The sequence below is a fragment of the Malus sylvestris genome, chromosome 9, assembly GCF_916048215.2.
Source record: "Malus sylvestris chromosome 9, drMalSylv7.2, whole genome shotgun sequence".
Classification (NCBI taxonomy): Eukaryota; Viridiplantae; Streptophyta; class Magnoliopsida; order Rosales; family Rosaceae; genus Malus; species Malus sylvestris.
This window is the reverse complement of record NC_062268.1, coordinates 30,024,965-30,096,835: the sequence shown is the minus strand read 5'-3', so window position 1 is coordinate 30,096,835 and position 71,871 is coordinate 30,024,965. Positions and strand designations below refer to the sequence as shown.

The 71,871-nt window shown below is 39.1% G+C and overlaps 5 protein-coding genes, 1 long non-coding RNA gene and 1 other non-coding gene across 10 annotated transcripts; 3 read left to right on the top strand and 4 right to left on the bottom strand.

The window, feature by feature from the left end:
- The first annotated feature begins 23,956 nt into the window (after positions 1-23,956).
- Positions 23,957-24,525, top strand: LOC126583877 (uncharacterized). The gene is made up of 2 exons (XR_007609876.1): positions 23,957-24,170; positions 24,258-24,525. It is a non-coding gene; the product is annotated as an uncharacterized LOC126583877 (long non-coding RNA).
- Positions 24,526-28,060: 3,535 nt separating this feature from the next.
- Positions 28,061-28,765, bottom strand: LOC126633949 (uncharacterized). Its single transcript, XM_050304464.1, has one exon. The coding sequence runs from the start codon at positions 28,763-28,765 to the stop codon at positions 28,061-28,063; it is 705 nt and encodes a 234-aa protein (XP_050160421.1).
- Positions 28,766-49,442: 20,677 nt separating this feature from the next.
- Positions 49,443-58,397, top strand: LOC126583995 (UPF0481 protein At3g47200-like). Of its 2 annotated transcripts, none has more exons than XM_050248563.1 (3): positions 49,443-49,741; positions 49,868-50,070; positions 56,733-58,397. In XM_050248563.1, exon 3 carries the CDS (start codon positions 56,769-56,771, stop codon positions 58,158-58,160), a length of 1,392 nt encoding a protein of 463 aa, XP_050104520.1. In that variant the 5' UTR covers positions 49,443-49,741; positions 49,868-50,070; positions 56,733-56,768; the 3' UTR covers positions 58,161-58,397. The 2 variants fall into 2 exon arrangements, with proteins under 2 accessions (XP_050104520.1, XP_050104519.1); XM_050248562.1 differs by having other exon boundaries at positions 49,857-50,070.
- LOC126583996 (uncharacterized) lies at positions 50,866-52,609 on the bottom strand. Its single transcript, XM_050248564.1, has 3 exons — positions 52,523-52,609; positions 51,490-52,096; positions 50,866-51,399 (listed from the first exon to the last, which is right to left on the bottom strand). Exons 2-3 carry the CDS (start codon positions 52,027-52,029, stop codon positions 51,073-51,075), a joined length of 867 nt encoding a protein of 288 aa, XP_050104521.1. The 5' UTR covers positions 52,030-52,096; positions 52,523-52,609; the 3' UTR covers positions 50,866-51,072.
- Positions 58,398-59,786: 1,389 nt separating the features above from the next.
- Positions 59,787-62,680, bottom strand: LOC126634198 (pentatricopeptide repeat-containing protein At4g21300-like). The gene is given in 3 exon segments (XM_050304688.1): positions 59,787-60,386; positions 60,388-62,259; positions 62,354-62,680. Coding segments are annotated over 2 exon segments (1,941 nt in total). The 5' UTR covers positions 62,040-62,259; positions 62,354-62,680; the 3' UTR covers positions 59,787-60,097.
- A 3,348-nt stretch (positions 62,681-66,028) lies between these two features.
- On the bottom strand, positions 66,029-66,110 carry TRNAS-GCU (transfer RNA serine (anticodon GCU)). The gene has a single exon. It is a non-coding gene; the product is annotated as a tRNA-Ser (tRNA).
- A 74-nt stretch (positions 66,111-66,184) lies between these two features.
- Positions 66,185-69,075, top strand: LOC126633737 (uncharacterized). Of its 3 annotated transcripts, none has more exons than XM_050304308.1 (5): positions 66,185-66,494; positions 66,679-66,837; positions 67,417-67,635; positions 68,286-68,490; positions 68,922-69,075. In XM_050304308.1, the coding sequence occupies exons 1-5, from the start codon at positions 66,243-66,245 to the stop codon at positions 69,026-69,028; spliced, it is 942 nt and encodes a 313-aa protein (XP_050160265.1). In that variant the 5' UTR covers positions 66,185-66,242; the 3' UTR covers positions 69,029-69,075. The 3 variants fall into 3 exon arrangements, with proteins under 3 accessions (XP_050160265.1, XP_050160266.1, XP_050160264.1); XM_050304309.1 differs by lacking the exon at positions 68,922-69,075 and adding an exon at positions 68,684-68,739; XM_050304307.1 differs by lacking the exon at positions 68,922-69,075 and having other exon boundaries at positions 66,186-66,494; positions 68,286-68,698.
- The last annotated feature ends 2,796 nt before the right edge of the window (positions 69,076-71,871 follow it).

Here is a 71,871-nt window from a genome sequence, read left to right as displayed (position 1 = left end):
GAGGACATATCAAAGAAATCACGTGGTCTCATTTTGATTGCAACATGCCATTCTATATCTGTTGGGTCTTGTACATAGAACACTTGTAGTGCTTGTGATGCAAGAATGAAGGGGTCACTCGTAGACGAAATCTTATTGAAGTTACCCAATCTAAAGCCATATCTGTCTGTTTTTACTCCCTCACCAGTATTTCTGGAAGTGCCATCAAACCAGTTGCACTTGAATAATACCACTGTGCGTTCCATATGGTACTTGATTTCAAATACATCAGTCAGAACCCTAGAGTAGTCTACCAAACCGGTAACAGGGTTCCGATCACGTAGGCCAACATAACTTGGAACATCAGACTGTAGGAAAACACCATAGTTTTGGTATTTCCCATTGGATTGTGTGCCTCTTACTTTGAACCTAAACTCATTACATACAAAAATCTTATATCTCTGACACCACTTACTAGGTCCATTAGCAAGCGCCACCAACTCGTCAGTTACCCTTGGATCACCTGATTGTTGCAATTGATTAACCTACACAATCTTCACCCAGGTTCATATGCATAGTTAAGAATATGAAGATAAATAGGAAACCAGTATACGCAGAATCAACTTATTCCGTACTAACATGTTTTTCAAACCAATCTAGGAAGGATTTAATAGCTTCTTTCTCTGCTTGTAGCATGGTTACACGTCTCCCCCGAGTTTTTTTAGCATTCTCCACGTAACTTTTGTATGTGAAAAAAAAACAGTCAATGTCACTCTGTATAACCAAAAGTAGAGTTTAAGAAGTTGGTGCCATTCAACTACAGTTTATAACATTTAAGTTTAATCACCTCCTATATGCCATTGACTTATCACAATTGGCTAAAACATACGATCGTGCAATCTCCCAATCGTGGTTGTCAAGATGATAATATTCCCGCATACCAAGTGAATGCTCGGTGGCACAAAATATGTCAAAGTCACCCTCATGGTCAGGACGTATTCTATCTGCATTTTGGCTTGGACGGTTCAAACATGTCTCCACGCCTTCCAAATACATCGCACAAAAAGACAAACACTTATCAGCCAGATATCCTTGGGTCATGCTTCCCTCTGGTCGATTTTTATTTCGAACATACTTTTTCAACGTCAGCATGAACCTAGTTTAAATAGTACAACATCAAATTTGCTATTCTAAATAGTATGATGCACAGACGTAATACCCATAGAAACATAGTAAAAGTTAAGGAATACCTCTCACTTGGATGTCTTAAGAAGCCATCTTCAGGGCAAGAAAGAGCATGCCAACACATATCTTCACTGGTGTGTCGAGACATGTAAAGCCTTTGCAAGTGAGGTGTAAAAGGAAAATATGCTAGCACCTTCTGAGGTATTCTCTTTTTACTGCTTGGCGCTGTGTCATCTACCTCGGTTGTATATCTGGACACCATATGTATGACAAACATCTAAACCACTGTTATGTTTCCAATACAACATGTAGTCATTTTCACATGCGTGGATTTTTTGGTGAGGCAACATGAAATTTTTCAGCAATCTCTTTGTACTCATCACCTTCTTAGGTAAAGAATGACCATTTGAGAGTATATGTTTGAAAAGCTGAAGATTAGCTTGCATTGCACTTTCGTTGCACCTATATAAGCAGTTGTTTTGAAATACTCGTATTAGGAAATCTATTTTCTTCATCCCACAACCCGGATATAATTCTGTATTGGCGTCTTGCACCATGGCTTCAAACTTACGTGCATATGAAGGTATTAGAGCTTCCTGCCCGCTGTGATTATTAATAGGCATGCCACCCATTACATTGTGACTAGAGAAAATATCTTCAAGCAAGGGGCCTAGTTCACAATAGGGAGTATTAACAACAGCAAGTTGTTGTGCAACTTAGCTACTTGGAAGAGGGTCACCAAATGTCTATCCATGCCATACTCACATGCCTTTCAAGTAAGAACGGTCCATACCTTCAACAATTAGATGCGTTTCGACTTCTTTGTTACTCAACCAGAACCTATTCAAGCATTTAACACATGGACATTTGATGTTCCCATCATGAGAAGAAACTTGCAATGAGTTTGAGATAAATTTTGCTAGCCCCGTTCTGTAATCCTCTGTAAACGAATTCAAAGTGGCCCAACTTTTGTCCATCATAACGGAATATAATCAATAGTTTCCAGAATTGGAACAACAAGGTGCCTAAAGATGAAGAAGTCAAGTGAAATATGTAACTGAAACAAATTAAGTAAATATAGTATGCGAATAAAGAGCAAAAAAATTTACAATCGCAACTGCAAGGGATAGTATAATTTGTACAAATTCAATTTTTGTAACAGGAAAAAAAAAATTCAATCGCTTTTATGAGTGACATTGTATGTATGAGTATTGCACAAGATTTTAGGGTGTAAAGGATAGTAACAAGGTCATAGAAGTCACCAGAAGAAGGAAGGAAAAAGTTCATATACTGAGTAATGTCGGTCGGGCAGTCATTAATTTAAAATGTAGAGGTAATAAGTATGTTTGTATACAGCATTTGTATAGTATTTGTAGGAATGTGAATCGTGTTTCATTCCAAATTCATCTTTATCTGTAGAGGTTTAAGTGTTCCATTCTAGAATGGTTAAAAGTCCCTTGTTCAAAACCTCATATCTCACGATTTGCATCATTTGATTAAGAGGCAGGACTTCAAGGAAGATATATCTACCCATTGTTAAAAGCAGGTGTATACATGTTCCAGCTCTTCATCAAGACATTCACAGTTGGACTACAGAATAAACTAGCACAACTTAATTCTTGCAATATGAATGTCAATCTTCAAACACAAAAGCATATTTAACAAATGATTATTCACAGAAAAGCACCGTTAACAAATGATTATTCACAAAAAAGCACTTTTACCAAATAATCAGGCAAGCATTTCAATTGTACTCATTCTAAAAACAACTAAAACAAAAGTTAAAATAAATAAACAGATAGATAAGCTTAAGCACTACATCGCATAATTTCCCTGAATCTTATAAAATATGTGGCCAAGAATTTGGGGAGAGAAAGAGATGCAGGAACCTTTAAGTGGAGTTTCTGAAGCGTTAAATTGGATTCGGAACTTCGAAACCCAAGCATGGTAGAACAACATTGTGTAGATGCAGAGAGAAAAATGCACAACAACCAAACCCAATTCACCAAATGAAAAAAAAAATTGGGTTATGTCTACAGCAATTTTAAAAACAGGTTTATATCTATTTTTTTTTCAGATTCAGAAGAAAAAAAATGGAGAACTACACAGGTAGGAAAATTCGAAAACAAAACCATTGGATCTAAAACTAATGCCCGATTGTTCTGTGAATGTTCGAACTAAAACAATACAAATTAAATATTCAAAAATTTATTAAAAAGTCCTTACCTTAAGGAGGAAGACGAATGCCAACAACCTGAGAAGCAAATTGGGGAAGGAAGAATATAGAAAGAGAAAATGACTGCCCCCACCCTCTTTCTTTCTCTCCCTGTAATTGCACACCCAAACCCTATGGAAAATACAACAGTCAGAAAGGAAGTCTTATATTTATTTAACAAGAAACGAACACCTAGCTTATATCTGTTGGAAACCTTGGGTTGAACTCTCACAGTAAATCACGTAAGTGTATGTTTGCATGAACACTCAAAAGCTTGGGAGAATTATCTGTATTATTCTAAGAGTAAACCTGGCTTTTAAATAGCCTTACAAAAGAAACTGAAAGCTGAAAATATGCAGCCCACGTTTTCACAACCCTAACAACGTGCTATGAGACTAGATCAAAGCAAATCACTTATCCCTAGAAACTAGGGCTTATTAACAATAACTGAAACAACTCCTATGAACTAGGAGACCTAACCCTAACGGCTAGGAGACCCTAATAACTTCAACATCCTCCCTTAAACTGAATGTTATCAACAATAAGTTTATACCTGGGTATTCGCAGACACCCATAGGGCTACACATCTTCACAAACACCTCGAGTCTAAGTGGTTTCGTCAGAATGTCTGCAACTTGCTCCTGAGTTGAACACTGCAGTAATTCGACAACTTCATCTTTAATGAGATTTCGAAGAAAATGAAAACGCACATCAATATGTTTGCTCCGACCATGCATGACTGGGTTCTTTGACAGCTTGATAGCTGAAGTGTTATCACAATGAATCACTGTTGATTTGCATGGACCATGATTAAGTTGCTCCAAGATTCTTCTTAGCCACACAGCTTGGAAAGCAGTGGATGCAGCAGCAATAAACTCAGCCTCAATAGTCAAGAGAGTGACTATTGGCTGTTTCTTTGAAGACCAAGACACTGCACTTGAACTCAGAATAAACACATAGCCAGAAGTTCTCTCTATGTCGTTCTGATCATTGGCATAATCGCTATCTGCGTAACCAACAAGTTCCTCAGTTCCTCCCTTCTTGTAGAATAAACCAAAGCTGACCGTACCCTTCACATATCTGAGCACTCTCTTCACTGCTTGCATATGAGTCTCAGTGGGTCGTTCCATGTATCTGCTAACCAAACTTACTACAAACATTAAATCAGGATGAATGGCAATCAAGTACATAAGACTTCCTATGATCTGTTTGTAGAATGTTCCATCAGTTCTTACCCCATCTTCATCTTTCGTAAGATGAAAACCAGGAACAATTGGATTGTGCACTGGATTGCACTGATCCATTTTAAATCTCTCCAAAACCTCCTGAGCATACTTCCGTTGACTAACAAATATACCATCCACCCTTTGCAAAACTTCCATTCCTAAGAAATACCTTATCTCTCCAAGGTCAGTCATGTCAAATTCATTCATCATGGATTTCTTAAAGTGCTCAAACATAATCTCATCATTACCAGTAAATATAAGATCATCAACGTAAAGGCACACAATTAATAATTTACCTATATCTGCCTTTTTCATGAACAAAGTGTGCTCATAAGGGCACTTCTCAAAGCCTTCTTGAACAAAGTAGGTCTCTATGCGACTGTACCAGGCTCGAGGGGCCTGCTTGAGTCCATACAATGCCTTTTTCAATCGATAAACCTTAGACTCCTGTCCCTTTTGTTCATAACCTGGTGGTTGATCCACAAAGACTTTCTCTTCTATCTCTCCGTGCAGAAACGCTGATTTAACGTCCAGTTGATAAATCTTCCAGCTTTTTTAGGCAGCAAGTGAGATGACTATCTGAATGGTATCCAAACGAGCTACTGGTGCAAACACTTCTGCATAATCTATCCCATACTGTTGACTATACCCTTTCGCGACCAGACAAGCCTTGTATTTATCCACTTCCCCATTTGCGTTGAGTTTTGTTTTAAAAACCCATTTGACTCCAATTGTCTTTACTCTAGGTGGAAGCTCAGTGAGTTCCCATGTGTCATTCTTCATAATGGCATTGATTTCAACGTCCATGGTTTGTCTCCATTTGCCATCCTTCACTGCATCCTCGTAAGTCAAGGGATCACTGTAAAAAAATAGGACTAGATGGACCATGATGACATATTCGTCATCGGAGAGGCCCTGGCCACTTTCATAATCTTCCATCCACCTCGGCGGTCTTCGCGTGCGCACTGCATGGAGAGGACTTCCAACATTGGAAGTTTCACCTTCACCTTCTTCGCTTTCTTGTTCATCTGTTTCCTCTTCAAGACCTTCATTTGTACCTGTATTTTCATCTTCCTCCCACTCCAAATCAGCCACGATAGTTTCCTTGTGACCATCATCTCAGTTCCACCTTTGATCTTCCTCAAACATTGAAGGAAATTTTGTGAAAAACATGTTCATTTAAGCAACATCAATAGCATGCAATTAATAATTAAAAGGCGGAATCATGCTTGTATGCACTTAAAAAACAAAACATTAACCATGAAATTCAAAGCCTAGTAGATTGGTGAACCTTGACTCAACTTAAAACAACATTTGTTAGTTGAGAAATTATACCTTTGTAGATTCCTCTTTGCATAAGCAAAGGCTAATCACCCAAAGAGAGGGCCTTCATTCCTTGCATCTTAGATCTATGGATTTGGATGGATGAAATGGTTCTCCAAGTTCCCAAAATTGAGAACCTCTAAGTCTCTTCACCAAGGTTAGATTGGAGAAGAAATGAGTGACCTTGGAGTAGTAGGATTGCTAGCTAAACCCTCTAAGGAGGCCGGCCACTTTAGAGAGAAAGGAGAGCTTATGTTCTCATCCTTTCCCCAAAAGAAAACCCTTAATGAATTTTGGCTATAAAGTCATATTTATACCTTAATTCATTGGAGTGGCAAACTTGTAAATAAGTCCAAAACTCACTCCATCTCTAAATGGCCGGCCTTAGGGTATTATTGGGCTAATTGGGCCTTTGTGAATCATTATTCATTAAGTTGTCATACAACTTAATTCAATGGGCTTAACATTCGAAGCCCATTGGGCCTTAAGGTCCAAAACTATCCCGAGGTCTTTAACGAACTTATTCGTTTGATTAATTAACATATTAATTAATCCTTGCCATAAATAATTAAACCATTTAATTATTCTTACTCATCTCCATTGTTTCTTCAATCTCCACCTTACATGGTGTACGATCCATTAGGTTCCTTTTAGCGAGTCAGTGGGCGATTAAAACCATTTCAAATCGATTGTGAATTGAAACTTACTTTCAATTCTCCCTTTAGTGATTATACACGTTTAGGGCTTCCACAAACCATGAGTGACACGTAGCAGCATATCATGGTTACCCAAGCTAATCAGAAGAGGTGGAGAACCTATTCAGTTTAGAATTACAAATGCAATACGGTCTTTCTCTAATATAATACTCTTGACCACATTGTTTGGTTTGATAGTTTATTCATGTCTACTATCCAATGTGATTCGTGTGCTTATATGATTACCTTGAATGTGATTTGGAACGACTTCCTAAATCTCATTCATACTCTGGCCAGAGATTCTTAATCATATCATAGAGTATTCTCCCCTAAACGGTTTGAAGGTTAGAGATCCCTTGTTGCGCATTCACTTGCCTCCATGGCTAAGTGGCTTAACCCCGACGATGCCGTGGACACCCTCCTGATGGAGTGACTTTGACATAATCAAAGATCAAGGACTTAACGACAAGACAACTATGATGCCTCAAGTCAAATGACTACTTTGCATTATCCCAACCATGAGTTCTCATGTGACATGAGTATGAGAACTCCTCGTTGATCGTGTTCAGTGGAATCATTCATTATTGAGCACCTACATGCTTGTCTTGATGTCACACACACCAATGACTCGAGACTAGTCACTCTCCCTGAGAGAAGACACAGTACGTACTGATCTTAACGGACTGTCAATGCCCAATTGGCAATCCTTTGATCAGGAACGTTTATGATGTGTCTACGAAAGAATGGTTTCATGAATCTAACTTCTTTAGATCGCATTCTCCCAATCACATATTCCTTGGACTTATCGTTTAAGCGTATAACATTTATATGAGACGGCTCAAACAATAATCTTTGCCCTTGATATTAAACTAGATTAGTTTAACATGTGAAATGTCCGTAAAGTATCATCATATGATTGGTTTTAGGGCACATTTCCAACAAACACCACATCTCGGCTCACAATTATCTTTTGAGAAATAGGATCAAATAATCTGTAGGCTTTGGATTCTTCACTTACTCCAAGTAGTATGCACTTCAGACTTTTGGCATCAAGCTTTACTATCTTGCTATCTGGAACATGAACATGAGAAATACATCCAAAAACCCTAAAATGACTTACTGAAGGTTTGCGCCCGCTCCAGGCTTCTTCTGGAGTTTTGTTCTTCACAGCAAGTGTTAGGCTTTCGTTCAAGACATGGACTGTCCAGTTCACTGCTTCAAGCCAGAATTTCTTTGGGATTTGCTTCTCCGACAGCATACTGCGCACCATATTCATAATAGTGCGATTCTTTCTTTCTGCGACCCCGTTCTGTTGTAGTGTGTATGTAGCTGTTAATTGCCTCTGAATGCCATTCTCATCACAAAAGTGAGTGAACTCTTGTGATGTGAACTCTCCTCCTCGATCAGTTCTGAGACTCCTTATGAACGCACCGGTTTCCTTTTCGACCTTAGCTTTGTAGGTCTTGAAAGTTGCAAACACTTATGATTTTTCAACCAAGAAATAAACCCAAGTTTTTCTACTAAAGTCATCAATAAAGGTTATGAGATACCTTTTTTTACTGTTTCAGATTGGGTTTATTGGTCCACATATGTCTGCATGCATGAGCTGAAGAACCCCGGATGCCCTCCACATACTCTCATTTGGAAAAAGGATCACGATGTTGCTTCCCTATTAAGCAATCCTCGTAGACCTTCAAATGAGCCTTCAACTGAGGCAGTCCATCCACCATATTCTTTTGTTGGATCACCTTGAGCCCATTCCAACTAAGGTGACCATACCTGTAATGCCAGAGTTGAGTTTGGTCTGTGGTCATAAAAGAGAAACAGTTTTCCTCCTTTGATGTGCAGCGACCTATTACAACAAACATTATGTTGCACGCCATCTCGGTTTCCATGATTAAGCCTCTTTCAGGATGGAAAACCTTGCATTTTCTGTGCTGCATGAAGACCGTGAGACCCTTTTTCTTGAAATTGACCAATACTCAGCAAGTTATTTTTCAACTTCGGCATAAAAAATACTTCAGTAATCACCTGTACAATCCCATTTATCTCCATTCGAATGTGACCCTTTCCTTGCACAACCAAACTTGTTTCATTGAAGGTGTTGTCAAGTAGTGAGAATAGTTCCATTTTCCCACACATGTGATTGCTACATCCAGAATCAAGAAACCATACATACTCTCTTCCAACTTCGGCACAATCCACATACGCCATTAGCAGTATCTCCTCACTAGTTTCGACAAAGTTGACATTTATATCTCTTGCTATTTTGGGACATTCCCACTGAAAATGACCCAACTCATGGCAATTGTAACATTCTAGGGTAGATTTATCAAACCTACCCCTTCCTCTCCCTCTTCCTCGATACGAGCCCCTAACACCACTTCTTCCTCCTTGCTGCGGTTCATGGGTGATCTGAAGGGCTTGTTCATCCATAGTATGATGGCTAATCCGTTGCTCATGCACCAAGAGACTACTTTGGAGTTCTTCTATGGATAGAGTATCCAAGTCGTTTGACTCCTCAATCGAACATATGACATAGTCGTACTTGGGAGTCATGGATCTAAGGATCTTCTCGATAATCACCACATCCTTCATCATTTCGCCATGAATTCTCATCTTGTTGGTTGTGGTGAGAGTTCTTCCAAAGTAATCATTTACTGATTCCCCAGCTTTCATGTACAACACTTCAAACTCTTTGCGAAGAGCTTGGAGTTGAGCACACTTAACACGTGATGTCCCATAGTATTTTTGCTTCAAGGAATCACAAATGTCATTGGCTGTATCCTTTTTCAATATAGTTTCCAAAATTGATCGGTTAATAGCTTGGAACAAATAGTTCTTCGCCTTCAGGTATTTCAACTTCTGCTCCTCAATCACCTTCTTCTGTCCCTCAGTGAGATCTGTCCCTTCTGCTGCTACAGAGATCCCAACTTCCACCAAACTCCAGTACTCCTTAGAACGCAGAAAGTTCTCTATAAGCATGCTCCAGTGATCATAGTGTCCATCAAACCGTGGGATTGCAGGCTTCATAAAGCTGTTTTCAGTCGTCATGGCGTTGTTTTGAACAAAGAAACTAACTTCAATCAGGCCCCGTGGTGGGGCTTTGATACCAGATGTTGGAAACCCTGGGTTGAACTCTCACAGTAAATCACGTAAGTGTATGTTTACATGAACACTCAAAAGCTTGGGAGAATTATCTGTATTATTCAAAAAGTAAACATGGCTTTTAAATAGCCTTACAAAAGAAACTGAAAGCTGAAAATATGCAGCCCATGTTTTCACAACCCTAACAACGTGGTATGAGACTAAATCAAAGCAAATCACTTATCCCTAGAAACTAGGGCTTATTATCAATAACTGAAACAACTCCTACGAACTAGGAGACCTAGCCCTAACGGCTAGGAGACCCTAATAACTTCAACAATATCTGCAAGAACAATAATAAGCTTAAACCCTGTATGGTTTCCAATTTGATCCAACTTGAACAGATAGAAGAAGCACTTCAAACCCAACTTATAAAAACTTTCAAGAATCAAAGACTTAATAAACAAATTGAAAAGTTTGATCTAAAAAATGCTGAATATTAAATATGAGAAATACAAAATTACCTGTTTTTACTCCCCAAAACCAACTACCCAATGTGTTGTAGCCCCAAATTGATTATACGAAACCCAATTGAAAATAAATAATGAACTGATGAGCTTAATCTGTTGAGAAATTAAAGGGGCAAGGTATGCAAAGCAGATAACTAGCATCGTGGGAGTGGAGGTTCCGCTGCCCACGCAAGTCGCCAACTAAACGAGGCCGCTCACAGCCTTGGGCACTACGCCCTGTCCGTATCATGCGAGTGAGACTGGTTCGCGGAATCGACTAACTTCATTACTGATGCAATAATGGCCGAGAGATGCAATAATGGCCGAGAGATGCGGTTACGGTCCAAGGCTCTGTCCTTCTATGGGTTTTGGCTCTGTCTCCCTTGTGTATTTGACTTGCATCCGTAGGTCCTAATAAGCAATATACATCCCAGCTTTGAAAACAAAAAAATTAACCAACACAGTGCCAACAAAATAAATAATGAAATAAAAAAGTAGAATAAAAGTAATTTTAAGAAATAAAGATATTTAACAGACACCAGTATTGGTGGCTGATTTTTTCAGGCCACTGATATCAATGGCATCCCACTGTAAAGCCACCAAAAAAATAGTAAGAGTGGGTGCTTTATATCTATGGTCGCCAATTGCAAAGGGTGGGCAAAAAATGGTGGGCAATGGCTATAATTCTAGTAGTGCAAATCTTTATCGAGCAGGCCTACGCAGTCCTCATTCATCATCTATCAGTTCCAATATACTATTCGGATAAGGCGAGTATCTTCGGATATGGCGAGTATCTTCATGTCATGATGAATGGTATCATAACCAACTTAAAAACGTAAGGTATAAAGTAGTTGTTAAACGTAATGTCTCTCCCGGTTAGTTATATCAGTTGTTAAGTAGAGTTGTGTCTCTTGAAAAGAGCTATGCTTAGGAAGAGTTGCATCTCTTTAGAAGTCTAAGGTTGTTTCTACAACACTTGGAACTAATCCAAGAGTTATATCTGTTATGAAAAGTCTGAATGTTAATATAAATAGCCAATAAGATGCCCTAATGTTGTAAAACTCTTCCATATTCTCTCATATCCATCTTCCTCTAACGGTAGCCCCTATAAATTAGTTTGGCTCTTGTCGCGAGATAGAGTACGGTATTGGGTTGGCAAGAACATGAACTATCTATTTCCACTCCCATGCATGCATGTAAAGACATAGAAGAGAGAATTCGAGTTTTTGCTTTTTAAGAATGTGGACTCGGGAACGCAACACGTGCATCTATTATCGTCATCTTTGATGAGTTTCAATTTGACTACTCATGCAAGAGTGATCTTTGAACGCAGACTTAAGTTTATATAATCACATTAACACATTAGACTAAGGGCTGATTTGGTAGTGTTGTGTTTTGAAAAAAAACTGCTTCAGTTGTGATGTGAGAATAAGCAGCTGTGAAATAAAGCAGCATAGTGTTTGGTAAACTTTTTTGTAAAAGTGCTTTTTTTTAAAAAAGCAATATTATAGTGTTTGGTAAATTTTTATGTAAAACAGATGTGAAAAAAAATCGGTTTTTCAAAGCTGGGTTTTGGAGCTTCTTGTTTTTGGCTTTTTCATCCAAAACTGTAAAAAAAAGCTGAAGCTGAATGTTTACCAAACACAAAAACAGCTCCCAACTTTTTTTTATAGCAACTTTTTTCATAATCACCTCAGTACCAAACCAGGCCTAACACATCGAATTTAAACCACGCCGACATAGTACCTAGCATGCGAAATATATATTACTTTAGTGCACTGTTCTAAAAATCACCGCCTAGCGCCGCCTAGGCCCCGCCTAGGCGCTAGGCCCCAGCCCACCGCCCCGATTAATGCCTAGGCCCCAGCCCACCGCCTAGACCGCCTAGGCCCACCGCCTAGACCGCCTAGGCACCCGCCTAGCCCGCCTAGGCACCCGTCTAGCCCGCCTAGCCCGCCTAGGCACCCGCCTAGGTTGCAACTCACTTAGACAGAAAATACATAACTTTCATTTTGCATTTTGTTTTTTTCCAATAAATTGTAAGAGACTTGTTGCATACTTGAATGAACAAACATTATATCCTTATTTCACATGTTTTTATTATGTTCCAATACTTCATGATATATATGCATTCTATTTTGTAGTTTATGATGAAATTATATATATTTCAAGTAGAAGCAGACACTTATTTACCTTAAATATGATAGATTTACTTAAATCCGCCTAGTCCGCCTAGGCTCCCGCCTAGGCCCCAGCCCGCCGCCCGACTAGCGCCTAGCGATTTTTAGAACCTTGCTTTAGTGTAAAGTGGGAGGGGGAACCGCACTGTGCAATTTTGCCTCAATTTCAGTTTATTTGCTAGCTTGCCACCGGGCTTATTTCAGTGGCTCCATTTCACTTTATTTACGAGTCTGCCACAGGCTATCTCTGGCCCTGATCTTGATGCACATGCGTTGATGATCGCGGGAGAAGAACGACGGTAAAGCCGATCGTTTCCATCTGCTTCTAAAACCCTCATTTCCTCCTCCTTCTCGCAGACCCACGACACAGACGGTCTCGCCTCCGTCCTATCCTCATCTCACCACCGTCTCCCTTCTCTGTCCGTCTCTGGAATCCTAGCGTCATCTTCCTCGCATGTAAGGCTCTGGCCCTCTCAATTGAAACCAAAACGTGTTTCAGGTGCTTAACACAACCTCTCATTACTCACTCATATCAGTTGGTTTTTGTAATTTTCACTTTTCTTTCTGATAAATTTGTACGCTTTCTGGATTTTTTATTGTAGTTTCGGACCTTTCATTTTCTGAATTTGTATGCTTCTCTGGTTTTTTTTGGCAGTTCTGAGGAAGAGCACGAAAAAGGAAGAACCAGTATTAGAAGGTCTTCTCAAATAGTACTTCGATGATGTGAGTGCCTTTATCCTTTAACTTGGCCAAATGGATGGTCAAATTTCATGTTTTTCTATGATTATATGAGTAAATTTTTGTATTTTGTTTTGGGGTTTTGCCAAATTCAATGGTAGTATTTATGGGTCTGCATTCATTGTAACTTTTCATGCAGTTACATACTGATGAAATAGAATTCGATTTTTTCATTCCCTTCTTTTTTTTAAATGCAGTTACATTTATATGATGATTTACAACATTTATTCATCTTTTTGTTTCTAATTCTTCATGCAGTCTAAGCCATGAAGGATTTGATAAACCCACAATTGATAACAATGTACGGCCCCTCCAACGATTTTGGACAAGGAACAAGTAAGTACCCCGTTTGCTTCATTGTTCCAAAGTATTATGTAGAGATTGCTTTAATATCTTTGGCTTCTTGGCTGTTTGTGGGGTGTCCGAGATAGGATTTAGGAGATTTGGTTTAGGGTTTGCAAGGAGATAGATAGGGGGTGTCCGAGAGAGATGTGGGAGGATTTAGGTGAGGGATTGCATGGATTTGTTTAGGGTTTCTTTTCTGTGATTTGCAGACAGAGAGATGGGACAAGGGTGAGAGAGAGAGATGGGAGGATTTTCTGCAAGGGTAAAGGGAACGGGTAAGGGAGGAACGGGTATGGGTAGGGGATGGAAAAACACTTCATTTTCCATTTGCTTCCTGAAACCCAAGGGATTTCTGCAATTGCAGAGAGATAGAGACGGGGGTGTCCGTTGCAGAGAGAGAGAAAGAGAGACGGGGGTGTCCGTTGATATCGTTCTTTCCCACATGCGCTCTTTTCACGAGGTTTCATATTTTTCACAGGGGATACTCACCTGCGCTTACCCTATGGGCACTGGCCCCAGTGGGCTCGGCCCTTCCATCTCCTCCAACCGTAGGTGCATATATAAATGTGTGTGTGTGTGTGTGTGTGTCGTATCTACTTATTTGCATATGTGTTTTTGTGCAGGGTTTGTTCCTGATTAGTTTTCCTTCGCTTTTAACAATCTATGCAATTATATTGCTTTGGATTACTATTTCAAATTGAGGTTTTTAATGCGTTTTGGAATTTTTGAGATTGTTGGAAATTTTAGGGTTTGATGATTTTTATTTCAAATATTCAATTTTAAGTAGCATAATAACAATGCACATGCAGGACAATCCAGAGCGAGTGTAGCCACTATAAACACTAAGGATTCCAGTATTGCTTCTGCGCAACACGGCGGTGTACAAAATGGAGCCCCTGTACAGCCCCAATTACATGGTACAGATTTCTAAGCATCAGTTCTCTTTCAGTCTAGAAAATGTATGTGTTTGAAGGAGTTTGGAATCTTAGATAATTGTGTTCTCTTTTAACATCTGAGTTGCCCATTTTGTTTGATTTTCATTTCTTGGCAATGTTTTCCTGCGACTGATTTAATGTAGGAGGTTTTGATACACCCGTTGCAAGCATGCTTCCCCTCCCAGAGAAGCTCCCGAACTGTTCCAAATGCTCCAACTTCTCAAGAACACCCATTACACTAGCGAAGGGTAAGTTCACACCCAATACCATAGATTTTGTTGCACTTAATGGTGGGGAATGTAGGCATATTTTCACTGTTATATAGCAATCTTATGATTTCAATGCTACATTCTCTCTCCCAAATAGGCAATTTTTTAATGAGTTTAACGTGGTGGTATATGATATATAAATAAATGTGAATAATCAGGTATTAACTTTTTTCTGTTGGTTTTAGCCCCAGGAGATGCGTTCAAGGGCTTTGCCTTTTAGTTTGGGTGTATAAGCCTTGGTTTCATGAATGGGATGCCGGTAATGTTATACGCGTGCGACCACTTGATTGAAATTCTCTTATTTCCTGTATTTCTAAGTGGGGAACAAATTTATAGCATGTTTTTATAAGCAGAAAGGCTGTATCCACCCTTTTCATCTCAATTTCTAATTATCCTAATTAGGGTTTTATTAATTGATTATGCTTAAATATTGATCATTTCTAAATTCAATTGTTATTGGTGTTTAGAATTATTGACGAAAGTACCAAAAAAGCAGCAGTTGTGGATCCAGTTGAACCTGAAAAGGTTCTGAAAGCAGCCCAAGAACATGGCGTCAGTATCAAGCTCATGAACTCGTCATTACTGGTATATTTAGACTTCCTCATCCAATCCCTCATATTCATACTGGTATATAATATGTGTGTATATATATATATATATATTTGTTTTCGGTATTTTAGTACTTTCCAGAAGTGGATTTATGTGGATTTATATCTTAGTTGGGTACATGATGCGGATTCATATTCAAGGAAAAAGGATCCCCGCTCCTAAGGTCTCTTTCTTGCGTCGATTGATCGTCTTGCTATGATTTCAAGTTGTTGCAATTAGATCTTGAAATTGTTGTTGGGTTTTTTCCAGCCCATGATAAGTTGTCCTAAGTCTATTGGGAATAAAAGTCTTAGATGATTAAATTGTTTTCCCAATTGGAGTTGTTTTCCCAATTGGAGTTGTTTACCCAATTGGAGTTAGTTTCTCAATTGGAGTAGGATTCATATCTAGATTCCAATTAGGATTAATAATCCTTATTGAAGAAGACCTTTATTATGTCTATATAAAGGGGTTATTGTACTAGTTTTGAGGAGGGAGCAAAACAATAAATTGTATACCACTCTAGGGATTAGAGTGAGAGAATATTGTAAAGTGTGTGCAAGAGAAAAGAAAAGAGATAGTGTATTTCTTGTTCTTATTCTTTCAGGTTTTTCGTCAAATCCTAGTTCTAGAGATTTGGCAAGATTATTGGTTGTACTCATTATTGATATAGTGAAAGATTGTTGTTGCTGTCCCATGGACGTAGGCACATATTGCCGAACCACGTAAATTCTTGGTGTTATTTATCTTGGTTATTTGTTTTCAATTTCCGGAGTTTATTCTATTTTTCCCATTCTTAAACGTGATATTCTCAACAATTGTATTGTACGATTTAATAGTATAGTGGTCCTCACAAATCACCACCGCTGTAGCACTTAATTAATCGTATTCAATGTTGTGGTCTGAAAAGAAGCACTAATTAAGGGAGTAATGTTTAAGGTTGGAGATAAAAGATTTGTTATAGCTGATAGCTCTAGATGTGTAATTAAGGTAAGGAATATATGTTGACCGATGCAACTGCAGGCTCTCATGGATTTCCCCTAAGATTGGATTTTCAGTTTTTGGGAATGTTAACAATTTAGTTTTTTGATCTTTTCTTGAAAGGATATGAAATTGGAAATCCAAAATATCATGTTTTTGTTGAAATTATTTGATTTTTGGTTAAAAATTTTGAATCCAAGGGGTCCTGTTAGTCCATTTTGGACCTTATTTTATATTTTATTTATTTATTACATTTTGTTGTTAACAATGAATTTATGAATGTATGAAAACAGTGGATGCTAAATTTAGGGGGATATTGCTCAAATGAAGTTATTTTTGTGTGGATATTTAGTATTAGTGCGATTTCTGCTTCTTGGATTGGGGCAAATAGCACTTTGATATTGCTCTTGGACTTCAGAAAAAGTTTCCCCTTTTATGAACACGTAGCCGAGTAATTTTAGGAAACATGTGACATTATAAAAGTTTCTATGTTGAATTCAATTTATTTCACTTTGAATTGTTGTCAAGGGACTGCTTTTAGGAACATGGTGGTGCATAAGGAAGTTCTTCGGGTTATCCAAACGTTCAGAGGTTAGTTTGACAATCAGTGCTTCCCATATTTATTTGTTTCATTTAAAATGGTCTCCAATGACATCCATAATTCTGTGTTAAGTTTTTTTGTTTTTGGTTTAGGGCACTTATATGGTAATGCCTGTGTTCTCTAGCTCCTCCTCTGACTCTCCTTTCTGTTTCTTCTTCTTTCCTCTCACTACAAGTTGCAAATATGGTAGAATCGGTGGAGCTTCCCACTAACCTCAGCATCCTTCCTTTCCGAAACAAGGTCCTTTTACCTAGCGCCATCATTCAAATTCGCTACACTTCACCCAACAGGTACCTTTGAGCCTTAATCTTTCTCTTTTCATGCTTTATAGTGAAATATGTATTTGTGGATGGTTTTGTGGGATTTTTGAGTATCAATTCATTACCAGGTGCTGTTATCCAGATAATGTATCCTTTTTCTGGAAATAGACAGTGGATGCGTGATGTATGTGAAGCATCTGTCAATGAATTCAGCTTTCATGTATCAAGTTAACCAAGTCCATGTTTTCTTAATCACTCAATTAATTAAGTTCTTAGTTTTCTTTCGTTTCCGATTAATTCATGGAGTTTAGGCAAAAACTGACAGTAGAGGGAGCTTTCAATCACTACTTTCCGTTTTAGGTTTTCTTTTTCCTTTCAATTTCTCTTTTTATTAGATAAATTGTGGCGTTTAAAAGGGTGAATTTAACATGATTGGATTACAACTTCCTTACATATTAAACTGTAAGAGGGGGAGTAGGGTTGCTATATTCAAGTTCTCTTTTTTATTTTTACTTGAATTTGATTTTATTTTTTTTTTGCGGCAGGTTGAGAATGTGAAACTCTGCTGGAGGTGGAGGTGAGAAGTTTAATTTAATTCATAATTTATTGTTGTTTTTTTTTACGACGGATTGAAGAAGATGAAGTTCACAGTGATGATCGGAGACGAACAAATCCTCTCCTTAAACGTCGATCCTCACAAGACTGTAAAACCCTTACTTTTCACTTCAACAGAAACCCTTTATTGATTTTATAGTTCTTTCAATTAATTTGGAAGTTGAAGATCTCCTTTTTTTAATTTGAATTTGATTTTATTTGATTTTTTTGTGATAGGTTGAGAATGTGAAAGCTATGCTAGAGGTGGAGGTGAGAAGTTTAATTTAATTCATGATCTGTTGTTTTTTTATTTTTTAAATTTTTTTGTGGGATTGTGCTGTTTTGGGGGAAAACAATATTAAATTGAAGTAATGCTTAGATATTTCTGTAATTGGGATTTAGAGTAAGAGATGAAGAACTAAATATGATTGCAGAATTAAAAGTTTAGAACTTTTTTGGTTTGGAAGCTAATTTTAAATTCAGTTAGTTGATTAGTTAATAGAGAAATGTGTAACGAATGCGTGATATGTTTTTTAGTGCGTATGAGCAGACAAGGGTGCTGCTTCAGTGGCAGCAGCTGCTATATAATGGTAGGGAGATGAGGAATTTTGAGATGTTGAGTGCTCTTGGTGTCAGAGATGAAGACTTTATAATGATCTTATCCAATGCCGCCTCGAGATATACTTGATAATGTTGTACTTTATGTGCAATTCACTGTATGATGTTCGCGCGTTTAATAGGCCTCTGAATATATTTCAGTGCACCCACCAATTGGTTTTATCATCATACTTCATCGTGAGAAGTGGGATGGTGAGTTCTCAATACAGTTAATTTTTGTGCAAATAATGTTTATAGAAATTGTGTTTTTATTTAGTTCATTGCAAATTCTTATTCTTTTATTAAGTTCACCATTCATGCTTTTAAAGATAAGAATTGCAACGCTCTCTTAGATGTTAATTTTTGTGCATTAAATGTCATGTTTTCAAGACGAAAATTGGTGTTTTAAGATGTCATGAAAAAATTGTTGCTGGTTGGGTAATTTACTTGAGATCCTCAATATCCCATTTATGCTTCCTATTATCATATTCTTTATGCAATTGTCACTCTTCTACAATTTACATTTGGATTTGATTCTTTGCTGATGCAATGTTGTGATGAGGTTTAGTAATTTTCAATATTCTTCGACTCTTTTTAATCTACAAAATCAAATTACCCATGGAATTTATAACATACAATCAGTTTCTTTTTAGTTGGGTTCAAATGAAGTTGGTTGCACTGTTATAAAACTCCTTTATAGTTAGGCTGAAAATCATATCAATAGATTCTTTATTTGGTTGGTCCAATCTGTAACCGATGAGATTGTTTTGTTTGATGTTTCAATCAAAATTTGATCTTTTTTTTTGTGTGAAATTATAATGGAATCATAAGTCAAGTATATCTTAGATTCTTGGTTGCGTACTCACCTTCCCACAACTATTATATTGTCTATTGACTGGATGTTTTTTTTATAATTTCCCGGATCTACGGTTGCAATGCTTTTGATACATGCAGTAAGGAGGAAGCCACTACTCTTATGGAGCTTCTTTGGCATGGTAAGTTGAAGTTGCATGTCATTTCTTTTTTCGTTCATGGAATTCATTATCTTGCTATCTTGGCAATTAGCAATGTGTGACGATTGGTAAAATGTAATAATAAATGTGTTGAAATTTGAATCGTAAACATGAAAGTGAATTTTAACAACTCTAACTTAGATTTCTTAATAATTTGAGCCGTTTTTGTTTCATTTGTGTTCAGCTATTTTACTTTTTTTCCTATATAAGTACAACTATTGATCGAATGCCACAGAAAATACCAATAGCTAAGAAACTGTTTTTGTTACAAGAATAGATTATGATGCAAAGCTTAAATTTTGGGCACTTAAATATATGTGTTTTGTTTGGCAATTACAATCACTCGCATGAAAATCCAATTGGATTTGTTCTGGTCTCGAGAATTTTCCTTTGATTATTGATTAATTTATGTGGCGGGAGTTTAGGTTTTGCTTTTTTGCCCATGTATATTTGATTTGAAATGGACAGGTCAATTTGCTGTATATAAATTAGTAATTAAAGAGCTCCAAGGAGAGGTAAATTAGAAAGAATGGTGGAAGAGTGATGGAGTTGATAGTTTACAGGGTTTACTTGAATTTCTGTATGATGTCTATGGTATTGATAGATCATTGAGACTGACTAACTGGTTGATTAATCACTAATTTGAAATACTAAAACTGTTACTTTTCTTTAATTCCTTTTCGTTTTTTATTTTCATTGGATTTGAAAAATGAAACGAATCCAATCAGCTACTCTGCCTTTGAATATGTTTACATCTTAATGCTTACTTTAAATATGTTAATTTGTCCCTGTTTCTATAAAATTTTGTGCGATGTGAACAATGTGGGTTATTCTCAATCTTCAGATGGTGATTATTTGGCAACTTCTGCAAACATGGCTACTGAGCCCTTGAAATACAGAGTTGAGGATGAGAGCAACCAGATGAGCTAGAATTGGGTTTGTATCATTCTAAATTATTCGTTTGGTTACCGATAGAAAATATGGTTGCCGCGTTCAGTTCTTTATTTTCATCATCTTAAACATTTTCCTTTGATAGCACTTTGTTTTGATTTGTGCACGAACTATATACTTTATCTTTATCTTAGGTAACAGTGTAATGTTTAACGATTGAATTTGTGAGACGGTTTAGCATTTTTTTTATAAACTTACTATTCCAGCCAAATGCTCAAATATTATGTCTTCTACTGTTTTGCTTTCCCTTCTCCGTGTTTTTCCCCATATAGTAGGCTGAGCACTTGAAACTATGAGGATAATACTGATGGCACAATACGATATACAAATGAATGCTTTCTTATAGCATGCATATCCATATATAGCAAGCAAAGTTTTACTTCATTGGTTTTTAGGTACTACACCATCTTTTAAGTTAGTTTGTGTGAAAATTATTCATGCCTATCGCGACTAATATATTCAATTCCCGCAGCAACGTTCGGGCATATTTTCTAATATAGAACTATGATCCTTCCTTCGATTGTAATAGTCATAACTACCATCAGTAATTTGATAACAATAGAACACAAAAGCTTACCCCCACGGTGTGATGCAACAATTCGCAAACTTCTCCTGCAACGTCAAGAGCTGTCACGCACCTACGGTTCAAGAGCTTTAAGTTGGTCCTTCTATCCCAATTCAAAATGTTGATAACCTTTGTATGATGGTAGACTAGCCAAATGCAAAGTATTTCTGCTGTTGTCTTTTGGGTTTATCAACATTTAAACTGACAGCTAGCAACCATAATTTACCTATCACCGGTGTACACAACTCTTGGGTCTGCCACGTGATGAGAAACAATAGACAAAGGGTGGTATATACTCCCATGACATGGAGATAGTAGTACTCGTGGACTGCAAGATACAAGCACGGTCAGTGTTAGCTCATCCAGCTTCCTCCAGCGACATTTTGACTATTAGTCTATTACCACCGCCGACACCCTTGGCATAATGCATGTAATACCCCTGAAGTTTTCATGCAGAAATATATTGAAGAAAGGACAGGACGGCGACCGAGAGGTACACGAAGGCTATCTTGAAAATAAAAACATGCATCAGTACACCAAAATCAAGCCATGTGAAGTTTCACTGTTGCATAAAATTGTTTCTGTTAACAGCAAGTACAGTCACTGTACAAAATAAAGACAATATCTCTCTACATCTAAGTAACCTCTGAAACTTGAAATCCATGCATGTAATGTCTGTTAAGCACCCGCAATAAGAATTTACTTTTTTTTTTTTCAAACTTTGGTAAATGCTAAATGGCATCGTATTTGGTTATCCTTTCACAGTTACACCTCATGTACTTGAAATTCGAACAACTCACAAAGGCTTTCCAACTTTAACTGGTGGATTTTTACAGCTATGGAAGTCCCATCCCTCAACTAAATCATCGGGTATCCTTGATGTACAACGCATATGCAATAGTTTTATTTGCAATTCGCATACAGGTTTACTATAATTGAAGAATCAATACCAGCATTTTATTTACTTGGATTTCAGTTTTGTTCCATCTGTTCATAATGCAATTTTTAGTTCATAAAATGTGTTCAAGTGTTGTTCTAACAATTGTTTTCTTAAACAAAGGAGGAGATAGGATGCCGCATAACATTACTGTTGAGTTCTACGTCTACATGTACTTCCGATGTATCAATCTAGAAATATTTGCTTTGTCCAGTACAAGATATTGACACGATTTGCAACACTTGATTATATCTTACATGTTAAGATACACTTCTAGGTGTTTTACTTTTTGGTTTTACATATACTATAGTTTGACTAATGCATTTTTTTTTTTTGGAGTTTTAACGAAAAGTCCGTACTACTGTTCATTTTAATGAAAAACCACATTTTTACACTAAAAAGTCAAACCTGATACTATTCACTTTACCCTTTATTTTGTTCTTATCGTTAAAATTCAAAATTTTCAAGTCTTTTTCACTTCTTTTTTTCGGTTTGCTTTATTATTACAGACTGAGAAAAAACAAGCTGAAGATGATATTTTAATGTTTTATGTGGGACTTTTGTGGCCGTGGGGCCCACACCCCACTTAACTTCTTTTTTTCCCTTCTCTTCCACTCTTCCCCGTATCTCTCCTCCCAGAATTGGGGGGAGCTCTGTCAAACTCCCTCGTCTTTCTTTCCCGCTAACTCTAAATCTCACCTTTCGCCCCCTTTAGCAAAAGGTGCACAAATTTTTTTACCACCACCACCCAAACCAAGAGCACCACGAGTTTCGCCTCGTCCTCACGATCGCGCTGTCTAAAGCCAATTAGTGGAGAACCACACCCTTATCTCTAGCCTATTAAACTAATGTCCCTTTGTCAGTAATTCAATTCATATGGGACTTAGATTCTCTGCCCTCCCATTTCGGTGCCTTCTCCGTGCCCTCCTATTTTGTGTGGTTACGGTTAATCCATGCTAACATTTTATATTATTTTTTATAAAAATAATAAGACAAAAAAAAATAGTAATATAAAATATTGACGTGGCTTAACCGTGACCATACAAACAGAAGGACACGGAAAAGGCACCGAATTTGGAGGACAGAGAATCCAAGTCCATTCATATGGGGCCATTGACCCCACTGGTTTCAGTAGATTTATATGGAATGTCATATTTTTGGAAGGACACTATCAGAAATTTTGAAATGTTGTGACTTTTAAGAGGGATCTACATTACATGTCCTTAAAGGTAACATACAAAAATAAGACTTTTCACCAAACTTTTTAATTTTTGGGTTCTAGCTTTTTCAGATCATATAATTTTAAATTCTTGTCTTAATCTCTCTTTGCATCTCTCCTTGGAATTTTGATTCAAACGTCTTGAAATTACAGAGTTGCTAAAGAGATTAAAACCTTGAAATTCATGTTTTGTTCTTTCTTGCAATTGAATTTGTAGGGCACATTTTAAATAGATGTCCAACAAGTCTCCCATATGATGATGGGCCATCAGTGCAACTCTCGTCATTTTTGCCGAGGGACAAGTTTTGTTCTATGGGAAGTGACGTTGGTTTGGCACCAAGATAGCATGCATCCTTTACGATCTCCAGTGCGTATTTCGTTTGTGAAAGAACATTACTCCTGATCTAGCCACCACAATAACGACAAAGCCAAAAAGGTCCTAGCAATCATACACAAACATAATATAACCAAGGCTTGAATTGAGCCAACAGAAATCACATTACCAAGGCTTCTCCCTTGAGGCGGAAGCTTGCAAGCTTAAATCCGATAAGGCGGTCGCGAACTATTATAGTGGTGCCCATTTTGTTCTTGGAACTATGACTAATAATCATAGCACGACTCCAAGTAGCATAGTTGTCTCCATTCAAGAATTTGGGCGCATCTAAGACCTCTTATTTACGAGTGAAGAAGAATAATACTAGACCGTAATACTAAGTAGAGGTGGCATTTTGGACCCGACCTGTCAACTCGATCTGACCCGACCCATTAAAATCAACATTTGAGTGGAAGCTTAACGGGTCGGGTTGTTAACAAATGGACCTGTTAATCACCCGTTATTTTACGGGTTATTTCGGGTTCACCGGCGAACCTATTAACCCCCATTAAGACCCGTTAGTGAGGATGTTTATATAATTTCATTAAAAGAAAAACTAATCCCTATTTCCTTCTCAAAACCATACTCCTCCTGCCGTCACTCCCCTCCCCTCCTCCTCCAAGCAAACTGCTACCTTCGTGCAGTTGTGCAAAAACCTAGCTTAGGACCCGAAACACCATTCTCATCCTTCGCGGCTCTGTACCACACAGTTCCACCGTCGTGTTCTCCCAACAGTTGAAGTGTCGTCGCTCAACCAATGGCAGAAAGCACGAACACCGTGAGAAAGCATCCAGGCCATTCTCAAGTTTGTAGAACTCCCATTTTCATTATATTTCTTGTTCAATTATATAAAAAATGAAATTTATGAGTTATTTGATGTTTGGCTCTGCAGCAGGTCGAGGCTCAAACATGATGGGTGGAAACCGCAATCAACAGTATGGTTGGCAACAGTAAATGTTTGATCTGATATTATAATTCATCATGATATGCACCTCCTTGGTCCAAGGGATATGATCATATGAGCTCGATGGTTTAGCAAGTGTGAGCCCAAGGGTTCGAAGAGAAGCACCATTGAACCCCTCCTGCTAAATAATTTCTACAGGATGTGATTGATTCATATGCAAAATATTCTCAAACTAGTGCTATGTTCTAATTTCTAACTTCTACCCATTAATTTGTTGCTTAGAAAAAATATGCAATTGTGTTTGAGTTACTTCTGCAAAATTAAAAAAATAAATAAAATAAAATAAAAATTGTTAACGGGTGAGCCATTTGCATAACGGGTTAGGTTAGCTTAACAAGTTGGATTTGAATGACCCGTTAACTTAACGGTCGGGTTCAAACAGACCCAAACCCAATAAAACCGACCCGTTTACGGATCTAATAGTAAATGGCTGCAAAGACTATTTTTAGATCTCATTATAACAAAAAAAAGTAAAATCCCGATTTTGTAACTAATTATTATCAGAGTAAAAAATAAGTTTTTGAATTATTTTTTCAGAAAAGTCTATCTTTAAACTTATTAAAACTTGTTATTTACATTCCTAATATTAGATGCAAAGCCAGTCTTTTTTTTTTTTTTTTTTTTTTTTTGTCAATTCAAGTTACTTAACTTCCATATGATACATCATTGCTCGTCAATTTGTCTAAATTTAGAGTGGAAATTTATGCACAGGTTCCTCGATAGAAATTAAAGCTAGGTTGGAGGTTTCTCTGCTAATTTGAGTACTTGATCCACTAATTGAAGCTTTTCTCTAATATGTCGTGGAAAAGAAAGTCGACTGTTATGTCCAACCTCGCTTTAATTTCTATCCAGGAAATTAACCTTCTTTAATGTCGGCTTTTAGTGATTCACTTATTCATATGGGGCCATTGACCCCATTGACTCTTCTCTGATCACACACGGTACCGTCACTGAAACACTTTAAATTAAATCACTATAATACCCCACTGTTCAATGTAAGTCCTTCCTAACATTCCACCTGACAGAAAATAATTTCAAACCTAACATATAAAAACAAATTACGTACAATACTATTCAACCTTTAGAGTGATTCCAAATAGCTACATAGCTACATAACATTTGATTTAAATCTTTTAAAATATTCTAAATAGTTACATGAAGTTTGAAAAGTGGTCACTCGTTAGATCATCAAAATTCAATGAAGACATCACAACCATTAATTGATGATGTCATTAATATTAAGTGATGGTGCGAAGAGATACTGAAGTTAATTTTTACTACCATGTCATTTATAGAGTTATGATGAATCCCTAAATGGACACTTCTTTGTCTAGCTAAAAGGGATTAGTTTAGAGAACAATATTCTTCTTCTGCTGAAGATCGATATACTATTGTATTTTCTTTGTTTTTCAAGACACTAGTGACTTTCCAAAAATTCTACAATATCTAGTGGTACAACGTCTAGTGTTTGGACTCAATATATATATATATATATGTATGTGTATGTGTATGTATATGTATATGTATATGTAGATATATGTATATGTATATGTATATATGCATGCGTGTAATCTCGTGGATGAAGTAGCAATTACTCATCTAATCATGTATATATAGTTATACGGTTTTTGTTTGCATGTTTATTTTCTAAGCTAGCACTTGATTCGATGCGATTATATTTATTGATCCAAGAAACATCATCTCGAAATCAAAGAAAAATGCTGCTTAGTTGACAAATTAGAAGGAAAATCCACACCGGTTTCATACATGACCACTTGTTCAAATCATTCTCTTAAACATGTTCATACATGACCACTTGTTGAAATCATTCTCTTAAACATGTGAAGGAGTACTCCGTCCATGTAGTTAATTATCTACTACTATGACTTTTATGTCGTATTAACATGTGATTAAGAATTGAACTTTGTGCGATTACAAATTGGATGGTAAAGAGAATTTCAACTCGGGATCCCGAATTCACATAAAAATGTTCTTAACCAACTGAACTACAAACCCTTGTAAGATAAGTACAATATCAAACGACATATATATCCACGTTTTGGAGTTATGTTGAGAACATTTAGATCATGATATATATTTATTGTTTCTTTCTTCAAAGTTCAAACAATACGTAGCTAGATTATAACTATATGGTGTTATGTCAACAGCTTATGATAACTATATGGTGTCATGAGTATGAGAACTTCTTGTTGATCGTGTTCAATGGACTCATTCTCTAGTGAGCACCTATGTACTTGTCTTAGTGTCCATCACATCAATGACTCAAGACTAGTCACTCTCTTTGAGAGAAGACATAGCATATACTGATCTTAACGAACTATCAATGCCCAATTGGCAATTCGATGATCATGAATGTTTAGAATATGTGTACGAAAGAGAATGGTCTCATGAATCTTTAGAATATGTGTACGAAAGAGAATGGTCTCATGAATCTAACTTCTTTATATCACATTCTTCCAATTACATATTCCTTGGACTTATTGTTCAAGCATATAACATTTATATGAGACGGCTTTAAACAATAATCTTTGCCTTATATAAAACTATATTAGTTTAACTTATGAAATGTCAGTAAAGTATCATCATATGATTAGCTTTAGGGCACATTTCCAACAATTTTTAGCCTAATTCTTCTTTTGATGATCGATTCAACCTCTGATCAGAAAGATATACCTTGGTTATATTTCATCTCTTCAACAAGTTTAGATAAGAAGCTTGTTCTGATGGAGAGAAGAACTAGCCCTCTACGTTTGAGAACTTCCATTCAAATTGACAGTTTATATGGTTTTAGTCAAATTTGCTAGTGTAGAAACAGTAATACCCCTTTTACTAATGAGTCTTCATTAGGGTTTCCATATTATTAGCTATCTTAAAGCACGTATTGAGAAATCACGATTGATTGGTTAGAATTTGTGTGGCCCAATTTTGTCTGGGAACGAACTAAATTTGTAGCTTATTTACCTAACCAGTGGAGATAAGCTAGTGGATAGGCCAATAATCGATCGAATTTATATATATATATATATATATATAACTTACAAAAAAAAGAAAAAAAAAGAAGGTTGGACCAAGCACACATGCTAATAGGAAGGGCCTCATTTTCTTGTTTTGTAATTTTAAATCGCTAATTAAAGAGCTAGAATTACTATTGCCGTTGATGATGTTTGTTTGTCTCAATATGTGCATGCGTGTAATCTCGTGGATGAAGTAGCAATTACGCATTTAATCAGGGATATATAATTATACGGTTTCTGTTTGCATGTTTATTTTCTAAGCTAGCACTTGATTCGATGCGATTGTATTTATTGATCCAAGAAACAACATCTCGAAAACAAAGAAAAATGCTGCCAGTTGACAAATTAGAAGGAAAATCTGCACCGGTTTCATACATGATCACTTGTTTAAATCATTCTGTTAAACATGTGAAGGACTCCGGCCATGTACTATTACTTTTATGTCATGAATTTTGTGTTGATCATATATTGGACGGTAAAGAGAATTTGAACTTGGGATCTCCAATTCATATAAAAATATTCTTAACCAATTGAACTACAAACTCTTACAATATTAATACATTATCAACCGACATATCAACGCTTTGGATTTATGTTGAGAGCATTGAGATCATGATATATATTTGTTGTTTCTTTGTTCAAATTTCAAACAATACGTAGCTAGATTTTTTTTTTTTAAAACCAAAGGCAGAAATTTTATAAACGAATAGATAGGTTTACATCCTGAGCCAGAATATTAAACAGAAAATCAGGCCCAATATGGTCCCAGACAAAATCCTTTCCTTCTTGGAAAACATACTTGGCCACCGAGTGCGCCGCACGGTTACTTTCCCGAGAAACAAACTCGTAAGTTACCGACTCCAGTCCACGAGCTAGAGTCACGATGTCACCAAAAATACATTCCAAACTAAAGTCAGGAGTAGTCTCATTCCGAAGCATTTGGATTGTGCTTTTAGCATCTGATTCGATGGCCACTGAATTGAAACCACAACGAACACAGAATTCCAAAGCAGTGCGGATTGCTAACATCTCAGCTGCTGCAGCACTACGGCATAGTCTCCCTCCCGAGCCCCCCGCTGCCTGCAGCAAGCCAACAAAATCTCGAGCAACCCATCCCACACCTGCATATAAAGTCTCCTTGCACCAAGCAGCATCAGTATTTACCTTGATAGTGCCGAAGCCCGGCTTTGTCCACAGTCCGGATCTTCTCGCCGGAACAAGGGACGACGGTCCATCAGTAGGTTGAGCGCTTGTTGTTCTTTGAATTCCCACCGCCCTGAACTCGCCCAGATTCCTCGTCCAGAGCCCGAGAATATCAAAGGGTTTATGGGACACTCCTTTGAAAATTAAATCATTCCTGTTTTTCCAGAGACGCCAAAGCCCAAACACAAATTCTTGCATCAGCTCCATTTCGTTTTCTTTCCCCTTAACTCTGCCGCAAAAAGACCCCCAGGAAGCAAGGAAGTCGGTTCCTTCCAGTTCGAAGGAATTGAGTTGTAGAGGAGAGCAAAACCAAAAATATGGATGATTTCGCATCGAAAAAATAGATGGTTCTCCGTCTCGTCAGGCTGCATACACCCCTCGCAAATATTGTCAACTCTTATATTTCTTCGTTTCAGATTTCGTCGAACAGCCAAAGCGTTATTGCAGCATTTCCAAATGAAAAACTTCATTTTATTTGGAACCTCCAATTTCCATATTTTGTTCCAAACATGAGTGAGGCTTGGGGCAGAGCTTGGCATTCCCCTTCCCTTCTTTCCCAGGTCGCCATTTTCCATGAGTCCCAAGGCTATCCCGTATCCAGTTCGAACGGTATACTCCCCATTCTTAGAATAATGCCAGACTAGGCGATCGCTCATGCCGTATCTGCTAAGAGGTATACTGAGAATCGAGGACACATCCTCTTTCAAAAAACCCCCTTTAACAATGTCAGTTTTCCACTCACGGGTTTCAGGATCAATGAGGTCACTCACCATACTTGCTTGCAGTCCCTCATTCACCCGAGCCTTGAAAGTGGAAGGTTTTGGGAACCACGGATCTTTCCTGATATTGATACAAGTTCCATTACCCACCCGCCATCGAATACCATTGGCAAGTACCTTCCGAGCTTCAAAAATGCATTTCCATCCCCATGATGTTCCTCTTCCTCCGCTGGCTTCCCCGAAAGTTTTCCCAGGAAAATACTTTTCTCTCAGGACATTAGCAAGGAGGGAGTCAGGTTGCAGAGTGATCCTCCATCCAATCTTGGCTAGAAGGGCAAGGTTAAAACACTGGAAGTCTTTAAAGCCTAGTCCTCCATTGCGTTTCTGCGATCGAAGTTTTTCCCAGGCAACCCAGTGGATCCCTTTCCTGCACCCGCTCCCCCGCCACCAGTAGTTTCTAACAGCTTTCTCAATATCTTTACACACCCCAATAGGGAGCTTGAAGCAGCTCATGGCATAGTTGGGCATTGCCATTGCCACTGCCTTGATAAGAATTTCCTTGCCCGCCTGAGAAATAAATTGTTCCGCCCATCCAGCCATGAGAGATTCAATTCGTTCACGAATCTCCTCAAACACAGCTTTTTTAGAAAGCCCAAAGTCGGCCTGCAGTCCCAGGTATTTCCCAAAGCCATCCCTGCATTGGATGTTCAGGATATGGACAATTTCCTTTTTAACTCGTTTCTTAGTCTTAGGGCTAAACATGATAGAGCTCTTGGTCAAATTTATTTCTTGGCCGGATCCGAACGCATAAATCCTCAGGATGTCACCAACCCCACGAGCATCCTCAGCCGAGGAATTACAAAATAGGACCGAGTCATCAGCAAAGAAAAGGTGCGAGATTGGCCTCCCCGTGGGAGAGACTCTAATTCCATGCAGAGTTCCATGCTCCAAACCTTTCCAAATTAGGGCCGAAAAACCCTCAGTACAGAGGAGAAACAAATATGGGGATAAGGGATCGCCTTGTCGTAACCCCCTCTGTGGCTTGATGTAGCCAGTTGGGTTGCCATTTAGTAGTATGCTGAGAGACACCGTGGAAATGCATTCCTTGATGCGGTCACAAAACCTCTGGTCAAAGCCCAGTTTGCTCATCATGGCCAGGAGGAAATCCCATTCCACCCGGTCATAGGCTTTAGCCATATCTAATTTTATTACCATCCCCATAGTATCCGCCTTCGATTGATGCATCAGGGAGTGGAGAATTTCATGCACAACAAGGATGTTGTCTTGTATCTGCTTCCCCGCCACGAAAGCCGATTGATTATCACATATGACATTCGGCATTACTCTCTTCAGCCGATTCGTTAGTACCTTAGCCAGAATCTTGTAGCTAACATTACACAGAGCAATAGGACGAAATTGCTTCATATTCTTTGGGCATCCCACTTTAGGGATAAGAACCAGGTTAGTATGGTTTAGGTTTCGAAGTAGTTTACCCGAGTGCCAGAAAGCCTTTATCATGTTAACCACGTCCCGCCCCACCACCTCCCAGTGATCATGGTAGAAACTGTCGGGGAAACCATCCGGCCCCGGAGCCCTAGACGCAGGAATCTGGAAAGCCGCCTCCTGAATCTCCCTATCTGTAATCGGTCCGGTCAACATTTGGTTATCCTCCAAAGTCACCCTAGGCTCCATACAGTCCACGATGTTTTCCAACTGGCATGGCGGGCCTGCCTGGAAGAGAGTAGAGAAGTACCCCACCGCAATCGAAGCCACCTCGTTCTGACCTTCCCTCCAAATCCTGTCAGCATCTTCCACTCCTCGAATCTGGTTGTATCGTCGTCTTTTCATCGTTTGGGCATGAAAAAACTTTATGTTTTTGTCCCCTTCTTTCAGCCACTGCACTCTGGATTTAGACCTCCAATAACTCTCTTCTTCCTTGTGTGCTTCTCTTAACTCCTTTTCTTTTAATTGAACCTCGGTGGTGGCGAAGTTGTTTGACATGTAAGCAAACCGAATCTCACCTTTCAAACGGTCAATGGCCTGTTTAGAGTTTCGAGCCCTTCCTTTGTACCAAACTTTCAAACTCTTTCCAAGGGATTTTAGTTTTTCACTTAGACGGTATCCATGGGAGCCATTGTAGTTGACTTGCCATTCCTCCCCCACCAAATCCCGGCACTCAGGTTGCTTACTCCATCTTTCCTCATACATAAATCTTTTCCCTTTCCATATCCTAGCTTTCTCCATAGTTAGTCCAAGCATCGCGTGATCAGACCCCTCAAGCACCATATGTCGGATTTTGGTGTCAGGGTATATGTGCTGCCATCCCATGCTAACCAGACCCCGGTCAAGGCGCTGTTAGATTGGTCCTGAGTCCCTGTTATTCCTCCACGTAAATGGGTAGCCCTCGTAGCCCAAATCCATAAGGTCGTTGCGCACCACAAATTCCCGGAAGTCCCGCAGGCTAGCCACCGATCTGTACTTGCCTCCCTCTTTTTCATCATTGCTCAAGATGTCGTTGAAATCTCCAATTAAAAGACATCTTTCTCCAGCTCTACTAATCCGTTGACTTAGGGACATCCATTGGTCCCTCCGTTTTTTCTCATCCGTACTAGCATAGATAGCAAATAGGTGCCAGGCACATTGCTTGCAATCGTCCCAGATTTCCGCCTCAATCATGAATTCCCTAGATTTTATCCACACCACCTGGGAAACATCTCTCCACATTACACATAATCCTCCTCCAATCCCTCTAGGCTCCACAGCGTGCATAAACTCCAAATTCAACTTTTTTTTCAAAAAACAATAGCGACTGCTTTTATTTTTAGTCTCCAGCAAGATCACTATGTCGGGGGTGTGAATCCTGTTCATTTCCAACAGGTTGTCCACCGTCAGGTCACCCCCGATAGCCTGACAGTTCCAAGCAAGTAGCTTCATAGGGATTTGGGAGACCCCTCAAGGCTGGTCTCATTCGCCTCAGAAAATGAACACTTCCTTGGACGGGTGCTCTCTGGTTCGAGCTGTTCCCCTAGACCTGAATGCTCCACCTCGGTATACAAGCGTTTTTTCCTTCTTTGCTCTTTTGTCGCCGCCTTGATAATTGGTTCCAACTCAAAAGGATCTCTGCTCGCAGTATTGGTGCCTTCCCGTCCGAATTGGTCAGTCACCTGCTCCAACGGTTTGTTCATTCTGGTAGGCCGATCCTGTTCCACTTCATCTGTGGTGTGCATCACAACATTCAAATCAAAACCTTTGGTGCACTCCAATAGATTAGCCGCTACATTTTCCCCATCCTCATTTTCACGTAGTTCCTTAAGTACGACGTGCTCAACTCCATCAGCAACTACACCTTCTGGGCCAATTAGACCCTCATCGAAAGCCCATTCCCTGGCCTTTCTCACCTCTTCCTCCTCATTTCGTTGTCGCTGGATTTTGATTGCCAAGGATGGGTTCCTCTGCTCCGGTTTATTCGACGACCATCGGGGTTTACTCGGCGAGATAGCCATATCAATCACTTCCTCGTCTTCATTATCCTGGCTGCCCTCCTCATTCCGAGATCTCCCCCCACCGGAAGGTGTACGAAAACCCGTTCTGGAAGCCGTGGAGGACCGCCCTGACTTCCACATTCCCTCATGTTCTTCACTTCAGTCTTCCTTCCACCTTCCAGAGCTTTTGTCTCCCCCATTGGATCCGACGGAGCCCCTACTTCGTGGACCCAGCCCCAGTAGTTTTCCCCGGAGGTCAGTCACCGTATCCAACCCACGAAAAGCATACTCCTCCTCCAAGTTCCCCGAGTCCGCATCTTGTCGCCTTGATTCACACATAGTACTTTTGCATACTCTCGTGGCATGTCCTAACATTCCACAAATTAGACAGTATCTCAGCAGCGCTTCATATTTAAAATCAATCCAAACCTTCCCCTCATCGGGGAAATTCACATAAGTTCCTCGCATCAGGGGTTCGCGAACATTGAAGTTGATTTTAACCCAGAGAAATCGCCCAATACAGTCGCGGCTACCCGCAATATCAATCTTTCGGACTATACCCATCAGACCCCCAATGGATTCAGCAACCGCCATAGTCATACTGAGCGGTGGGACATTGTGGATCTGAACCCAGAAAGTTCCCATAGATAGCGGAGCCCATCTATTAAGCCCAGATTCCATTCTATCCGCCACTAATACCAGGTCATTCTTGAAGGTCCAAGGTTGATCCGCATCCACTACTCTACTCAGATCTCGTTGCCCCCCAAACCGTGCTAGGAAACGTCGCTCCCCAATATCTCGAATAGAGACTCCTTCCCTACCCTGCCATAAGGACATGAAACAATCAACAAACGCCTCGCCATTCACCTCCTTTGTTGTAAGAACTTCAGCAATCAAAGTATACTGAAATCTTAGTAGTGCTCCTTCCACATCTTTCCTTTCAATGTTGATCCCTTCTCTCTCCTTTTCAGATAATTTCAGTTTAGATCCAAAACGGGAGCCCAGATCTTCTAGCTCCCTTCTATCGCAGTCCCTCGCCATGTTAGCTGCCAGAGTCCCCAAGCAAGCCCACTCAAAGATCCCTTAAACCCGATTCACAGAGATTTCGCATATCTACCCCGAATCCATGACTGCAGCGACCGTATTCATCGCAACCCACTTCAGGGATCACCCCACAGATATGCCTAGTTTATCCCAGCGTCCAGACCAGCGTCCTCCCGAAGTATTGAGTCGGGGGGTTATCTAGAAAACCCCGCCCTCCCGCACCGTAAACACCGCCCCCGAATTCGAAGCCGGATACACCCACTTCTCCCACACCCAGAACCCTCGATCTCCTCTCGTCAAAACCCAAACTTTCGATCTCCACGACTCAGCAGGGAGATAGGAATAATCCCCAGGAAAACACGCCTCGCCGGTGAGAGGCGGCGCAGGTTCCTCGACTCACTCGGAATTCACAGAGCACCAAACCCTCCTTTCGAGGGACCGAAAAGTTTTTGTGTCACGCATATGTTGTAATACGTAGCTAGATTATAACTATATGGTGTTATGCCAATGTCTAGTTTTAATTAACTGAAGCCAACGACCTATAAAAATCATAGATGAGCTGAGTTGCAAAAATAAATATTCAGGACCATTTTCCAAAAAAAAATAAATATTCAGGACCTACATGCATATGCATGAACACAGAGAATCAAATAAGAATCCTACTGTGCGTACGTCACGAGGATCATCATACTGCCAATGACTGCATATCAACTTGTCACATGGACCTTTTTGGCCAAAGAAATGAAAGGAAAAAACAGAAAAAGAATGGGATAAGGTTTTTTTTTATATATAAGATTGAGAAATAAATTTGGTGCTATTAATATTTTCGAAAAATCTATAGTATTAAAGAAAAGAGAAATTATATTCACACACCTCAAATTACTTCTTTCACACATTTTTAATTTTTTAATATTTTCTACACACCACTAACACTTGATAGAAAAATATTAAAAAATTAAAAATGTGTGGGAGAAGTAATTTGGGGTGTGTGAATATAATCCCCCTAAAGAAAAATATATGATGTCAATTAAGAGTCATTGTGTTGATACTATATCTTGTATTGATGAAATGACTTAAGCTTCTTTACTCATTGTCAATTCTTAAGGTATGTTTACTTACGAGGAATGAAATTTGAAGAAATAGGTATCATCCTTATTCATATGATTTGAGTATGAGATATCTCAAAAATTGAGGTATCACACTAATAGGGAGTTGTTTATCTCATACACGTTCCTTTTCATACTCATTCATTATTGTACTAATACCATGTAAGTATGTGTGCCCTTAATTTCTAGTAGCACCACCCATGCCATGTAAGTGTGGTGCTAAGTTCTTTCGCTGGCCGTATGCTTCCTTCGCCTTTAGACTTCAGGATACTCACATTCTACAAACTGAACAAACTGGTACTAGTTGCTTTAATATGAAGCTAGCTTAAGCTTGAGGTAACAATTCGAAGCACTTACTTGTGCTTCTTCAAAAGTCACGTTGCACCATGATCCGATCAGGAATCTTATTACTTTCGTTTAACTTTGTTCTTTTCATAAAAAAAACATTAGAGTATACGTGTGGGGGTGATGCCCCCTGTTCGTCGCAGGAATCTCCTGGCGGACGAGCACACAGCTCCCCTGGGAGAATGGCGTCGGTTGAGGGTATCTGTCGTACTTCTGCTTTCTTCTCGGGCTCGCTCGGGCAAGCCTTTGTCGGGCAGATCTTGGTCGGGCAAGACACACTTCGGGCAAGGCTCGTCGGGCAGTTCTGAAAGAGAAGGACAGAGTTAATTTGAAAGGGTGCCTTCGTGGGGCCTTAGATGTAGGCCTTAAGGCTCACAATCAAGATTAACTTTGTCGTGCTCAGGCGTGCCACTGCCATCTTCAGTATGGCAGATGTTGAATGGGTGTTAAGCTTTGATTGAATATGTATACGCCCGAGAAACCAAGTTAGATATAACAGGTGCCTTTGTGCGGCCTTAGGTATAGGCCTTGAGGCTTCCTGTCAAACTAAACCAGCGCTTGGATGTATCATATTTGGTCTTTTATGGTTGCCCGAGTCTTATCACTATTATACTTTTGATTATCTGAATCCAAGAGGTAGGACGAACCCAAATGAGTGCCTTTGTAGGGCCTTAGGTATAGGCCTTGAGGCTTCCCATCAGAGTTAATCCTTATACTCGGACCAACTAGACCACAACATGAAATGAAGCTAAATAGATGCCTTCGTGGGGCCTTAGGTGTAGGCCTTGAGGCTTTCTATCAGAATTCACTCCCTGCTTAAGCCTTTTCTATGAATCAAAATATAATAGCAACAAAACGGAGAAATAGATTGATTACTTGCGCCCCAAGTAACTTCGGACTTCTCGCTTATCAAGGATTGTCGTGGATGGGTTGAGTCCACATAGAGTTCTTTTTTATGCCTTGAGGCCAAGGACTTTTAAACTGATCTTTAAATTACATGCCCGCCGGGCTTGAGACTTAGATCTGATTTGAACTCTGACACGATTCAGATCGGATCCAAGTGCTGAAGACTCATTTTCATTATGACTTTGCTAGAAATAACTTGTATATAACTGGGAATATATAACATGTTATTGTGCTTTTAAAAGAAAGAAAAGACAAAGACAGAGCAAAGATAGTCGGGTAAGTTTGAACCTTATCGGCCAAGGCTGAACTTCTTACAAAATCTATCTTTGTGGCTCTGTCAGAGGTCTGAAAGCTTTTAGAGGGGTTGACGGGGGAGAAGAGGATACAAAATGAATCGATACCACCATGAACAAGGTAGCAGAGCTATTACAGGGGTTTGGGAAGGTTTATCCCGAATGGGATGAAGGCTTGTGCTAACTACAGCTTCGTTGAAGGCAAATCTGGCTTGAGCAGAGTTTTGGCTTTTGTTTGTTTGTTTGAGTGTTCTTAATTCTGTCTTCTCTTCCTCCTTTTATAGACGACTTCAGCTTGGGTTCCTGTAGCAATAGAGGTTGCCCGAATGCGGTTTGGTGATGACTCACTAGCTTTTTTACATGAATGCCACCAATAAAGTACTTTATTGGGCTGTGCAGTGACTGAATAACCTACCCCCTGTGGTCTTTGAGCAGGTAAGCAGGTGGCCTTTGTAACTTGTGCCCAGCCGAAAGCCTCTTTCCTGCCTCCTAAGTTTTCCTCTGGGCCTTGGGTTTGGGCCGGCCTTCTCTCTGGCCCAAAGTTCAAATTTTATCCCAAACAGTGCCCCCTTCAATTGATGTTAAGGTTGGGATCCCAAGCGCCAACATTAAATGAATAACAGCATGCGTGCCCTTTGAGCTTCTTGCGACCTTTAAACTGCCTTCTGGTTCTCTATAAATTCTGGCTTTGGAAACCCTTTTCAAATCATCACCTCTTCTTCATTTTGGTCTTCACCCTTCATCCACCTTGAATCCTTCCGTCTCCCCACTGAGAAATGGGTTCCTCAGGTTTTGAGTGGAGTTTCCTGAAACTCCCCTTTCGTGAGAAAAAAGAAAGTTTTCACCTGATGATTGCTACCTCCAACACCTTTGGTCGATCACCCCTCTACCTCCAACACCCTTGGTCAGGAGGTCTCCCCTTGATGACTGATCTTCCCACAACTTGTGGTGATAAGTCAGGCTTCATCATCATACATGGTGAAGATCTTGTGGGAGGGTCCTCTACCAAGCTCATGTTGGCCGCACAACCCGATCACCTGATTGGGTTCAACCAAGAAGATAGCGGGAAACCAGTTGAAGACACCAACACTTTCAGAGAGGATCAAATGTAATACATACGATTTGGTATCTAGTAATCTCATCAATTTGTCGACATGAAATAAATATTTTTATCTATTTCTGCATCTCTGCCTTCTTTAAATGTTTGGATGAACAAAATACAGTATGTGAATTTCTAAGGTCCGTCCCAATCTGCTCCCTCTTCGATATAACAATCCCTAACATCCCATAATGTAGGACAATATTTCTTCAAGAATTTTGCATTAATAGGGTGTTTCTGCTCATTGCCTTCGAGGTCTGCTAGATAATATCCTCCTTTGTTCAAAACCCGACTAATAATAAAAGGACCTTCCCATGTCGGGCTCCATTTCCCGAAGCCACGCAGCTGAGCGCCTAGCGGGAGGACCGTTTTCCACGCTAAATCTCCTTCCTTGAAAGACTTTAACTTCACCCTTTTGTTATAAGCTCGGGCAATAGCAATCTTTCCTTCTTGAATCTGGTTCAAGGCTTCAATTCGGGCTGCATCCAAATCTTCAATACCTTGACACATGGCTTCGATATATTCTGCACTATGCAACCCAAATTGGTTTTGAATTCTTACGGAACTGACGTTGATTTCCATAGGAAGCACTGCATCTTGCCCGAAAGTCAAGGCATAAGGAGTCGTGCCTGTCCCTGCTCTTTTAGAAGTCTGGTATGCCCACAACGTGTTCCCTAGCATCTCATGCCACCTTTCTGGACTATCAATCACCATCCTTTTAATAATGTTGACCAAGATCTTGTTGCTAGCCTCTGCTTGCCCATTTGACTGAGGGTAGTATGGACTGGATTGGATCATCTTTATTTTGTATTTGTTTGCAAACTCTTCAACCTCCTTTGAAATAAAAGATGGCCCACGATCCGTTACTATAGTTTCAGGCCCCCCATACCTGTGCAGGATCTTGGTCTCAATAAAATTCTTGACCACGGCTGAAGTTATGGATTTTACTGCCGATGCTTCTACCCATTTGGTGAAGTAATCCGTTGCCACAATTATGAAAGTATGTCCCTTACTAGAGGCCGGATAAATCTGCCCGATGAAGTCCATTGCCCATCCTCGGAACGGCCAAGGCTTGACCACTGGATTGAGAGGTACTGATGGTACGTGCTGGAGAGGTCCATGTCTCTGACATTCTTCACATCCGCAGGCATAGGACTTACAATCTTTTTCCATGTCGGGCCAGAAATAACCATACCTTCTGAGTAACCATCTCATCTTTGTTCCCGCTTGATGTGCTCCACATATTCCCTCATGTACTTCGGCCATTACTCTCATGGATTCCTCTAGGCCTAAGCATTTTAATAGCAACCCATCTGGGGTCTTTCTCAACAGATTTTTTGTCCACAAGACATACTTGGTTGCTTGCTGCCTGTTCTTCTTACTTGTGGGTGAAGAAGGATCTTTCAGATACTGAGTAATAGGTGTCCTCCAATCTTCCACCTCGGTCTCTAGAACCATTATATCCAGACTGAACCTCCGATCTAAGATAGAGGGAAGGTTTCTTGTTTGGATCTCAACATCAACACCATACCTCCTTTCTTGCATTGGCACTCCTGAAGCTAGTTGCGCCATTTCATTGGCTGCCAAGTTAGATCCCCTAGGAATGTGATTGACTGATATCTCAAACTCCCACAAACTTAGCAGTTGTGTTGCTGCCATATAGTACCCTGCCATAGTGATATGTCTGCATTTGAACTCGCCATTTAGTTGATTTATCACTAACTCTGAATCACCAAAGACCTCTACCTCAGTTGCCCCCAAGTCCATCAGGATTTCTAGGCCGATAATCAATGCCTCATACTCTGCTCGATTATTGGCATTTTCTTGATAATCAAGTAGGAATGAATAGTAATGATAAACTCCTTGAGGGTTTATAATCACAATTCCAGCTCCTGCTGCCTTTTGAGTGTAGGATCCATCGAAATATAGCTTCCAAGGTGTAATCCAAAGACCTGCTACTCTCCTTATCTCTTGCTGGATCCAATCTTCTTTGCCCGAAACATCACTTCTTGGTGGGATCCATACATTAGCAACTTCTAAACTTCTCGGGATATTGATTTCCTTGCTTTGAGACTCCTGATGTTCGGTCAGGAAGTCAGCAATTGCCTGGCCTTTGACTGCCCTCTGGGGTATGTACTGAAAACTGAATTCTGATAATGCTAGAATCCACTTTCCAATCCTCCCTGCTAGCATAGGTCTTGACAACATATACTTTATCACATCTGTTTTGGCGATAATGTGCACATGACAAGGTAGCATGTAATGCCTTAGCTTGCTGGCAGTAAAATATAGAGCCAAACACAGTTTTTCCACCGGAGAATATCTTGTTTCTACCTCGGTCAGAATTCTGCTGAGGTAATACACAGCCTGCTCTTTTCCTCCTTCATTATTCTGGGCTAGTAGACTCCCAATTGATCTTTCCGATGTAGAAATATATAGTTTCAATGGCTTTCCCCTTTGAGGTGGCACCAGCACTGGTGGGGAAGTTAAGTAAGCCTTGATGCTATCAAATGCCTGCTGGTGGGTTGGCCCCCACTCAAAATTCTCCCTATCCTTCAATCTCAGTAGCGGAGTTAGTGGCTGGATTTTGCCCGCCAAATTGGCAATGAATCTCCTTAAGAAGTTGATTTTACCTAGCAATCTCTGAAGCTGTACTTTGTTGGTAGGTGGAAGTGACTCTAATATTGCCCGAGACTTATTTTTGTCCACCTCCACACCTCTCTGATGCACCAAGAATCCCAAAAAATTGCCCGCTCTTACTCCAAAAGCGCATTTCTTTGGATTCATCTTCAACTTGTGGATCCGCATCCTCATCAATGCTTGCTTGAGGTCTACGAGATGCTGCTCTTCTGTCTTAGATTTCACCACAATGTCATCGATATACACCTCCATGCTTTGGCCAATTAAATCATGAAAAATGGCATTCATTGCCCTTTGATACGTGGCGCCCGCATTTTTGAGCCCGAATGGCATGACCAGATATTCATATGCCCTCACATGACCAGGACATCTAAAAGCTGTCTTATGAATATCCTCTGGCGCCATCTTTATTTGATTGTAACTGGCATTTCCATCCATAAACGATAAAACTTTATGCTTTGCTACAGCATCTATGGATAAGTCAGCCATGGGCATGGGATATTCATCCTTTGGTGTGGCACTATTAATATTCCTATAATCAACACAACACCGTACTGCTTTTGTTATAGCTTTTAAAACGGGTACAATGTTGGCTAGCCACTCTACATATTTGGCTGGTCTAATAAAGCCAGCTTTCACCAGCCTTTCAATTTCTTCTTTGACTTTTTCTTCTATCTCCTTTGACATCCTTCGTGGTGCCTGCTTGACAGGTTTATATCCTTCCTTGATGGGCATTCTATGTTCCACCAAGGCTGGGTCTAATCCTGGCATCTCGGTGTAATGCCAAGCAAAACAATCTTTGAATTCTTGCAAAAGAGAGATAATCTTGGCCCGATCTTCAATCCTTAATAAACCGCTGATTTGAATTGGTCTCGGATCCTCTTCTGTGCCTAGATCAATAACTTCCAATGGATCCTGGACTTCTGGAGGTGGCTTATCAGGTTCTGCACACAAAAATTCAACTAACTCCGGGTTCTCGGGCAGACCGTCTGGCTCATCTATATCGTAGACGCATTCGGCCATTTGAATGGCCCTATCTAACTCCTCTGTGCAAGATTCTTCCTCATTTTCCTGCTGGCTGGTAGAAACTTTCCCCTGCCACTCCCGCTCTTCTTTATCCAAGAGCTTTTCTTCCTGTCTTCTTCCCTTTCCATACACCAACAGTCTTTTAATCAGGGATCTGACTGCCATGACCTGATCTTTCTTCTTTTGTTCGATCATTGATGGTATAGAGAGTTTGGTATAAGACAGGGTCTCTCCCACTCCTCCTTGGTAAGGAGCATCCCTTGTTCTAGAAGCTTTCGGGCCGTCACCTTGGTAGGGCGGCCGTTCTCATCAGCTCCTAAACATTTCAAGATTCCCACGTTGGGATTGTAGAAACTTGCTTCTGCAACATTAGCTGAGGGGAGGAACGGCCGTGATTCGGCCTCTACCAACTCCCAAAAGCTTGATCCTTCAGTACTTGCCTCGTGGTATACAGCCACTTGTTGATGAAGAGTAGAAGGTATGGCTAAACTTTGATGAATCCAATCTCTTCCAAGTAGGGCCCCGTAAGTGGAAGTGCAGTCTACTACAAAGAACGCCAACATTATTTTCTTGGACCCCAGATCTACCTCCAAAGGTAATATCCCATGAGTCCTGGTGATGGCACCTGAAAAGCTCGAGACTGTAAGGTTTGTGGGAATAAGATCTTCAGTGCTTCTCCCCATCCTCTTCATCTGCTTGGCTGGCAATATGTTAACAGCCGCTCCTCCATCAATCAAAATTCTTTTGAAAGGTACACCTTCCAGATGAGCTGAAACGTATATAGGCTTCAGGTGGTTGGCCAACGAAATACTTGGGCGGCTGAACACCATTTTATCTGTGTAAATCCGTAGGGGACCACCTTTAGGTACTTTTGAGGATTCAACCTTGCCTGAGTCCTCCTCTGTAACTACCTCCACATTGACGTGAGCCATCATCGGCTCAGTTGTTAAATAATCACCTTCCATGGTAGCGGGTTGGTCAGGCCTGGCGCCAAACATGGCGGATAATACATACGTCATGTTGATGTGGAAGTTGCTAGGTTCGAGCAAGTCCTCCTTCTTGCTCCCAATGTGATCCATGAACTCGTCTAACCAGGCCATTGCATCGGCTGGTAGTAAGGGCTCTGGTATCCCTTCCTGTTGTGGTTGATTCATGTCTCCGTACAGCGCTTGCTTTGGAACTTCACCAAACGGATCCAAAGGCAGAAAGGTTGGTCTCCTCTCAGATGCAACAGTTTCCTCATGGGTGGGCCCTGGCCTCCAACCAGGTGTTGGCATCATAGTCAGATCTTCCTGAGCCCTTCTTAAGATCCTATACTTGCCAGGATGTTGGCTTTGTGGCACATGATTCCCCATACCCTCCGTCTTGCCGTTGGCCCTTTCTACTTCCTTCTTACTTCGCCAACGAAGCTGACTACTACTTCCAGATGTTGCCCTTTCTGGCTTTTGATTTTTTGAGGCTTCAGAGGTGATGGGGGTCATCAGGGAATTCATGTAGGCTTTGTGCTGCCTTTGAACCCTTCTGACCATGGATGCTCCCATTGGTCTGGTGGGCTGCCCATCTTTTCCAACTACATACCATTTCCGCCCACGATATGCAGGAGTTGCTTTCTTAACAGGATTAGCTATCCCATCAGTTCTTCTGACTTCCTTCCCCTTTTGGCCATTTTGAAGCTGCTCTGTACTTCTTTGGAGTTTGGCTTCCATGTCCTCTGCCTTGTCAGAAACTTCATAGTTTCGAAACTCGTCAGAAACTTCATAGTTTCGAAATACTTCTGACAACGCCTTGGGTTGGGAATCACCTCCTAAACGTTGAAAAACGCTTCGGGAAGTATTTTTTCTTGTTGCCTGCTTAAGCCTTTCGCGGGCTTCTCTTTTAATTAACTCATGATCAATAAGGACTCCAGCTGGGGGAATCTCGAGTTCACATTCACACTGGCATTTACTACACATAACCAGCCCTTTGATTATGGCAGCCTTTGGGTACTCGGATGGTTTGCCTATCCCTTCCGTAGGTCGTTTGGCTAGTTTCCCTTCTTCTTCTTCCCTTATAATTTTCCCTTTTCCTTTCTCTGCCCAGGTCATGTTGAGCATGTTTACCGGGGCTTCAGAAAAGGGCAACACAGGGTTGACTATGACTATCTCATCTGGTTGGGTAGTCCTGTGTCTTTCTCCTTTGGGAGGAGCCAAACCTGTCTCATTTCTAGAGCCTAGGGAGGCTCCATTCAGTCTCTGTAGCATTTGAAACAATGTATTCTGTAAATCTTCTGGCATGTTTATCTTTATCTTTAGATCAGAGGATCCCACCGGGCGTGCCAAAACTATGTTCGTCGCAGGAATCTCCTGGCGGACGAGCACACAGCTCCCCTGGGAAAATGGCGTCGATTGAGGGTATATGTCGTACTTCTGCTTTCTTCTCGGGCTCGCTCGGGCAAGCCTTTGTCGGGCAGATCTTGGTCGGGCAAGACACACTTCGGGCAAGGCTCGTCGGGCAGTTCTGAAAGAGAAGGACAGAGTTAATTTGAAAGGGTGCCTTCGTGGGGCCTTAGATGTAGGCCTTAAGGCTCACAATCAAGATTAACTTTGTCGTGCTCAGGCGTGCCACTGCCATCTTCAGTATGGCAGATGTTGAATGGGTGTTAAGCTTTGATTGAATATGTATACGCCCGAGAAACCAAGTTAGATATAACAGGTGCCTTTGTGCGGCCTTAGGTATAGGCCTTGAGGCTTCCTGTCAAACTAAACCAGCGCTTGGATGTATCATATTTGGTCTTTTATGGTTGCCCGAGTCTTATCACTATTATACTTTTGATTATCTGAATCCAAGAGGTAGGACGAACCCAAATGAGTGCCTTTGTAGGGCCTTAGGTATAGGCCTTGAGGCTTCCCATCAGAGTTAATCCTTATACTCGGACCAACTAGACCACAACATGAAATGAAGCTAAATAGATGCCTTCGTGGGGCCTTAGGTGTAGGCCTTGAGGCTTTCTATCAGAATTCACTCCCTGCTTAAGCCTTTTCTATGAATCAAAATATAATAGCAACAAAACGGAGAAATAGATTGATTACTTGCGCCCCAAGTAACTTCGGACTTCTCGCTTATCAAGGATTGTCGTGGATGGGTTGAGTCCACATAGAGTTCTTTTTTATGCCTTGAGGCCAAGGACTTTTAAACTGATCTTTAAATTACATGCCCGCCGGGCTTGAGACTTAGATCTGATTTGAACTCTGACACGATTCAGATCGGATCCAAGTGCTGAAGACTCATTTTCATTATGACTTTGCTAGAAATAACTTGTATATAACTGGGAATATATAACATGTTATTGTGCTTTTAAAAGAAAGAAAAGACAAAGACAGAGCAAAGATAGTCGGGTAAGTTTGAACCTTATCGGCCAAGGCTGAACTTCTTACAAAATCTATCTTTGTGGCTCTGTCAGAGGTCTGAAAGCTTTTAGAGGGGTTGACGGGGGAGAAGAGGATACAAAATGAATCGATACCACCATGAACAAGGTAGCAGAGCTATTACAGGGGTTTGGGAAGGTTTATCCCGAATGGGATGAAGGCTTGTGCTGACTACAGCTTCGTTGAAGGCAAATCTGGCTTGAGCAGAGTTTTGGCTTTTGTTTGTTTGTTTGAGTGTTCTTAATTCTGTCTTCTCTTCCTCCTTTTATAGACGACTTCAGCTTGGGTTCCTGTAGCAATAGAGGTTGCCCGAATGCGGTTTGGTGATGACTCACTAGCTTTTTACATGAATGCCACCAATAAAGTACTTTATTGGGCTGTGCAGTGACTGAATAACCTACCCCCTGTGGTCTTTGAGCAGGTAAGCAGGTGGCCTTTGTAACTTGTGCCCAGCCGAAAGCCTCTTTCCTGCCTCCTAAGTTTTCCTCTGGGCCTTGGGTTTGGGCCGGCCTTCTCTCTGGCCCAAAGTTCAGATTTTATCCCAAACACCCCCAATCCAATAGATAATATTCTTTAGTTAATGAAACATCCTTGATTATCGTAAATAGTTAATTAAGACTAACCCCATGACAGAATCTTCAATAAGATATGAAGCATTAGTACAATCCGTCGAACAAATGAAGAGTCAGATGTGCTCTTAAAACAAGATTTTGCTAATTTTTTTTATTTTTTATCAAGCATTCTTTGACCAACTTTAAGTGCAGAGACTTTCTCTAAAGTTTAAACAAAAACAATAATAAATCATAGAATGCTACAAAAAGATGGCATTTTCCCGCTCTAGCAGATTTTCCTGGCATGCTTGTTCATGATTGAACATGGACCAAGAGAGACCAAAACTTTTGGCACAAATTAGTACAAAAATATATAATTCAATAAGGCATCGACGCATTTCCTAGCTAAAGATGCCCTTAATTACAACTAATTATTACTGTTCTAAAAATCTCCATCTAGTGCCGTCTAGGCGGTTAGTCATCGTCCTAATTTATTCCTAGGAGTTTTAAAGTTAAGAAAGTGGGCCTAGACCCGCTTAGGCGTCCGCCTAACCCTCCTAAATCCGCCTAGATCGCAACTCTCACTTAAACAGAAAAACAATAACTTTTATTTTGCACTTTAATTTTTCAATAAAATGTAAGAGATTTGATGAATACTTGGATGAACACTCATTCTAAGCATGTTCCCCATGTTTTCAATATGTTCTAATACTTTATAATTCATATGGCATTCTATTTTGCAATTTGGGTATCCCAATATAATTATGTGTGTGTTTTTAACTATAAAAAAAACACTTATTTATACAATATATAGGGTTGGTTTGAAATTTTGGTGCTTTAAAAAAAATAGCTTATTAAAAAGTCAGAAACATTAAATGTACTTGGTAAAACAAAAAAAAAAGTGTTTTTTTTTTCAAATATAGTTGTCAATAATAGTAGAAAAGCAGAAGTAGGGTCTACCATGCTTTATAAATTTTTTTTTTTTCAAAGCTTAGTAATCAATGCTCATTTAATGAAATTTTCAAATGGCAAGTATACCCCCACATGTTTTAAAAAATTAAAGTATGTGTTCTACATTATTGTCTTTGACAATTATTATATCACATTAAATACCATATCTATTTTAGTCATTTAATATATTCAAAACAATTTATATAAAAGTTTATCAAACCCTCAGAAACTTCTTCTTCTTTTTTAATTAAAAGCACTTTTACAAACAAAAAAAAAAATTCACCAAACACTCAACAACATTATTTTATAGCTGTTTATTCTCACAGCATAGCAGAAACAATATTTTTTTTTTTTTATAAAGCACAGCAATGCCAAACTCACCCATAATAAATTTACTTAAATTCATCTAGTTCACTTAGGCCCCCTAGGTGCTAGGCCCCAGCCTGCTGACTAACTAGCACTTACCATCTTTTAGAATCTTGCTAATTATATAATTAAGAGTGTGTTGATTGTGTTTAATATATAAAGCATGACTTTCTCGTAGTTAAAGTACCAACTGTATAGAAGAAGATCCTTTGTGAATCCATGCAGCAAATGCCACAAAAAAACTGTCTCAATTATTATCTTTAATGCTCATCTCTCTGACATTGAAGAACCAATCTACTTATTATATTCAAGAACATAGCATGAGTCATGAGTGTCCTTAGAATGACTAGCTGAATCATGCTTTCCTGAATTGAAAAATAAATCCGCTCCCTCCTCCTTTCTTGATACGACCGATTCTGGAGTAGAAGGTTACAAATGATCTCGTATGTAGGAGTGAATACTATTAATGAATTGATATACAAGCTCTTTACAGGAAGAGAGTCGAACATTGAACCTCAAATGCAAGTTTAGATAAATTATAACCAACAAAACTCCAAGCTCATTGCAATAAAATGAAGGTATTAAATTAAATGCTTTACCTTTTGTTTTCTTTTTATTCCTTCCCTTTTTTCGTGCTTTAGTTTTTTACTTTAAGTTGTGTGTTTTTAAGTATTGTATGAGTTTCTTAAATGGAGAAAGTCTCGAGTGAGGCTGTACTCTGCGCAAGTACATTTCAGAGGGTGGGAACCCAAATGCATGGTTTTCAGTCTTTTGCTAGGGTTTAATTAAGTTGAATTTCTTTGTTCAACAGTTGTTGGCACACGCCTCTTTACAAAAGCAAACAGAAAGATTTCAACAGCAACACACTGACTTTCTTTTATCTTTTGGAAATGAAGTAGTACCCAATGAAGTATTGGATATAAAGAGTACAGGCAATCTCTAACAGAAAGGGTTGGATGTAACTCTGTCCAAAATTATAGCTCTGTAAAAAATTATTTTTATATAAACAGTGACATACTCATATATCTTCTCTAACCGAAGGGGCTAAACATAGCCCCCTCAATAATTTTTTAGTTTTAAGTTTATACCTTAAAGTTTTTGGTTAATTTAATTAAATTACATTCGGATGTTTTCAAATCCAACCATTGAATTTGAATCAATTATTGCAATTGAGAAGTTGGGCACCAGAGAAGGGCTAAGAGGGAGGCTACATTTGGCAAGCCTTAGGCCATCTCCAACTGACCCATCCAAAGGGCCATAGGGCAAAATATATCTCATTTTGACACGAAAACCGTCTCCAACCGAGGGCTAGGCCAAATGGCTTGTGCCCAAATCGGGCCATAATTCATCCACCAGACCAACAGACTGGACAAAAGAAGCCAACCAGGCAACCCGAGTGTAGCAGCCAAGCCCACATGCAAAGGTAACTTGACGTCAGCATGATGCCAGCTAATAACGGCTAGCTGACGTCAGATTATCGTTGGAATTTGAATTTTTATTTTGACGAAATTAAAAAAAAATCTAATTTTTTCCTATAAATACCTAAGCCATTTCTCACATCCTTTCCACCATTCCATACTATCTTACCTCATTTTATTTCAATTCTTCACATTCTATTCTCTTACCTCTTCCAATATTCTTTCCCTTAATTTTTTAGATTATATAAAGATAAGAAATCCTATCCGAAAAATTATTGAGAATATATAAAAATAAGATAAGAAATCTGAAGGCTTATTCATTTAGCAACAAGTGGCACTCAAAATATGTTTGGATAACCTTATTTTGATATGGTAATAGGAATGTTTCTCCTCTCTAGAGCTAATAGAATTGTTTCTCTTGGTGTGTTTTCGTCTTTTCACAAAATCATATTTATATAGTGGCTAAGAGGGGAAGAAAAAAGGGTATCAATAACACACCCTATATTGGGTGGATTAATATTGTGTTTTATATAATACATGGTTATATAAATCATACATCTCCTGCTCACCCACATAGGGTGTTGACATCATCTCAATTGGCTCATCTAATTCTCATTTGTTATAGTTTACCTCCTCATACAGAATAAGGGACGTGCGACCTTGCGAGCATATTTATCTAGGAGCGCTGTCATTAACCTATCCTCAAACTTAATAAGAGTGCATCACTCGGAAGTTCATTGCTTTATACCCCACACAATTCTTCATACACCAAACTTGACATTCTTTATCCCTCATTATGATATAAAAAGCAATGTTATGTTCCACAAGTATCATGTATATCTGTCTTACGTTTGATAATCAAACAGACCCTAGCAAACTAATGAATCACAGGACATAGTGTAGTCTTCAAACTATTTTCCCTAAGCTCTCATGTCAGTCTAACTCAGTTTAATTGTTGGCCTAGACACACGTCTTGAGCTAGTAGCTAACTAGACCATCTTAGATAGAAGTGTCAAAGTAGAGATCATTGAACCTCATCTTTCTAACATAGGCTTTAGTCCAAAGGGTATAATGGTAAGATCACCTAAATTTAGTGACTCATTGTGACATCCCATCCCAAAATTTATTGTATTTTATTCCCAGTAGCAATGAAATTTCTAAAATGTCTCTGAGATGCCACGTAAGCCTTCCACGTGGACCTCAATTTTCCTTTCACTTTTTCAGTCTTATTTTACTATTTTTAAATAGTACTCATTTTTACAAACACATGGCAGCAGACGGAATTCGATTCAAAGTTATAATGAACAAGTTGTGTTCGAAATTATATAAAACTATCGGGATAATTTTAAAATTTACTGTGGCTTTGTGCAGTAGGCTGCCTTGGTCGTGTCTGATTGATGACCCTCGTGTAGACTAAAAGCATGCATAGGTTTGAAAAATTGAACATCACAAGGGTTGTGGACAAGTGGTCATTAAAATAATATTTCTTTTGGATTTTAAAATCCCACTTGTTCCATCACAACACTTCACCATAGTTTTCTTCTATTGTTGGCCCGTCCTTTCTCACCTCTCTCTCTCTCTCCCGTCTCTCTCGCCTCTCCCACTGCACTCCCTTATTTTTCTGAAAACTTCTCTCTCTCTAAACTCTTGAGAAGAGAGCTCTCACTCTCCCATTTACCTTCACAACTAAGCCCTATTTTCTACATATTTGAAGTCTGTGGGATGCAAGGATCACAATGATGGTCTTTCATGTGATATCGCTGCCGTGAGGACCTTGGCACCATTGAAGCCGAGAGCTCCATAGCACTCAAAGCTCGAGCCCAGGTGAACCTCCCTCCTCTAAAACTAAATTTCTGGACTTTTCTAGTGCGTTTTACAAGCTTACATGCAAGTTTATGTGCGTTTCGAAGAGTGTTTATCTAACTCACCATTTTTCCAGCGAGTTTGTAGGATTTCCAAGCCAAACAGGGCCAAACCTCGTTGGTTTGGTTGAGTTGAGGGCGTAGGACGACTTCCACTACCTCTAGGCCACAGGTTTAAGCTTGCATGCCCAAATTCGCTTCAAAACCGACGAAAACAAAGAACTCAAACTCGGGCCGTCACTTTCAGGCCATTTTCTGACGACCTCCGACCAACTTTTGGCCTTGAAATAGGTATAATCTTATTCCTTCTATCCTAAGCTTCGTTTTGATATATTATGGGTAAATTTTGGTTGTGAAATTGCTCTAAATAGAGGGTTTGAATTCTCCCCAGATTTTCTGCAAAACCAAACCTTTTCAAAAAAAAAAAAATAATAATAAATAAAAAAATCCAAACCGAAAACCGGCCCAAACCCTTAACCCGGATCCGCGAAACTGACCTAGATCCTTTTCTAAAAAGAAAAAGGCCTAATCGGATAAATAGTCCATGTGGTCATAAGGTATTCGGAAAGTAACCCCTGTGGTAAAAAAAATCGGATTTAAACCCCTGTGGTCTAAGTCTGTTAGGATTTATACCCAAAATTAAAATTTCTGTTATCCCTCTGTTAGATATGAGGATAAGATGGTCATTTCATCCCCATCCCTTCCATAGTCACTCTCCTTCAATTTTAGATTTGGTTTTTCATTTTGGATTTTGATTTTTTTTCGTTTTGATTTTAGATTGATGCTGCTCCTCTTCTACCTTGTAGTTTAAGAACAAAACCAGATGAGATGGAAAGGTTTTATTAGGGTGGTAACCCAGCAAAACCGAAGGAGCCCCACCATAGTTTCACAATAATATATCTCTCTCTCCATTTTAACAACATATCGACAAATAGACGACCCCCTCCTGAAAGGGGTCAGATCGCAGTCGTTGAGCAGATTGAGGTCTGCAACCCAACGTATTACTTGAAGTGGGCGAAACGCTTGGTTTTGCCATTCACTTCTCATGAACGTTGAACGGAAGGGATGAATGACCATTCATTCTCAAAGATTTATAATCACCATTGATAAACATAGTTCCAATCACTAAGCACAACAAACTACCAAAAGACATTCAATCGTTTACGAAATTCAACTTTGTTGACCCGATTACAAAAGAGCAAAAAAAAAAAAAAAAAACAGGGGACTCCCACATATGAAAGTATCAAAACACAATGTATCCAAAATAAAATAAAAGCTCTATCAGGTTCTCTTCTACCATAGGTTCTGATTTTTGTGGACAAAGCTCTTGCCAGGAGGTTTCCATGGTGCAACAGTTTGTTTAGAAGTGGTTGGTGGATGAGGAGGCCATCCAGTCTTAGGACTTGAGCTTCCAAATCTACTTTGAGGCATCTCCACTCTAGGAATTGTGGTAAATGTGGCACCCTTTGCCCCTTCAGTAATGGTTGGAGGATGAGGAAATACTCCAGTCATAGGATTTGAACTTCCAACTCTACCTTGAGGCATCTCCACTCTAGGAATTGTGGTAAATGTGGCACCTCTTACCCCTCTAGTAATGGTTAGTTGACTGTTATCTTGAACCTGTGATAGTAACATAATGAAATGAAATTATTCACTTATCATTGGGAAAATTACAAACTATAAGTCAATTGAATATAAATAAGAACTCACTTTTGTAGCTTCATGGGGATCACAATACAAGGCTTGCTTAGGGTTGTTTCTCCTTGCTATGAGTTTGGACTTTTTAGGCGCTGGACCTCCATCGCTTGAATGTACAACATCTCCAACATCAACTTGAACAACAGTTGTATGTTGATTCATTACTTGGTCTTCATTTCCAACAGTTGTACTTGTACCACTCCTTTGAGCAGATGAACCACTACTTTGTCTTTTTTTCTTGCCGCCAGTTTCTGGTCTAGAATATGCCCATCTCTTGTCAACATATACACCTTGTGGGGCATCTCTAGGCTCATTTTTACAAAACTTTTGGTTATGCCCCCAACCCCAACACTTGTGGCATTGTATTGTCTTTCCCTTCCTACTCACAACTTGCTTAGAATCACTATTATTATCATTTACCTTTTTCTCCATTTCAGGATCCTTTTTCCTTGCTTTTTTTGGTCTACCAGGTTGTTTTTTCACTAATGGGGGTAGAAGGGGGTCCATGTTGCACTTAGGCCACATGTTACATCCTTTCAATGGATGAATCATGGGTTCATAAGCTTTCAGATAGGTTGCCTTGTGGTACACCTCATCCACATAATCCTCTGGATCCTGTCTATTACGAAAAATTGCTGCACAACCATGCAAGCATGGTATCCCGGTCAACTCCCACCGTCTACAACTACATGTCCTATTAGCAATATCAACCACAAACAAATCAGACAAACCACTCCCAACTTGGAATTTATAATTTCCTGAATAGGTTGCCAAATAATTCCTAGATGCAAACTTCTCCCTGTTTAACTTGTGTTGAATCTTAGGACATACATTCCTCTGAAGTTTACTTATTTCTGTCCTCTTAGCACATAACCTCTTCATTAAATTACACCGTATCATTTCCAACATGGTTAGAATTGGTTTATCTCTAGCAGCAAGTATCCAACTATTAAAGGTTTCACACAGGTTGTTAAGAAGCATGTCACACTTCACCCTTGTGCTAAATCTAGACCTAGCCCACCTATCTGGATCTCTTTTTACCAACCAATTATAGGCTTCACCATCAATGCTCTTCAACTTCTCCATTTCAGCTTCAAAGTCAACATGGTTGGGGGCTCTTGCAGCACTCCATAACAAATCTTTTAATGTCTTACCCTTATGAATGGCTTTAAAATTTCCATACAAATGCCTCACACACCATCTGTGGTCAGCTTCTGGCACAACCGTAGTAAAAGCGGTATCCAAACCCTGCAACATTTACTAGATACATCAATACAAATTAAATAAGCCACTATATTTACATAACTTAAAAGGAAACATAGAGTTTACCTTTTGTTGATCTGATATAAATGTCCACCCATGCTCATGAATTGGTCCAAGATCATCAATAAGAATTTGTAGAAACCAGCACCATGTATCTTTATTTTCAATTTCAACAGCAGCATAGGCTATTGGATACATATTGTCATTGGCATCAATGCCAACAGCTGCTAGTAGTTGACCTGTAACCATGTTGTATATTTCTTAAATAAATTGAAATCATGCTTTCAAATTTTAATCATTCAAGGTTGAGAAAAAGAAAAAATGTATTTACCTTTAAAAGCTCCTTTAAGATGGCAGCCATCAACTCCAATCACTGGCCTGCACCCAGCTTTAAATCCCCTTTTGCAAGCATCAAGGCAAACATAAAGTCTCTGAAAGAATGGAGGATTTGCATGCACTTTCATAGTACTTCCAACATTGGTTTGTATAACTTCTTCACAATATTCCCAAACCTTACCATATTGCTCTGCAATTGACCCTCTTATCAATTCTAAGGCTTCGTGTCTTGCCCTGAAACACTGATCTAAGGATACCTCCAATTCCATCTCCCTCTTAATTACGGTTTGCAAAGTTTTTGCATCTGTTCGTGGATCATCTCTAAACCTATCAATGTATTTTTCAGCCATGAGTTTGAAGGTGAAATGTTTATTTCTCCATACTCGACTACATGTATGCTCGTCAACAAGTACTTTGATTTGCCAAGTGGTGTCATTTTGCATTTGACTAGCATGCAATCTCCAAGGGCAAGGTTTTGCACACAAAGCTGTAACTCTTCTTCGGTCATTCTTTTTTAAACCAATGTCGTAACCACCAAGAATTGAGTATCGCTTCACTGCTTTTTTTAAAATTTCACGATTTGCAAACCTCATTCTAATCTTCAAACTAGGGTTTTCCATATCTGTGCTTGCATTAAACTCAGGATCCCTCTCACTAGATTGTTCCTCATCATCTGAATTTACAGGGCTATGTAATTCCTCTGTTGGCAGCTCTTTTTCTGTTGGGAGATTCTCAGTAGCTAAGTTTTCTGGCAGAATTGTTTCGTCTACACGATCCCTCGTAATAGTTCCTGATAATGGCAAGTCCACATATTTATCAAATAGCAAATTATCATCTTCTATAGCAGCATCATTCTCACTGTCATAGAGCTCGTAATCAGAATCATCACTATCCGTTCCATGCTCGTAATGAAAACCATTAGTGCACTGCCCACTCTCTTGTACAAAAGTTTCATATGGACCATGACCTTCCTCACCAGCAATTACAATATCATTCACACCAACCCGCTCCTCATTGTTCACTTCAACAGGGTGTGAATAAGTTGCTTGAGAGAATAATTCTACTGGTACTTGAGAGAACACATCATCTAGTATCTCATCGAATACATTGGAATAATTTGATGTTTGATCTTGAGGGGGTTCTGTAGCTATATATGGTGTATCAACATCATGCTCTACATAAATAGTCATCTCCCTTGATCTAGGTATAAGCTTCACCATGTCCGTTATGTCATTGTCAGAAACTAGTGGATGCAAACCATGTTCGGGCTCCTCTCCGAGTTTAGTATAATGGTATTTCTTCACATTTGTATATCCAACCTCTTCCATCATGTACTTCAGTTCAATCGTTGACAACAAATCAGGATCCACATTGTCAAAGTACACTGTCTTACCACCGAAATATGTATGCTTGGGCGATATCATCAATTGCCCTCCACATATAAACTTCAGAGTTAACCTATCAGTACCTATAATTAAAATAAAATTGCATACTTTATCAATCAAATGGCAGTGCACTATATGACAATAAAGTTGCATACTTTAATCAATCAAATGCAAATTTCAAGGGTAACCGACAAGTGATGGAATGTGGAATCCAAAAAAGCAATAAGATTTGTTCTACTACTATTAAACAACTAATTGGCTTTTTGCCTTCTAGTTTGCACTGTTTGTTTCCTTTTTGTTGCCTTTTCAAAACCCTACACATAAACCCCTATATATACCACTACAAAGGAGACCGATTGGAAAAAAGAAAATAGAACCCATGATTCATCCAACGAAAAACCATCAACTCCAGCCTTTGAAGCATAATAAGGAGGAGACCTTCAAGCATAAAACCACACATTGTGGATACGATTACGAACAAACGATTTTCAAAATAGAACAATCACCTAAAGTTATCAAGATTGCAGCAATACCTGGGTATGTTGGTGGGATGTCTCCCTCAATTCTTCGCTTAGCCATTGATGTGGCTTTTCAAACACGAAACCTCTGGGTATGTTCGTGCTTTAGAATTGGGAACGGGTTTGATCTTGAGGGGGTTCTGTACCTAAGCTATTGGCATGCTACTAATTATGAAATGACCATCTTATCCTCAAATGAGACTATTACTAACGGAGGGATAACGGAAGTTTTAATTTTGGGTATAAATCCTAACAGACTTATACCACAGGGGTTTAAATCCGAATTTTTTTACCACAGGGGTTACCTTCCGAATACCTTATGACCACGAGGACTATTTATCCGATTAGGCCAAAGAAAAAAGACCTAATCCCAAACCCGGCCCAAACCATTGGGCCTTTGTTCCAGCCTGGCCCAATTCTAAAATGGATCTGGAATATTCTTTGAAATATTCTTTGAAATATTCTTTAAATATTCTTTGAAATATTCTTTAAATATTCTCTATATTATTCTCTAAATGTTCTCTATATTATTCTTTAATGTGTTGATTTTTACGAAATTTTCTCGTAATCCTAATAACACAAGGATTTATACTGGTTCGGCCTAAGCCTACGTCCAGTTTAAAGACAACGAGGAAATTTCACTAATATCAAATAGAGTTTAACTCTCAAATCCCAAATCTCACGTACACCCAATAGCCCAAACTTTCCTTACAAGCATAACAAAGGAGTTGATAATTCGGCCACATATTCAACAGTCTCCGAGTCCAGCCCAAACTTCTTCCCAACTGGCCTTCGATACTCAGGTCCTATTACATCCTCTTGGAACCATCTGTCGTGGGGTTTAGCTTTATCGTCCTCCATTTTGCCTGTAAATTTTTCACACAGTGCTCTTCAATATGATTCATCCAACCGCAAAGAAAGGAAGTGAGGGGCTTCTCGTAGCGTACATCGACTTCCAATAATCTACCATCAAGTTTGACCACCACACAACGCCTTAGAGGCTTATGGACATCAATACGAACCCTAATCCGCAGTATACTTCCAAATTGTTCCTCTTTCCTGCTTTGATCTGCCAGAACGTACTCCCCTAGATGATTGCCAATGAGTCTTCCCATCCGTCGAGTGATAAAATTTATTGGCAATCCCTTGATTTGGACCCAAAAGTCTTGAAAGTTTAATGGCACCTTGGTAGGTTGCAATACATCATCCGCTTCCTCCAAGATTGATCTTATAAGAAAAGAATCACCAGACTAATGGATAATCTAGAAACCAAATTTATCTGGGGTTTAGACAATCACAGTTAGGTAATATTTACAACAAATATCAGGTCATTAATATGCATTTGAATCATGACATTGAATACATATTGTTTTTTCAATCCACATAAGTTAGTTATGCGTACATTTAGTTGTGCGAAACAAGTCGTACGACAAAGGTAGATAATAAGCTATAAACCCAAAGTCAAAATGCCATTAGGAGCATTTTAGGCATCCGAAAATACAAATTGGGTGAAGTAAAACTTAATGAATTTCTTAGTTGGGGTCTAGTCAATGAGTTTTTGGTATGGAAAAAATAAATATTGAGGTGGGTCTTTAAATAAAAAAGATGAATTTCAAGAGGTAAAGTCATATTTTTTTATTTTTTATTTTTATATGGTATAAAATTTCTGTAAGTTTCTAATAATAAATGGTAGTTCAACTAAAGTACTGACATTATTTGTAATTTTTGTTCCTGTTAATATGTAATACTAAAGTAGGTGAGTCACGTTTAGAGTTGGAAAAAGTTGACGATGACAAACTCAGCTGGTGAGAGCAATGCAAACAGTGTTGGCTCCAAAATTCAAGTAAGAGGGGGCGGAGAGAGATCTGAGGGAGAAACAAGTCATGCGGGTAACCAAACTTTGGGCGGAAACGAAGAAAATGAAGACGAAAGATTTGCATCCCAGATCAAAAGAGAGCTTTCCGAGAAACTTCCTGAACTAAATCCTACATGTATATTTAGGGTCCCTCAGAAACTGGTCAGGGACAATGAAAATGTTTTTGTCCCACAGATGGTTTCAATCGGGCCGTATCACCATGGAGGAAAAAAGTTGCAAGGCATGGAACAAGTTAAGCACTGGTATTTGCAAGGCCTCCTCGACTGCAAACCAACTCCAGACACCAGTTTGGTGAGTTTGGTAGAGTTGGTCAAAGCAATTAGAAGCATGGAAGAGTTCCTTCGTAGCTGCTATAACGAAAAGCTTGATCTGAATAGCTATGACTTCGTGAAAATGATGGTGGTCGATGGTTGCTTTATTATACGATTCCTCCGCATGGATAATAGGTTTGAACAACCTGGCAATGATGATCCTGTTTTCAGAGTGCCACGGGTGTATTCGGCAGTTAAAAAGGACTTGTTGCTGCTTGAAAACCAGCTTCCGTGGAAAGTTGTCCTCTGTTTATTCAACCTCACTGCAAAACCAGGAGATCCTTCCCTACAAAAATTTAATATTAACTTATTTTGGGCCCCAGCCTCCTTTATTACGTCTCGGACAACGGCGACGAGGGAAATAAGGCATTATCTTGATCAAGTAAGAGATTTGCTTGTTGGATCATTAACAACAGACACTTATCAATATTGGACTCCTATTCCCCCAGTGACACATCTTGAGGAAATTGGAGTCAGATTTCAACTTGCACCCCCTGAGAGAGCTCGGTTGGACATAACCTTCGACGCCATAGATGGAGTGATGCAAATTCCACAAATGATAATTGAAGTCAACACAGAATCTGTCTTGAGAAACCTCATAGCCTACGAACAGGGTGCAGTGAGGCACCATGAAAGTCACCTTTTGTCCTATGCCATGCTCTTCAACCACCTTATCAAGTCGACCAAAGATTTAGAGAGACTCGTTCAGAAACGTATTATATACACCGAGTTGAGCAAGGAGGACACTGTTCGTTTGTTCAACAGGCTTTGCAATGACACTGAACGCATCTCCTTCTCTTACCCTGTACTCGCTGGACAGGTGAACGGATATTATGAAGAACGTTGGCTAAGGCGTTGGCTTGCAAGGATCAAGAACAATTACCTATACAATCCATCGTCAGTCTGGTCAGTTTCAAATGCGGTCATCATTGTTCTCATTCTTACTGCCACGCAAACCGTATATAGTGTTCTCGCATACTACAAGCAGCCGTAACCTTCCAATCGGTCAATGTTCGCCCCCAAGGCCCTAAATGAACAAGACTTGCCTAACTGCAGGCAAAGTTATTTGCTTTTTTTCTATATAAATTAAAGCAGCGATGTAATTGATTATTTTTACGTGCGAAACACAATTTGGAACTATCTGGCCATTTATTGTGCTCAGCTTTTGGATCATTTGTAAAACTATTTGGTGTTCTTTTTATGATCATTCAACACTTCATTTTTTGGGAAATTTATATAGTTTGATAATTAGTAATACTGTAAGGACAAAGTTGGTTCTTCTGGTTTGGTATTGCTGTGCTTTGAAAAAAAGCTGTTGTGAGAATAAGCGGCTGTGCTGTGAGAATAAGCGGCTGTGAAATAAAGCCAGTAGAGTGTTTGGTAAACTTTTTTGTGAAAGTGCTTTTGGAAAAAAAAAGCAGGATGATAGTGTGTCTTTTCATTAAAGGAGCACTGTAGCTCCGTTTGCTTTGAAAAAGCTGGCTTTTTTTCAAAGCAGCAAATAGCAGCTTCAGCTTTTCCTTTTATTTTCAGCTTATTCTCACAGCAGCTTCCAAAATAAGCCCTTTTTTTTCAGTTTACCAAACACAAAAATGACCCTCAGCTTTTTTTCACAGTGGCTTTTTTTAAAATCACCTCAATCCCAAACGGGGCCTTACTCGATAAATTGGGTGTCAATAAAAGAGCATGTGCAATTTCAAAAGGATAAGACTACAAAACCCTAGAGCGAAGAAAATCTCTGCAGTCTGTGCATTCCATGCTGCAAGATGAAACAACTTATGCAATGATTCAGTCAAGATCTAAGCTGATATTCCCCATTTGAAATTTACACACACACACACAAAACTGAGACATAGCAAATGCGATTTACTGGCATAACCCGATTACCAAATACAAGGACAAATCTCAACATCATTAATTCAGACCCCAAACTAAGAAAAAAAGGTAACGAACACAGAATCACAGATACAGAAATCAAATTAAACTGGATGCTATTAGGCCCCTGAATCCCATGCATGCACATTGCACAACATTATTAACACAGAATTTAAATCCAACTTAATCAAATCATTAATGTAATCGTGTTAAATTTAGTCGCTATTTTGCAAGTAAATAACTTCAATTCAAAATTCCAATCTTTGATAATAATATGATTACAAGCCAACAAATTACATGGCCCTATTTGATGGGGCATCAGTAATTTGATTTGTTTCCTGCACAAAGGTAGGTCCAATATTTTTCAATCCCAAACCTTCCAAAAAGTTATTCTAGATCTATAGCATGATTAAAGAGAAACAACTTTTAGTACACACGCTAAGTTAGATATTCAATTATTCATGAGTCATGACACACTAATGTTGTAGGAAATTATTATTATTTTCTAAATGATTATTTCTTTTTCTTTAAAAGACTCTGAATAAAATTGCAAGAAAAGGAAACTAAAACAGTAACATACCTTCATAGAAAAATCATTTCATGTTCCCATATAATGCAGGACTATCTGTGTCCTATATAATGCACATAAGAATGTGGAAGACATGAAATGTGCACTTACTCGACTTGTTACTCATGGAAGATTATATTTTTACAAAAGTACAAATTGTGTGGGTGCAATGGCAAATTTCTCAAGAGGCCACCATTCATGGTTTACCTCGCCCAATCATGTTTAACTTAGTAGTTTTGATAGAAGAACTTTTTAGTAATTCATTGGCGTGCCTCAAGTAATGCAATAAAGTACATGATAAAAACTTGTTTTATTGATTACAGGTGACAATTGTAGATCTGAGTATGCAAAGAAAATGTTTCCAGAATAAGATATAGCAGAATTCATTGCCAACAAGGTCCCTGGCTTACCTTACTGACAAGCCAGCAACACATTCCTAATCCTGAAGTAGCCAGAATTGTAGGAGAGAAGCTAAAACATTCCAGTAATTATACCCCCAACGTTTGTGGATGCATTGGAAGGTAAGTTCTTGGATTATAACCCTCTTTTCTTAGTTCTTGAAGAAGACTGTTGAGCAATGAATATATCTGAGCAGACTCTGGGTGACTCCCATCTGCTGCAACAAACATATGAGTGTTGTTGTTCACCTTAATCCAACTGTACCCAGGAACCTTTTGAACTTCTCTGTTTTTCATCAGAGTTCGAACCTTAAGCACACTCCCCCATTTTCCAGCATCAGCAAGTATATTTGATAAGAGTATATAATAGCCAGAATTTTGATACCTCTTCTGCAAGCTCAACATTGCCATGGAGCCGACACGCTCCAAGCATTGTTCCCCAGACACCAGAATCTGGGGAGAATGGCATGCTCTTTATTGTTTCTAATGCTTCATGTAAATGTCCAGCACGCCCTAACAGATCTACCATGCAAGCATAATGCTCCAACCTAGCTAGGATCCCATATTCCTCAATCATGGAACGGAAGTAGAGAATTCCATCATCAACTGTGCCTGCATGACCACAAGCAGATAATATACCAAGAAAGGTGACATGATCAGGCAAGATCCCATTACCCAACATTTCATGAAAGAGAACAAGAGATTCCTTAAGGCGACCGTGGTTCCCATAAGCAGAAATGATGCTGTTCCATGAAACTTCATTCTTCTCTTCCATCATGTCAAACACACGGCGAGCAAGATCTAAGTTTCCACATTTGGCATACATGTCTATCAGTGCACTCTCAGCAAACAGATCAGAGCTAAATGCATTTCTAATCATGAAACTATGGATCTCTTTCCCGTAATGAAATGCCGGTAAATTTGCACATGCAGATAGCCCAGCCGAAATGCTTACACAGTCTTATTTGACACCTCCCATCCCCATTTGACGAAATAGATCTAACGCCTCTTCTGGTTTGCCATTCTGGGAATGGCTTGTTATCATCGAGTTCCAACAAACAGCATCCCTTTCAGTCAGTCTTTGAAGAACACGATGAGCAAGATCGAGTCTTCCAGATTTTGCATACATGTCTATAAGGGCACTACCCACATAACACCTCCCATCAAACCCATGCTTGAGGATGTTACCATGCACTTCCTTTCCGAATTTCAGAGCAGCCAAACCAGCACAAGCTGGTAAAACACTTGCTACTGTTAGAGAATTTGGTCTCATTTTCTGTTTAAGTAACCATCTAAAAATTTCCAATGCATCACTATTCATCCCATTGAGAACAAACCCTGAAATCATAGCTGTGCACATGACAACATCCGTTCTGGTGCTCTGGTTGAAAATTTTGAATGCCATCTCCACATTCCGACACTTGAAGTATACATCAATAAGTGCTCTTTGCAAAAACACATCCAAGGGCACACAGTGCCTGACAATGTAACCGTGAATTTCCTTACCCTGCTTCATGTTACCTTGTTCAGCAACAGAAGGTAAAAAACTTGCAAATGTGATTGAATCAGGTTTGACACTTGTAGATATCATGTCCTGAAACAAACGTGAAGCCTCAAGCATGAGCCCACTCTGTGTATAACCAGATATCATTCCATTCCATGTCACTAAATCAGTTCGAGGCATCATATCAAACAACTTGCAGGCATCAGAGAAGTACTGGCATTTAGAATACATTGCTAACAATATATTAGCCACTGGAGAATCCGACTCCAACCCACAAGCAACAACGAGCCCATAAAGTTGAGTACCAAAACCAATCATAGCTTCTGAAGCACAAACAGACAAAATGCAAGCGAATGTCACTGCATTTGGCTTAACTTCACTACTTCTCATTTCCAAGAACATTCTAACAGAATTATTTGATTCTCCAATTTTAACATAGCCATGAAGCATAACATTCCATAAAACACAATCTTTGTCAGGCATTTTAACAAATAAGTGCCATGCATCCTGGATACAACCATTGTACATGTCTTTTGCGTTGTGAGAATCATCTTTGTTTAGAAAGCCTCGACATATTTTTTTTTTGTTGTTCTATATACTTGAAGAGTACGACTATGTAGTTGAAACGAAATTCAGTGGAAAGCATGAGCACCAACAGCCCACCTTTATTGGATTACTTTGATGTGTTCTAGCTGCCTCCCTAGTCGCCACGTACACCAAAAATCCAACTCATGATTGTTGCAAGTTCCTATGTATGTCAGCAGAAGCATGTGAAATATCCTCTTATTAAATCGTAAAGTTGAGAATAAAAATCGGCACTGAAAGAAGAGGATAGGAGATACCTGGGTCAGTCGGTCGGAGTGAGAGAGCTGCGAGGCTTGTACCAAGGAAGGAGATGGTTCCCGAAACTCGACAGAAATTTCGGAGATGATGAACAACTGCTGGGCGGTATGCATCCTCATGGTGAGTTAGTGTTGTGGCGGCAAACGACGCCGTTGTCTTCTTCAATTTCATATTTATGGTCTTTTTCCTGGCTGTTAAATAGATACAAATACATAAATAACCCCCAGATTTACCAAAATAAATAAATAAACATATAAAGGTTAACAGGTTTGGGAGAGAGGGGAAGTGATCATCTTCGTATCCTTTCCCCAAGTTCATTTAGACTTTTGAAATTTAATTCAACTCTAAAGTGAATTTTTGTTTGTAACCGTTTGATCAAATTTTAAAAGTTCAGATGGGTAGCTAGACGGATCCGGAGAGGATCCCTTTCCGGAAGAGAGCGGTGATGGCCAGCCCAGGCAGTGGAATTGCCGACGAAGGCGGTGGACGTTCTCCTCTGCCATCTTCACCTCCTTTGCAACTGGCCATACGCATGCAAAATCGCACAAACCTCATTGCCCCAAACCATGGAAGAAAAAATCGATAATATCGGCGAAATATCGCCGATATTATCGTTTTTTAGGAGATCCGATATTTTTTTAACTATCCAAATTATTTTCGTCAAAATATCAGGATATTATCGATAATATCGCAATATTTTCGAAATTATCGATAATATCGCCACTTAATACTAAAAAATACTTAAATATGTTGAGAAAACTCAACACATACTTCACTTGATCATAGCCAAGGAAGAAAATATCGGTAATATCGGAAATATCGGTAGTCCGAAAACACGGAAATATCGATGGAAATATCGGGATAATATCGATATCGATAAAAATTACATGGAAACTACCGAAATTGTAAGAAAAACTTGGAAATTTTTAATGAAACTTTGTAGGATGTTTATTTAGTCAATTATCTATTAGTTTATCATAAAAAATTGGAAGGAAATGCATTGCATGATGGATTTAACTGATTTAAGTTGATTATATAGCGAGCTGGCAAACATTGTGAGTGTAGAAAATATGTAGTAATTAATGGAAGAAGTTTAAACACACCATAATCATTTATATATAATTAATTAGTACAATATTTGGAGGTTTTATTTAGGATATTAAAAAAAAAAGGGAAGTGAATAAAATGATGAAGAATAATGTGCCGAATTTGACACTTTAAATTTCTTACACATAAGAATAAGACTAAACTTTAATTTGGATGCCGATTATGTTTTTTCAAGTTTATATAAAGTAAAAGAATTGAATTTTGGAAGCCAGGAATATGTCAATTGAATTTTGGCCGGCGTGCAAGGTATCAATCTCTTCGTCTCGTCGAGTAGTACAACTTTTCTTTTTGTTTCACTCAATTTCGTTGAGTATTGAAAAAGTTATACTCATTTGAATCTTACCCAGTTTCCGGCGACCTCAGTGGCTTTCGAGGCAATTTCCGGCCAAACCATAAAGAGTCAGACGTCGTGTGAGGTACCATTCTCTTCGAGGGCTACAACTTTCCTTTTTGTTTCACTCAATTTCGTTGCGTATTGAAAAAGTTATACTCATTTGAATCTTACCCAATTTCCGGCGACCTCAGTGGCTTTCGAGGCAATTTACGGCCAAACCACCCGAGTTGGCCGGCGTGCAAGGTATCAATCTCTTCGTCTCGTCGAGTAGTACAACTTTCCTTTTTGTTTCACTCAATTTCGTTGAGTATTAAAAAAGTTATACTCATTTGAATCTTACCCAGTTTCCGGCGATCTCAGTGACTTTCGAGGCATTTTCCGGCCAAACCACGATGATTCAGACATCGTTTGAGGTACCATTCTCTTCGTCTCTTCGAGGGCTACAACTTTCGTTTTTGTCTTGCTTGATTTCCTTGAGTTTTGACAAAGTTATGGCCGTTTAAAGTGGGTGTAAATTTTCAGCCGAAATTCTGATTTTCTCCTATTGGTAAAGTCCCACATCGCCCATGCTTGCTCACTGCCCTCGCAATTTGTCCTATAAAACCCACATTCCCCTGCTCAGTAAGCCATATCTTATTCGCCCTTTGGGCTATCTTCGAGGGCTACAACTTTCGTTTTTGTCTTGCTTGATTTCGTTGAGTTTTGACAAAGTTATGGCCGTTTAAAGTGGGTGTAAATTTTCGGGCGAAATTCTGATTTTCTCCTATTGGGAGAGTCCCACATCGCCCATGCTTGCTCACTGCCCTCGCAATTTGTCCTATAAAACCCACATTCCCCTGCTCAGTAAGCCATATCTTGTTCGCCCTTTGGATATGGCTTACTGAGCAGGGGAATGTGGGTTTTATAGGACAAATTGCGAGGGCAGTGAGCAAGCATGGGCGATGTGGGACTCTCCCAATAGGAGAAAATCAGAATTTCGGCCTAAAATTTACACCCACTTTAAACGGCCATAACTTTGTCAAACTCAACGAAATCAAGCAAGACAAAAACGAAAGTTGTAGCCCTCGAAGAGACGAAGAGAATGGTACCTCACAGGACGTCTGAATCGTCGTGGTTTGGCCGGAAAATGCCTCGAAAGTCACTGAGATCGCCGGAAACTGGGTAAGATTCAAATGAGTATAACTTTTTTAATACTCAACGAAATTGAGTGAAACAAAAAGGAAAGTTGTACTACTCGACGAGACGAAGAGATTGATACCTTGAACGCCGGCCAACTCGCCGTGGTTTGGCCGGAAATTGCCTCGAAAGCCACTGAGGTCGCCGGAAATTGGGTAAGATTCAAATGAGTATAACTTTTTCAATACGCAACGAAATTGAGTGAAACAAAAAGGAAAGTTGTAGCCTCGAAGAGACGAAGAGAATGGTATCTCACACGACGTCTGACTTTTTGTGGTTTGGCCGGAAATTTCCTCGAAAGCCACTGAGGTCGCCGGAAACTGGGTAAGATTCAAATGAGTATAACTTTTTCAATACTCAACGAAATTGAGTGAAACAAAAAGGAAAGTTGTACTACTCGACGAGACAAAGAGATTGATACCTTGCACGCCGGCCAAAATTCAATTGACACACTCCTGGCTTCCAAAATTCAATTCTTTTACTTTATATAAACTTGAAAAAACATAATCGGCATCCAAATTAAAGTTTAATCTTATTCTTATGTGTAAGAAATTTAAAGTGTCAAATTCGGCACATTATTCTTCATCATTTTATTCACTTCCCTTTTTTTTTTTTAATATCCTAAATAAAACCTCCAAATATTGTACTAATTAATTATATATAAATGATTATGGTGTGTTTAAACTTCTTTCATTAATTACTACATATTTTCTACACTCACAATGTTTGCCAGCTCGCTATATAATCAACTTAAATCAGTTAAATCCATCATGCAATGCATTTCCTTCCAATTTTTTGTGATAAACTAATAGATAATTGACTAAATAAACATCCTACAAAGTTTCATTAAAAATTTCCAAGTGTTTCTTACAATTTCCGAGGTTTCCATGTAATTTTTATCGATATCGATATTATCCCAATATTTCCATCGATATTTCCGTGTTTTCGGACTACCGATATTTCCGATATTTTCTTCCTTGCCCCAAACACACAAAAACTCAATCGTCTATAACTTTTGTATTCAAATTCTACCAGAAAAATATATAAAAATTTGAAACGACGCCTGAGAGATTCGAACTCTCGCGGGGAAACCCCATGTACTTAGCAGGCACACGCCTTAACCACTCGGCCAAAGCGTCATTTGTTAATCCCATCCTCATTTTACTTAAATAAACAACAAAGTTTCCGCTAGCCATTTATATTTGGGAATCCGATGCTCTCCAGCGACGAAAACCTGAACAAACCAATCGGTTTGGAGGAAGAGAAACAGAATGATAGAATGTCAGTGGCAACTGTGGCATCCTGCAACTGTATACCCTGCAGCACCTGAAAAACTCATTGGATTTGGAGGACATGTTTCCAATCCCCTAACTTCCTCTCTTTCTCCCCTAACTTCCTCTCTTTCTCCCCATACTTCTCTCTCTTGCACCAAGTTCAAATCCACCAGCTTCTTATGCAGTTCCAAACATTGTTTCAAGTGCTTTTGTGACAAAACTGAAAGCACCCATGAACCCTCTTCCCAGGTAAATTTCGCTTTCGAGTCTCCGAGATTTAGTATGTTCAGTCAAATGGGGGTGAAATGTATGTTTTTGGGGTTCCTTGTTGCATTGCACCTGAGTTCGAATCCGCCCCGTGTAGATTATAGTAGTTTAGAATACCGCTTTATCAAAAACATGAAATGGGATTCTTTGTGATTGTAAATTGTAGGGGTTTTCGGCACTGGCAGCAGATGCTCCATGGGACTATGGAACTGTGTGGAGCACTATGGCTTTCTATATGTTCAGTTTGCACATCCCTCTGAGTTTTGGATGGTTGTCTGTGGTTGCTCATCTGTTGCATGAACCTGTACCTGATCCACAGACAGAGGTGAGCCTGTTCATTTATTTTTTGTTATCAACGTTGACAAGTAATGGCCTTGACAGTATTTGATTCTTGCAAGAATGGGAATTGTGTAGGGAAATTATAGATCTTGTTTTTCGGAGAGTACTTGGCTCATTGCATTCCTTCGTATACAGAAATCACGGTTTGACACTTGCGCAGAAACATTTTTGTTAATGAATCATTTGTCTATATGTATTAGATTGTGATTTACAAGTAAAAGTGTGCACAAAGCCAGTCAATGTTCTTTCCCTTTTCATGATTTAGCATTTTAGTGTAGGTGTAGTCTGTTAGGGGTTGGATATAAAAATTGTTCAACTTTCTGCTTTGATATGGATTGGCATATGCTGTGAATAGAGGATGATGAAGATGAACCATTGCGTAATCAATTAGCTTATCCTTTCAGCTGTTTGCATCAACCTATGCTTCATTTTGTTTCAAGGGAGCATGGCTATGAAAGCACATGGAATTGTTTGCAATTCTCAATTTTAAGAACCTTGATTTTGCTTTTGTAAGTATGCAGTTTGCACACCGTTGATTGATCTTTTATTTTTTTTGGTAGTGCAGGCAATATCATTGCTTGGAGCTCAAACTCTAGAGCTCATTGCAGCTCTGCTGCTTCTGCAGAGTACTGCCAAGCCACAATATAAGTTTGTGAATTTCTTCAAAGCTAACAAACTATCAAAAGAGAGGAGCTGGCTGTTGGCATCTGTCGTAGGATTTGGGTTTCTGTTCATGTTGGTTTTCCTAACTTCCTTCCTTGCTGATAGAGTCGTTGGCCCCAAGGTTGGCATGATAAACGTATTACTTGTCTGCCTTCGTTTTCTGGTTTTTCTTGTTATATTTAATGAACCAAAGGTAAGCTTCCCAAAAACAAGACCGCAATCAGAAACCTGGACACATATATTTTGTTACATGGCCTGATGGCTTGGTAAAAACATGTTTCAGATAATGAGATGTCATATTTCGGCATTTTTTATGTTGGCTGATGTTAGGTAGCGGCGAATGATAACAGAAGAATGGATTTAATTGACTCATTGCTCATGATAATAAACAAAATAAGCCAAAGATAACTTTGACAGATTCTGACAAATATCTTAGCCTAGCTTTCGCCCTACAGCCATCGAAGTATCTTTACTATCTGAATGATCCAATGGTCCATATTGCTTTTGAACAGTGGCTGAGATTACTCTTTAATTGGCTGTGGTTTGATTTTAACTAGTTTGGGTCATATAGGGCTTGTATGATTAGAAATAGGACTTGGTACTAAGTTAAAATGATTTCAAAACTGCATCAGACAAGTCAAATATGTTTCCGTTGTCAAATTCTTATTACATATCATTCATGTTTCTCTAAACGAGTAGATCAGTGGTTTAACAATGTTTTGGAAATGCTGTTCTCTTTCAAGTAACTTATTTTACACTGTGTCATTGCAGGATATAAACAACCCCGTTCTGAAGGAAATCTTGTTGAGCAGCAACATCTCACAAGCTGCTTGTGTCCTCGTATACTGCTTTATCACTCCCGTGCTGGAAGAAACTGTTTACAGAGGATTTTTATTGGCGTCAATGTTGTCCACTACGAAATGGCAGTCAGCAGTTTTGATAAGCTCAGCTATTTTTAGTGCGGCACACTTATCTGGTGAGAACTTCTTACAGTTGTTCGTCATTGGATGTGTACTTGGATGCTCCTATTGTTGGACTGGAAACTTGAGCTCTCCCATTTTAATACACTCTCTGTACAATGCCATGACCTTAATGATAACATTCTTGTCCTGAGCTCTCGCTCGATTTCATAACCATTGTAATTAACTCACTATATTTCAAACTTTCAGTTTCAAGAACATAAACCGGTACAAAACTCTTCCAAGATTTTGTTTTCCGTTCTCTTTTTCTTCGTCTCTTCAAGATTTAGCATTCAACTCTTCCAGTCCACTTGTTTATGTTGAATGATTTTGTTGGATATACACGTCAAGTGTCCAGCATTCCCATCCTGGGCAGGGATCTACCCTCATCGGGAACTGTTGGCCGCTTTGGATCAGCTTCTAACGTGAAATTCTTTTCTGCTGCAAGTATTTTCCCAACAAGATTGGATTCGCACTCACAAAGAAGATGTTGTACAAGAGGAGCATTCTTGCTTTCTAAACACGATACTATTAGTGTTTTTCTTAATTTTGTAAACCCATTTACTTCCTATGATAAACCATGTTCCTTTGAGTTTTTAGAAGCATCATGTTCATGGCCTTCTGCTAATAAGGACTAGCAGCTGCTTGTCTAAAAGTTTTAGGTTCCTCAGACTCACATATCTCATATAAAAATGACATCAATCAAGTGATGACGGGATTAAGGAAGCATCTATTTAAATCATATTTTGTAAACCATATGATATAATTGTTGACGATTGGATTATGATTTAAGTGTTGATTAACGTGCTTCTATTCATTGGAAATATTGACTGAATTGACTGTAAATTATAAAATCTTACAATTTCTATCCCCTCTAACGAAGATACTAATCATACGGCAATAGCAGTAACTCCTGAATCTAAAGCCACTTGGCATTCCAATCCAGTTCCAACAATGCATTTTTCAGACCGAGAAACACATCACATGGTTTACAAATTTGATCTAAAAAGTTGATCTACCTAACATTACCCGAAGCAAAAGTTCTATTCATCAATATTCAAGTGACATCCGAAAAGCAGTTATAGGTCCCTTTAATTTGAAGCTGTTATGATGAAGTTTCAATGGGGCCATGGTGATTTCAACAAGTCACAATTATGTGCTGCAACAGAAATGAAGTTTGAAGGAGTCATCATATTCTTCGTATCTGTATTTGCCAACCTCTCTGTTTGCCATCTAAACTGAATATTGTAAAGCTTATTTTTTATTTTAAACCACTGACCTAAAGGCTAAAGATAAGGTTCTCTGCTAGTATACTTTATTGGCCCATTTTTCAACCAAAACAAACAAAATTATACCAATTGTCAAAAGTTATGTCATATGATCTAATTGGTTTACGATCAGATTTCAATAATAATACGGAGATTTTAAATTCTGGATTAAACAGCATACCCATTTCATATAAATTTCGAAAGTCGTGATCCCATATGAAAAAATAAAGTTTTCAATTTGGATTGACAAGTGATTTTAGAGTGCATTTGTTTTACTTCACTAGATTTTACTAAATTGAACTAATTTTAGTGTAGTCATGTGTTTGTTACACACCTCGACTAAGGGGCTTGTTAAACAATCTTAGCGAGACCCCTGCAAACCAAAGGACTACTAAGACTCTTATCTCTCTCATCGTCCTACTTGACCAATCCAGCGTCACCCACCACTCCCTGCCACATCCTCATTATGCTTGATGACCTCGCCAGAAGATCCCATCGACCACCGCTGCGTCCTCATAAATATCTCACGGCTTCCTCTTCCACTTCCTCTTCCTTCTTTTCTTCTATTTAACTTAATTTTTTTACGAATTTTTTAAACCACAAAGTATATATATCGTCACTTAGTACAACAATTTAGTAGTGTTCTTTTTTATACATAGGTTTTAGGTTCAAATCTGTTAAATAATAAATGTTGACATGGTTTAATCGTAATCACATAATATAAGAAGGTATGAGAAGGGTATGGAATGGGGAGGACAGACAATCCAAGTCCTTAAATATATCATTGTATTTAAATAATAATATACTTATTTTGTCGATTATTGTGTTACGAATCTATGATTATTTTATGGAATTCGAAGTATTAAAAGGCTCAACCAGTCCCATTTGGTTTGGTTATGCTTATCCAGATGGTTGTTTAGGGACTGGCTGTGTGCTGGTGGTTCAGTTAACAATTCACATGGAATATTCAATCCTACCTAACACTCAATGTTAAAGATAATTTATCCGTTAATTTTGATTTCTTTCAACAACTGCCGCTATTTTCTTCTTTGTAATTCTGCTGCAGCTTCTTCTATTTTTCTTCTTCTTTCTTCTCGTCGATTCTGCGGTGTTTTTTCCTCAATTCTCCTCTGCGGTTCTACTCGGTCAATCACGACTACGATCCCGACGACGCTATCGTCTTCTCCGACATCCGCCCCCTTCTCAACTATCCCGCAATCACGAGGCGGAGGATCCAAGGCTGCTGCTGCCATCGCAGCCCCTTCTCAGTTTGATAGTCTTCTAGCTGTTCGATTTTCTTTTGAACGAACCAGATTGATGCATCCTGAGAATCCGCACAAAAGTGATTTGGAGAGAATCCTGTTCCAATTTTTAGAACCACAACTATGGTTCCACCATTTTCGACAAAAAACAAAAAAAAAAAAAATGGTTCCACCATTATAATAAAGAATACGAATCCCTAAATAGTAAAATGATTACAATTAAAATAAGGCCATCTCCAACCGAAGGCTGGCCAGAGGGCTCGTTTGAGCCCTCTAGCCCTCCAAGATTCTCCAAGATATTAATATTTTAATGAACAGTACAGGGCCATATTTGCCTCCGTCTCCAACCGAGGGCCAAATGGCTCGTTTTAGCCCTGTCACAAAAAACCGTCTCCAACCGAGGGTCAAAGGGCCATAAGGCCAAACATAATTTATTATTTAAAAACTACAATTTAATGTTATATAAATGGCCTAGGAAGTTATACGAAAAAAATAGAATTGAAAAAAAATATGAAACAAATTTTGTGAAATAAAAGTTATAGGAAAAAAATATGAAACAAAATTTGATTCATATGAAAAGGAAAAAAAAAAGGGGAAAAAAAGAAGTTTACATTCATTAAAAAAAAAAAAAAAAAGAAGTTTAAATTCATTAAAAAAAAAAAAAAAAAAAGAGGCCTAATAATACAACGGCTACTAGCTGTTATATTAAAAAACATTTCAAACTATTAGTGTGGGTTATAATCGACACTAATAGTAGAACTATTAAAAAAAAAAGAATTTCTTTAATGCTGTCGGCTATAACCGACAGCAATAGGAAATCATTAAAAAAAAAATAGCCAGCCCGGGGCTGGCTAGCTGGCCGAAAGCA

What these genes read in the sequence shown, in the direction of transcription:
- LOC126633949 (XM_050304464.1), bottom strand. Translation starts at nt 28,765, where the DNA reads ATGCAAGAATTTGTGTTTGGGCTTTGGCGTCTCTGGAAAAACAGGAAT.
- LOC126583996 (XM_050248564.1), bottom strand. Translation starts at nt 52,029, where the DNA reads ATGATTCATCCATTGAAAGGATGTAACATGTGGCCTAAGTGCAACATG. An exon ending in ATCCCCATGAAGCTACAAAA is followed by an intron (nt 51,400 to 51,489) that starts GTGAGTTCTTAT and finishes TTACTATCACAG; the next exon opens with GTTCAAGATAACAGTCAACT.
- LOC126583995 (XM_050248563.1), top strand. Translation starts at nt 56,769, where the DNA reads ATGACAAACTCAGCTGGTGAGAGCAATGCAAACAGTGTTGGCTCCAAA.
- LOC126633737 (XM_050304307.1), top strand. Translation starts at nt 66,243, where the DNA reads ATGATAGAATGTCAGTGGCAACTGTGGCATCCTGCAACTGTATACCCT. An exon ending in CCCATGAACCCTCTTCCCAG is followed by an intron (nt 66,495 to 66,678) that starts GTAAATTTCGCT and finishes TGTAAATTGTAG; the next exon opens with GGGTTTTCGGCACTGGCAGC. An exon ending in ATAGAGTCGTTGGCCCCAAG is followed by an intron (nt 67,636 to 68,285) that starts GTTGGCATGATA and finishes GTGTCATTGCAG; the next exon opens with GATATAAACAACCCCGTTCT.